General features: G+C 43.0%; 1 protein-coding gene and 2 non-coding genes across 5 annotated transcripts; 2 read left to right on the top strand and 1 right to left on the bottom strand.

The window, feature by feature from the left end:
• The first annotated feature begins 283 nt into the window (after positions 1–283).
• On the top strand, positions 284–354 carry TRNAG-GCC (transfer RNA glycine (anticodon GCC)). The gene has a single exon. It is a non-coding gene; the product is annotated as a tRNA-Gly (tRNA).
• A 308-nt stretch (positions 355–662) lies between these two features.
• On the bottom strand, positions 663–734 carry TRNAA-CGC (transfer RNA alanine (anticodon CGC)). The gene has a single exon. It is a non-coding gene; the product is annotated as a tRNA-Ala (tRNA).
• Positions 735–34,582: 33,848 nt separating this feature from the next.
• Positions 34,583–52,462, top strand: NR4A2 (nuclear receptor subfamily 4 group A member 2). 3 transcript variants are annotated; one of them, XM_077829940.1, is made up of 8 exons: positions 34,583–35,121; positions 46,695–46,816; positions 47,261–48,126; positions 48,920–49,049; positions 49,410–49,573; positions 50,319–50,521; positions 50,749–50,927; positions 51,048–52,462. In XM_077829940.1, exons 3-8 carry the CDS (start codon positions 47,263–47,265, stop codon positions 51,302–51,304), a joined length of 1,797 nt encoding a protein of 598 aa, XP_077686066.1. In that variant the 5' UTR covers positions 34,583–35,121; positions 46,695–46,816; positions 47,261–47,262; the 3' UTR covers positions 51,305–52,462. The 3 variants fall into 3 exon arrangements, with proteins under 3 accessions (XP_077686066.1, XP_077686067.1, XP_077686065.1); XM_077829941.1 differs by lacking the exon at positions 34,583–35,121 and adding an exon at positions 44,889–45,047 and having other exon boundaries at positions 49,410–49,498; XM_077829939.1 differs by lacking the exon at positions 34,583–35,121 and adding an exon at positions 44,889–45,047.
• Positions 52,463–72,089: the final 19,627 nt, after the last annotated feature.

The raw sequence follows: 72,089 nt of genomic DNA, 5'->3' as shown, positions 1-72,089 counted from the left end.
CCCTAGTTTGCTACTTCCATTGCACACATTACCAGGCAATTTCCAGGACATTACACAAATCTTCATGTTTATTTATTATTTTTGCTATTTATTATTTTTGCATCTCAGAGACTATTTTATATAAACCTAATGTTATTTAGCAGAAGGTGGATTTAAAAAGTATAGTTTGTTTTTAAAAAAATATTGCAACATAAGAAATATAAATTCTGATCTGAAGTACAATTAAGAAATACACATCGGATACATTTTAATAGGATGTATTTGATCATGTGTTTATAGCAGTGCATTGGTGGTTCAGTGGTAGAATTCTCGCCTGCCACGCGGGAGGCCCGGGTTCGATTCCCGGCCAATGCAACTGGCCTTTTGCCCAGGACTAAATTCAATTTTAAAACTGTAATTAAAATCCACTCGTTCGCTCTGTTTTCACCGCTGTCTCCCTACAAGTGGCACCTCACCGCCAAAGACCAGACCTCACCAGAAATTTTTGCTACGATATTTTCAATATCCCCATTATTTGGCCTGGACTGGGAAGGACAGACACCAGCTCGGGGGCCGGCTCGGGGGGTTTGAGGGAGCCCGGAGGCAGCTGTGGGGGGAGCGGGGAACTGGATCAGCCCGGTGCTTGGAAACAATTATTTTTAATAAGGAAAAACAAAAGCGGCTGGAGATGCCGGGGATTGAACCCGGGACCTCACACATGCGAAGCGCGCGCTCTACCACTGAGCTACATCCCCCAGCTGTCCTCGTGAGTCCCGCCAGGCCTATGCATCGTTCCCAAGGCCTGGCTCGCCCTGCACCAGCACCAGGCTCCCCCTCCCCCGCCAGGCTCGTGCCTGGCCGCGGTTGCTGCGCTCGGCGCGCCCACAGCGTCGCTGCCCGCCCCCGTCAGCGCTCGCGGCAACGTCCCAGGCCAGGCGCGGGAACCGCCCGGGCGGCTCTGTCTGCAGCTGCGCCTTTGGCCCAGAGTCAGCGAGCCCCGCTCGGCCCCGGCGACCCCGCCGCTCCGGGGCTGCCCAGCGCTGCGGGCTCGGCGCTGGCGGGAGCCTTCCTAGGAGCGGGGCAGTGGCGCGAGTGGCCCCAACGGACCCTGGGGCAAGAAGAGGCGGGCGGGGGAAGCCCTTCCTGACTCTGAAATCCGTCCCCGCAACCTGCCACCAATCCCGTCCCCACAGCCTCAAGCCGGCCCCTCCAGCTCCCCACACCCCCTGGCCACCTGCCGCAGTCCAGACCCCCCCCCTAACCTGTGGCCACTGGCCCCAATCCTCCCAGTTTGGGTGACGGCTGACAGCTCGTGACCTCCCTGTAATAACCTCGCGACCCCCTGAGAGGTCCCGACCCCCAGTTTGAGAATCCCTGGGCTAGCTGGACCATTGGTCTGAGGCAGTATGGCCATTCCTATGTTCAGTCCAGCCTCTCCCAGTTTTCTACAGCGCTAATCTAACCGCCATCTTCCCTAGCTCCTGCCCAGCCCCTTAGCTCCAACCTAACTCCTCTCCAAATCCCCTGCCCCTGCAGATCCCCAGTTCCTGTCTAACTTTACTTCAGGTTTGGGTTGCCAACTCTGAAGCTATTCTGGGAGATTCCCAGACATTATGTAATGTCATTTTCTTAAAATATCCTATTAAAATCTCGCTTTCAATAGTCACTGGGAGATGGATGCCGATTCCGGGAGACTCCAGCCCCAGGCCAATCCTGGAGGGTTGGCAACCTTACTTCAGGTCCCTTACAGCCCTTCTCATTCCCTTCCAGTTCTGATCCAGCTCCTCCCCCAGCTCTCCCTCAACCCCCTTCCAGTTTCCTTCAGTCCCTAGCCTTCAACTTCCCCAGCTCTGATTAAGTCACCACTCCAGCCCTTTTTAGATCCTCTCCTGGCCCCCATTCCCTGATCCAGCCCCCTGCTCAATTTCAGGTCCCTACAATTCCCCTTCAGCTTTCCACCATAGAGCTTTTCTCTAATCCCCAGATGCTCTCCCCATTCTCCCAGCTCTGATCCAGACCCCCTGAGCGCCACTCCAACCCTGTTTCCCCACCCTCCAGCTCCAATCCAGCAGCCCTGCTCTATCCAGTTGTGCTCCAACTCCCTCACCCCAGCTCCCTCTTTTTCTTCCTTTCCCAGTTCCTCTCCCGCCCCATGCAAAATGGCTGATAGTTTTGCCTTGTGCTTTGTCTTGGGATGGGGGTGTACCTGTCCTGTCTTTACTTCGACACACACACACCGTGCATATCCCCCAGTACTGCAATCCCCCCCAAACCTTCTCCACTTGTCCTTGCCAGTTGCTCATGTCCAGTTGCTCATGGGGTTGTCCCAGCTAGAAGGACTCCCCATCCCAGGCACTCCCTGCCCCAGTAGGCCAGCAAGCACCGCTCTCCACAGTGACTTCTCTCCACTGCGGTGTAGCTCATCTTCTTCCAAATTGGCAATGGCATGGACAGGGATACATGTCTGCAGCTAGACCCAAGCTCCACTGTTAGCAGCCCCCTGCAGCATCAGCACAGACAGCACACTCACACCCCAATTGCTGGACGCCTGGTTCTATCCACTGGAGGTAATCCATACAAACAATCTGGTTACATCTCCCGGCAGTGGGTGCACAGGCTTCCCGATGCCTGCATCCCATCTACTATACTAGTTGGCAGTGCAATCCACTATATCTCCAGACATGAGACAGTACCCTCCACCCTTGTCCTTCTGGACTCCTGGGTTCTAAAACAAACTCATAACCTTGTGGGCCCTGGTGCAACTCCACCACTTGCACCATTGTAGCAACTGAGCATGGGCTTCAGCCTCTAAAGACCAGGTGTGCCTAAAGCTCTCTGGTTAAGTACCAAATAGCCTATGTTTCCCTTTGAGAAACTAGATCCTGAAAAATCCCTGCCAATATCAAAGAGTACTAGAGCATGTTGCACTAGAGGAGGCAGCCCAGACCAGCTCACCCCCAGGGAAGATTTGTTTCTTGTGGCATCCACAATGGCAAGAACTCGCTACTTCCTTTTACCCACACAGCCTTCAAAGTCATCCCAAGAATAAGGCACAGTACTGGGAGAGATGACCAGGGAAGAATCCTGCAGCTCTTAAAGAGTTTCCCTATTCTCTAGTCCAGAGCCTTGACCAATGGGTGGCCAAATGATTTTCCTCCCACTCCATGGTGTGGAAAGGAAGATGGAAGAAGGAAGTCAGAACTGTACACGGAGGGAAGAGCATTTGCCACCTGCTAGTGAGGTGAGATAAAATTGATGGCATTCACGGTCATGTTGTCCAAAAGCATAGTACACATTACAGCAAATCAATGGAATTAAAAGCATGCCTTGTGTAATCCTGTACTGTAACTAGGCTATGCCTATGCTTAAACCCCCACAGTGGCAGCAATGCAGCTGCACCTCTGTAGTGCTTCAGTGTAGACACTCATTACAGTGACAGGAGGGGTTCTCTGATCAGTGTAATTAATCTAAATGCCAGAGAGGCGGTAGCTAGGTCGATGGAAGAATTCTGCTTATGAGGGGAGGATGGAATGGGGAGCCCAGACAATGACCAAAGCATCGGATGATGGAGTGGCACATAGAGCCCTGGGCATGACAGGAATAGAGGAATAGAATAGGAATAGAGGAATGCAAGGAGCCCCTGTAGGCAATAAGCTTGGCCTACAGAAGTTACAAGTGTGAAACCTCCACTATACATCTGTGAGAGAGAGACCCCTCTAAGGCCTGATCTATACTGCGGGGATAAGGGGCGGTATCGATATAAGTTATGCAACTTCAGCTACGTGAATAACGTAGCTGAAGTCAACGTACTTAGATCTACTCACCGCGGTATCTTCACTGCGGTGAGTCGACAGCTGACACTCCCCCATTGATTCCGCCTGCGCCTCTCGCTCCGGTGGAGTACCAGAGTCGACGGAAGAGCACTCGGCGGTCGATTTATCGTGTCTAGACTATAATCTTTAACATACAAAAGGAAATGTTAATGTGGAAAACTTCATCCATCTCCCTCAATTTTCTTCTTTTTCTTTATTTGCCTTCTCCTCTTTCTGCTCCCCACATCTTCTTTAAAATGTACTGTTACGAAGGACACTGAATTAGAGTTCCTGAAACCACGCCAATTCAGTTCCTAAATCATAGTTATGTTAAGTGGAGCCCAGCTATTGGGAAAGGAAGCAGCAATTTTCCTTTGAAGGATTTCCTAGTGTAGAGTTAGCAAGGGCACTCTAGAATTAAATTACTACTTGCTTGTGAACCCAGAAACAACATTTAACAAGTGGCAAGGCTCCTTTTAACTTTAAAAATTTTTTAAAACTTTTTAAAAATAGTCAACTATAAGTGTATTTAAAATAAGAAAAAAAAGTTGTTTATAATATTTCCCTTACCATTTCCCTTATCTTTGTTATTGGTTTCATAATAGAAGGATTATGTTGCAGGAAACTCATACCATTGGATTTTTGCAAGGTTTTTGGTTGTTTATTTGTTTTTGTTTTTTTAAAGGAAGAAACAACCTAAGAGCTGAGAATGTTGTAAGAGAGCTTTTCTTCTAGCTGTTTTCTGTGAACTCACCTGAGGGGCCTAATCCAGTTGGCAGCCTCTGAATATGCCTGCCTGATCAGGCCCCACACACAATTTACGTAGCTGAACATCTGTCTTCCCTGTTTTATGACTTGCTCAGGGCTTAGGCGAGAGAGGGTCCCTGGGGCACCTAGAGTGGAGCAGCAGTGCACACACTCAGCTGCAAAAACCTAGGTGCCAAGTTGCCTACAGCAGGGGTTCTCACAGCAAATTTTTTGGTGGCCTCAGAGTCCAGCTACCAGCTCTCACTGATGGCCGCACTGACACTTTTTCCTAAAATACTTAATTAACTTTAGGAAAAACAGTTAAATATGGACAGATACACGTCCAAATCATTATAATTTATATTTGTAGAGTTTTTTGGCAGACTCAGAAGTAAAAATAATGCTGCCTTCCCCTTCGGGAGTGATATTTATATATTTGTTAATATCACAGCGCACTTAGTAGCTACCTGGGAGGCTAGAAAAAGTGATATTAACAAACATACAAGTATCACTTTTCACAGATAGCTAGTAAGTCTGCTGCGAAAAGTGATACTTGCGTGTTTGTTAATATCACTTTTCTCAGCAAGGCCCAGGACCGATTAAGCCCTGGATCGGGGAACTGAAGGGGGGGCAGCAGGGGCCAGAGGTGATGGTGGGATGGATGTGGGCCCAGGGAAGGCAGTGGGGCCCCGAGGCAAGGGTGGGGATGGATGCGGGGCTGTGGAAGGCAACGGGAGCCAGAGGCGATGGGGATGGGTGGTGAGTCCCACTGTTGCGTGGCCAGAGCCAGGATCTGGTGTCTGCTGCCATGTGGTTAGGGCCTCAGTGCCTGCTGTCAGAGCCCAGAGCTGGGGACAGGAACTGCGTGGTTGAAGCCAGGGATCGGAGCCTGCTGCCGTGCAGCCGCAGCTGTGGGGCAGCGCCTTGGGCCAATGCCTGCCACCACACGGCCAGAGCCTGGAGCTGGATGCCGGAGCCTGGGGCTGTGTGGCTAGAGCCAGGAGTCAGTGGCCGGCACTGTGACTGGAGCCAGTGCTCGCAGCTGCGCGGCCAGGGCCAGGGGTCAGCACCTGGGGCCAGGTCCCCCCACCACCAGGTGGCCAGAGCCTGGGAACAGAGCTGTGGGTTGATGCCTGCTGCCGTGCAGCTGGGGTAGAGGATCAGCGCCAGGTGCTGGGGCCACTGAGTAGGGATGTAAAAGTTTAACCGGTTAACAGATAAGCTTGATGCTTATCAGTTCCAGTTACCGATTAAACTCCGCTGCCCGCCCCCCGTGCACTTGGCATCCCAGCTGCCAGCCCGTGCGCCCGGGGCTCTGCTACTGGCCTGCTCACAGGGCTCGGCTGCTGTTGCGCCTGGGGCACTGCTGTTGCCCCCGGATGCCGGGCACCAGAGGTAGCAGATCCCCAGGCATGGCGGCAGCAGAGCCTTAGGTGCGGGGCTGGCAGCCAGGGCCCCAGGTGCGTGGGGGAAGCTGGCATCCTGGGTGTGGCAACAGAGACCCCAAGCACGCGGGATGGGGCAGTGGGGATCCCGGGTGCAGGGGGGAGCGGAGCCCCATGTAAACCTGCACCTCTAGTTCCCCATTAAACTTTTAACTATTTAACCGATTGAATTTCAACCGGTAAACGGTTACTTTTTTTACCCACTGTTTACATCCCTACCACTCAGCCGGAGCTGTGGGTCAGCGCCGTGCAGCTGGGGAAGGGGATCAGCACTAGGGGCTGGGGCCGCATGGCTGGAGCCCAGGGCCAGCACCCGTCCCTGCATGGCCGGAACTGGGGGCCAGAGGCCAACTGACCCTCTGGGGCCGGAGCTGGGGGTCAGCACCTGCTGCCCTGTGGTTGGAGCTCACTGCCGTGCAGCTGGGGCTGGGGTCATCGTTGCCAGGGGCCAGCGCCTGCTACTACACAGCCGGAGCTTAGTACTGGAGCTGGGGGCCAGTGCCTGCTTCCACACAGCTGGAACTAGGGGTCGGAGGCTGAAGCCCCACAGCTGGAGTCGGGGGGTGGGGTTAGTACCCACTGCCCCATGGTCAGAGTCTGGCGCCGCACAACCAGGCTCCTGAAGTCCTGCCGCTGGAGTCTGCCACCCAAACCCTCTTCCCCCAGTATGGGTCAAGAACTCACCTTGCTCCTGCAGCGTTGTGCCCCACGTCTCGCCAGAGGCAGTATAGGGCCACGCATCCAGGAGCAACAAGGAGGGAGTGGGAGGGGCTGGTGCTTTACCCCCCTCCCTCCCCTCATCACCACCCAGGAGGCTGTCATGGCTGCATAAAAAGCCCCTGGTGGCCGCATGTGGCCACGGTAGCCACATTTGAGAAATGCTGGCCAGTAGCTGAGCAGGAGTTTTGTGGATCGCAGTAGTGCCTAAAAATGTAACTTAGGAGCCTGAGTACCTTTGTGGATCACACCCTCATAGCCTTTTTGTGCACAACCCAGTTGTGAGTTTTTTGCAGTAGTAAGGCAATCACATGAACCAAATCATTCTGAGTGGATGTTCCCTACTATAGTTTCCTTTTCCAAACAAAGCAACGGGCTATAAAGTCAAACTTAAATACCTCCCCTTTGTTTTATGGGCTGAGTAATTCCGTCAATTTTGTTAGAAATGAGGTTAGAAACTTTTCATATGTGTAACTGCTCTTTGACCTGTGCACTGTGCTTTTGCTTATTCTGGCTCATACAAAGATGATGGTGTTAGACTAATAATTTCAGAGTAATACTCTGTACTGTCCAGGAAGTAGCTTGAGAAGCCTTCAGTATGAGTTGACCAGACTTATGATAAAGCATGAAGTATGCTATCAGATCATCTCAGATTGATTGATTAATTGATTAATACTCCTTCCCACATTAAATGATATTTCTGTTACTATGGCATTTGGGATTCCTAAGGGCAAAGGAGAAAAAAAAGAAAAGAAAAATGCTTGGTCTTAGCATTACTCCCTGTTCTTCAGTTCTCCATGGGTCATAACATAGTCTGGCTATCAAACTTTGAAATTTGAAGAGTGAAAAAAATACAGTCATTTTTAAATGCTCTGGGAAACATAAAATTAATTGATGATATAAAGTAAGAGTTTGTCCTCAAAGACTAATTGTAAAATGAACTATTTGCATCGACCACTGGAAGCCGAAGAACCACACCTCTGTCCTGAGAAAATCTTCCTGTCGAGGTAACTGAGCTGGCTTTCAGTTTGACAGCATCCCTTTGACTTTATTAGCTATTTTCCAAAGAATTCATTCCAAACATTATAATAAAAATATTCTGTTCTTTCACTTAAGATAAGATGTTAGCCAACTTCTCTCTCTTCCTAGCGTCAGTAACATGTTATGATCCCTTCACTTATATTCTCCCTTTAGATATTTTTTCTCCTTCTCTCTCTCCTTTTTCCAATGAACCTGTGACTCCGATTACTAGCTGCTCAAGGCAGTTTTTCTTCTTGCCCATCATGCATCTGGAATAATTTTCATTATTTTACTGAAGGAAGGTCTGGCTGGCCTTGTTTAAACAACCAGCAAACCATCTTTGTTGTCAAATAAAATTAATACATCTCCAGCAAGAAGAAACTGATCTGGAAGAAGCATCCTGACGCCTCATTATCATGTAGGCATGGTCCGGCACCGGACTATAATGTCTTATCTTACAAAGCTTATCTGTTCAGTATGTCACTTAGAAACAACATAAAAATCAGCTTGAGTAAAATTTATGTCTTTTAGAGTAGTGTATTTTCTCATGGGATAAGCTTTACTGACATTAAACTCCAATTATAAATGAAAAACCAGCAAACCCTTGTGTGAGCACTCCCACTGAAGTCAACAGCAAAACTTTGATTAGCTTCAGTGAGAACAAGGACTGGTCCCTTAGTTTCTACTCAGGTGTATTTCTTGAATCTAAGCAATATCTACCTCATCATAATGTAAGCTATTTTGCCTTCAGTTTGTATGCATTTATAACAGATGTTAACATAAGGAGTTGTATGTACCCATTGGTGCCAGCACACCCCCCTGAGTTGATGCGGATTCTATGCCTCTTAATAAAATTATTATATTCCTCTAGTATTTGAGGCTTTGAAATTCATATACTTGGTGAAGGTGTTCTTTCAGACAGTCTATCATATCATTTTTCCATCCTATAAGAAGTAGTTATGTTCCTGAAAAATGCGACTTTAAGCGAAACGATGTTAAGCAAATCCAATTTCCCCACAAGAATTAATGTAATGGGTGGGGGTTAGGTTCCAGGGAAACTTTTTTCGCCAGACAAAAGACTATATATATATACATACACATACACAGTATAAGTTTTAAACAAACAATTTAATACTGTACACAGCAATGATGATTGTGAAGCTTGGTTGAGGTGGTGAAGTCAGAGGGTGGAGCAGCACATGGCTGTTGGGGGAGGGACAGTTGAACTGCTGGCAGTTGTTAGCCTGCTGGGTAGCTACCCCACAGGGAACTTAGGGGAGCGGGAGCTAATGAGGGGGCTGCTGGTCCACCCTGGTTCAAAGCCCCCACCAGCTAGCTCCAACAGGCTGCTCTTTCTGCAAGCAGTGGACAAAGCAGGGGGCTGCCAAACAAAGTTATAAGGGAGCATTGCACAACTTTAAACGAGCATGTTCCCTAATTGATCAGCAACGTAACAATGAAACAATGTTAACCGGGACGACTTTAAGTGAGGAGTTACTGTAGTGTACAAATAATTTCACATTGTCTTCCACACTTCAGACACTAACCACCAAGCTTCCAGAAATTAGTGAATTTGCTTTTGATAATTAATACAAAACACAAAATAATTAATTTAATCGTCAACAGAGCACAAAATAATAATTGTGTTTAGCACTAAGAGAATCGGATCTAGTCAAGGGAGGTGAGAAGCCACATTCTCCCCTCATTCACCTTCCTGCAGGGGGCGGGGTCTGAATAATGCAAGATAAATGCATAGTATCCCTGTATCTTTAAGGAAAGCCTGCTTTGATGGACTGTCAGTCAAATTGTGAAACTTCCTGTTTGGGAGGCAGATCAAGACACCGTACATCCATGTCACTGAGGAGAAACAGATGCGGATCTCTAGAGTACCAGCAAGTATTTAATTAATGTTCCTTTTGTCTTACAACGTAAGAGGCTGTTTGCAGCTTATAATAAAGTGAAATCATGCTTCTGACACAGCCCAATTTAAATATCTCCCAGAGCATCCCTTAATAAAAGTAGAGTGAATTGAATCACTCAAACAAAACACTACCCTTGGGCTATACTCAGAGATAGATTTAGATTGATCTATATAATATATTTTGCTTTCCTTACTATAACTATAAATCTGTTCAGTACAAAACTCAGATATTCCCATCTACTTAATGCTTTTAAAACTTCAGAAAGCAGAAATCTAACATTGTTGTTGTTCCCATAACATTATGCAAAACTCCAAATGTTGCCACATACATATCTCATCTTTGTTCCAGATATCCTCCACGTCAGGCTTGTCCAGATGTCTGGAAGCAACCCATGGTTCCAGGAAATACTGTGCAGAACAATTTTTTAATTTTGCTGGATACCACAATGCAAACTTAACATTCAGCTTACTCAACAGCTCTCTCACAGGACTAAATTCACCTCTTTGTGTTTGTGTTTCTATGCTGACATCAGAGAAAAACAATGTCACTCTATTATATAGTAGTTTCTCTGCATTTCTCATTAAGATTAACTCATTCCTGGTACCTCAGAAATGTTGTACAGTAACTCCTCACTTAAAGTCGTCCCGGTTAACATTGTTTCGTTGTTATATTGCTGATCAATTTGAGAACATGCTTGTTTAAAGTTGTGCAATGCTCCCTTATAACATAGTTTGGCAGCTGCCTGCTTTGTCCACTGCTTGTAGGAAGAACAGCCTGTTGGAGCTAGCTGGTGGGGGCTTTGAACCAGGGTGGACCGGCAGCCCCCCATCAGCTCCCTGCTCCCCTAAGTTCCCTGTGGGGCAGCCACCCACCAGGCTATCAATTTCCGGCAGTTCAGCTGCCCCTCCCCCCACTGGCATATGCTGCTCTGCCCTCTGCCTTGGAGCTGCTCCTGGGAGCCTCCTGCTTGCTGTGTGGGGTGAATGGAGGGGCTAATGTCAGGGTGTCCCCCTCCCCCCTGCTCCTGCCCCCCCCCCACTTACCCCATCTCCATGGGGGTGGGGGACAACACAACGAGCCTCAGGACGGCGGGAACTTGGCGGGAGCTTGCTGGCAGCAGCTGCTGTCTCAACTTGCTGATCTACTTAAAAAGGCAATCTACTTAGAGTGGGGGTAAGCGTACTTAAAGGGGCAATGCACATCTCTCTCTTTCTCTCAGAGTTTATGTCTCTGTCTGCCATGCTGTCTCCCCTCCCTCCAAGTGTGCTGCCTTGTAGAGTGTGAGGCTACATTAACAACGTCTTAACTCTTGAGGGCTCAGCCGAGTGCTAGTTCATCATTTAGCAGCAAGGCATTCCCTGGGAAATATCCCACCCTCTTCCACCCTCTGACTTCACCACCTCAACCAAGCTTCACAATCATCATTGCTGTGCACAGTATTAAATTGTATGTTTAAAACTTATACTGCCTATATATATATATAGTATTTTGTCTGGCAAAAAAAGTTTCCCTGGAACCTAAGCCCCCCATTTACATTAATTCTTATGGGGAAATTGGATTCGCTTAACATCGTTTCGCTTAAAGTCACATTTTCCAGGAACATAACTACACCGTTAAGCGAGGAGTTACTGTACTTGTTCAAGAAAGGGCTTAATTGTCCCTGGGGATATGATCTCCAATGCCATACCTATGAAAGACTAGCAGCATTCTCTGTCCCTTAAAATATGGGTTCTCAACATGGCAGTCACAGTAGCCAGGGAGAGTTACAACCACCCTCACTTTCTTTTAAGATGTGAGGGGGAGTCCCAGAACTTTTCTTCTGTTTTAATAGAGGGTCACAGTTGGAAGAAGTTATTATTGGAACCACTGCCCTAAAATATTCCTAAATACAAAGATTAGACCACTTGAAAGTTTCAAGTTATTGCATTTTACATAAACTCGAATTAGGTGCAGTTCTAAAATCCCTTTGTTACTTTGTAGCAAGGTCTCATTATAGCTTTCTATAATCCGATCTGAAAAGAGTTCAATATCAAATTTATTTAATTTCTAAACATTCATGAGAATGACAGAGGGTATAAAATTCTATAAGATTCAGAAGGTCTTTTCTGAAGTCCAATGGTTAGGGGACCTACCTGCAAGGTGGGAGACTCAGGGTATGTCTACACAGCAAAGATAAACCCGCAGCTGGCCTGTGCCTGAGCTCTGGGACCCTCCCACCCCGAGTCTGGAAGTCTACACAGCAGCGAAACAGTCCCACGGCCCAAGCCCCATTAGCCTGAGTCAGCTGGCCTGGGCCGGCAGCTGGTTTTTCTTTGCTTTGTAGACTTAGTGTCCAGTCCCTCTGCTCCAGTCACTCTTTCATTATTTGTCCACAGTGGAACAGCTTCCAGAGGAGAGTTTGAGGGAGACCCACACCAGACTATCTCTAACTCAGAGGTTACAGCTCTCCCTTAGGTGATGGGCAACCCTGTTCAAATCCTTTCTCCTCCTCTGCTAGGGAAGGGGACTAGAACCTGGGTCTCCCACATCCCAGGTGAGTACACTCACCACAGAGCTAAGAGTTATAATGTGAGCACTGTTTTCTCTGGCTCTTTTGTGTGGAGTGAAGCAGGTACTGAATTCATTCCCACAAGAAGCTACTTAGGCAACTAAGCCGCCTGACTCCAGGAGGCAGGTTTCTGTACATGGATCACTAAGCAGAGATAAGCACCCCTGTGCAGCCCAGCATTAAGTGCCTCAGGTCTGGTCTACTCTACAGGGTTTGGTTGACATAAGCTGCCTTGCATCAACCTAGCTGTAGAAGTGTCTTCACTTAAAGACTTCACACTTCAGTTTTGAGTCCCACCAATGTAAGTGCCTTTCTACGCCTATTTAATAACACCACCTCCCCAAGTGGTGTAGAGTCACAGTCAACGTAATTAGGTTGATGCAGTGTGATAGTCAGTGTAGACACTGTGTTGCTTACGTCAACTATTCCTGGAGCCATCCCATAATGCCCCACACTGTCAATACAATGAATACAAGCGATCCTGGTGAGGATGCACATCACCAACACAAGAAGCCAAGTGTGCACACACACAAGCAATTTAATAACTATGGTGCCTGTATGCCAACATATGTTAGGTCAACATAATTTTGTAGTGTAGGCCTGGCCTCAGTCTGTGAGAGGGATGGGTCTTAGTACACATCCTTCTCGTCAGCATCTCCCATTGGTTAATTTAGGTAGCTTGCTGCTTAGCATGCTGGCTTTGTGGATCACCTTCAAAGGTATCTTTCTCTCTCTCCATTCATTGTATAGGGAGCGTAAGAGACTAATTCAGCCTTTTGGATCTCAGTGTTTTTCCTGTGATCTTCTAGGTGACTAAAAGTTAGGCGCTATGACAGTGTTGCAATGCCAAATCCCTTTGTAGATCCCACCCTAATTCTTTGGGATGAAGATCTTTTCTTCCTTTATGTTTTTATAATGTAAACACTGCCAAGAACAAATAATAAATAATAATCTCTCATGATGCTAGAGCCAGTTGAATAATATCACAGATTTGTGAATAAACAAACAGGTCAAATACATTTGTTTCCATTTATAAGAATATACTGTACATTTTTTTTGTAAATATTCTAGTGGGTCATCACAAAATGTTCATGAATCTTTCACATTTCACCAATTTGTACCAAAGTATATTATTTGGTATTTCCATTCTCCTTGTAAAAAGTTTCCTTCAGGGCTCAGAAACAAATTCTTACGACCTAGGTGACTAATTTCGAACAATCCATAGAATGCCAATTACATGCTTGTGTTATTTGTCAAATATTTTAAAATACAGAATGTATTTACAAAATCTGGTATAGGTTTGTGAACAGTTTCCAAAGCCAGCTCTGTTTATCACTCAGGGAACACAGTTGTCAGAGTAAATATTACCAGGGAAGATTTTCAAAAGTGCTTAAACATTTAGGAGTATAAGTCCCATTGACTTTCAATGGGACTTATGCTCCTAAATCCTGTAAGTGCTTTTGAAAATCTGCCCCACTGTCCCTTTACATAACTGATTTTTAATTACTTTCTCTCATGTATTTGATTTGGATTACTCATCTGAGAAATGTGGTGGAGCATGCAAAAAAGTCTTTGTGTAACTCACATTCATACACTGCATGCCATAAAGACTGACATAGAGTCTAGATATTTAATGTCCCTAACAGGAATAGTCTAGTACACCACCTAAGATTCAATTATATACAAATATGGTATTTACCATCACGTAATATGGAACAATGAAAGTTAGAGAAAAAAATTGAGATAGAAAGACAGAAAAACAGGATTAATGCTCTGAACTGCAAATTTTGTCATGGTTGAAGACTGATGAGTAAGTAATAGCCCTGTAGAAATTATTTGACTGACAAATTAATTGCACAGAACAATAATGGCTCCTTGAGCCAAATTCAGCCCTGAGGAAGCAGGTACAAATCCTAATGACTTATTAAAAGGAATCTTGACTCTACTTCAACTGAGTAAAAGTAGAATACTGTATTAACATTACTGGATTTGATGTTAAATAGAAATTTTGTTGTAAAACTTAGAAACAAAGAGTCTCACTTAGTTATACAGATTTACGCAGCTTATAAAGCAGAAGTTTCCAAACAGTTAAATGACACTGCTTTTTACAGGCCTTTAATTTATATTATTATCCCACTTGTGAAGCCATGACAGAAGTTGATTTGGAAACAAACACAGCATTCCAATTAGGATAGATCATTAAACAGGACATTCATATATGATCGGGGTTTTGTTTTGAAAATGATTCATTTTGAAAAGCATCAGCTTATTTTATGAACCTTAGTCCAAGCATGCAGTTCTCCCCCTCTTTCCTCCCACTACCCTGTGAAGGCCTTTAGAAAACACAGATCATGAGAGAGAGAGAAAAATTACTTTATTTGTCTTTTAAGTAGTAGGATATTTTTAAGGAAGAGATGCTGAGGACTCAGTTATTGAAACAAATATCCTCCATACTTTGTCCTCAATTTGGTCACCTATTGAAAAAGTTTTGGTGCACTAAAATGTACATCTTTTGCTGCGCTGAAACAAATCATCCTTTTGGCCCATGTAACTGATGATAATGTACATGTGTGTTCATTAGTTCATTCTGAACCAACATATTATTGCAAATACTAGTGAAGACAGATGCCGACTGCATGAAACTGCTACATGAAAAGTGAAGGCTCATGCTTATCATAGTGACACAAGAGAATGGCCACATCATAAACAGCAAATAGAGGTCTAATTCCAGATACTTCCAGAGAAATTCCATCTCCGCTGTTCCTCTTTCTCAAACAGAATCTGATGCTTCAATATTCTCTGCATTTTTAAAATCAGAGTTACAGATAGAGTCCAAAATTGTAAGTCTTTCCAGAACAACCCCCATCAGGAACAGTATCACCAATGATGTCACAGCAAACCTGGTGGCTGAACTTTGTGATTTTGTCCTCACTCATAACTATTTCAGATTTGGGGACAATTTATACCTTCAAGTCAGCGGCACTGCTATAGGTACTCGCATGGCCCCACAGTATGCCAACGTTTTTATGGCTGACTTAGAACAATGCTTTCTCAGCTCTCATCCCCTAGTGCCCCTCCTCTACTTGCGCTACATTGATGACATCTTCATCATACGGACTCACGGGAAGGAGGCCCTTGAAGAATTCCACAAGGATTTCAACAATTTCCATCCCATCATCAACCTCAGCCTGGATCAGTCCACTCAAGAGATCCACTTCCTGAACACTACAGTGCAAATAAGTGATGGTCACATACACACAACCTTATACCGGAAACCGACTGACTGCTATTGTTACCTACATGCCTCCAACTTCCATCCAGGACACATCACACGATCCATTGTCTACAGCCAAGCCCTAAGATACAACCGCATTTGCTCCAATCCCTCAGACAGAGACAAACACCTACAGGATCTCTATCAAGCGTTCTTAAAACTACAGTACCCACCTGGTGAAGTGAAGAAACAGATTGACAGAGCCAGAACGGTACCCAGAAGTCACCTACTACAGGACAGGCCCAACAAACAAAATAACAGACCGCCACTAGCCGTCACCTTCAGCCCCCAACTAAAACCTCTCCAGCACATCATCAAGGATCTACAACCTATCCTGAAGGACGATCCCTCACTCTCACAGACCTTGGGAGACAGGCCAGTCGTCGCTTCCAGACAGCCCCCAAAGCAAATACTCACCAGCAACCACACCACACAACAAAAACACTAACCCAGGAACCTATCCCTGCAACAAACCCCGTTGCCAACTCTGTCCGCATATCTATTCAAGGGACACCATCATAGGACCTAACCACATCAGCTACCAATGTGATATATGCCATCATGTGCCAGCAATGCCCCTCTGCCATGTACATTGGCCAAACCGGACAGTCTCTACACAAAAGAATAAATGGACACAAATCAGACATCAAGAATTATAACATTCAAAAGCCAGTAGAAGAACACTTCAATCTCCCTGGACATTCAATAACAGACTTAAAAGTGGCAATTCTTCAACAAAAAAACTTTAAAAACAGACTCCAACGAGAAACTGCAGAATTGGAATTAATTTGCAAACTGGACACTATCAAATTAGGCCTGACTAAAGACTGGGAGTGGATGGGTCACTTCAAAAACTAATTTCCCCATACTAATTTCCGCCTACTGTTACGCACACCTTCTTGTCAACTGTTTGAAATGGCCACCCTGATTACATTAGCCTCATTACCACTACAAAAGTGATTTTTCCTCCCTTGGTATTCTACTGTTGAGAATAGCCCACTTCCACTTTAATTGAATTGTCTTGTTAGCACTGACTCTCCCACTTGGTAAGGCAACTCCCATCTTTTCATGTATTGTGTATATATACCTGCCTACTGTATTTTCCATTCCGTGCATCTAATGAAGTGGGTTTTAGCCCTCGAAAGCTTGTGCCCAAATAAATTTGTTAGTCTTTGAGGTGCCACAAGTACTCCTCTTTGTTTTTGCTGATACAGACTAACATGGCTACCACTCTGAAATTAATAACTGAGAAACTCTTGGGACAATAGTTTTCTGCTATGAACTTCAACTTCAGTTAATATATTCCTATAAGGGCAAGAAAGGGAGAGTTATGAAGTCAGTTTAAAGTTTACTTCCTAGAAGACACTACTAATATATGCCTTGGTGACTATGTCAGTGGGCCATGAAGGTAAACTTTCTGTGCCTCTTTACATGTCAACATCCACACCTGATGTCAGGACTGTGCAACAGTTCAAAAGAAAAGATGAAAGAAAAGAGGTCATCCAGGAAAAGAAAGCAGAAATAAAGGAGAGAAACATTAATTTACTCTATGAAATCACTGGATGGTGGAGGTATCAATGAGCTTAGAGTGTAAATTACAAAATTTAGTAATAGATGTCTTTAAAGGAGGCATTCTCCCAACCTTTATCTTCCCACCTCAGCACTGCTGAAAATCAGACACAAGATGTCTCAAATTAAGCACACAAAATTAGAACAGTTCTTCAAATGTTGGTCATAATATGTACAACTTGAATGATATGGCTATTTATTAAGAATGGTTAATTGGATTTTATTAATTATAGAATATTACAGCAAATACTCTATTTCATCATATTTTCCTGACTTACATGATATGGATTTCGCCCATAATTGCAAACACTAATTATAGCACTAAAATCAGGCCTCACAACTAAAGGTATTTTTGGAGTCTTTCTCTGAATCTGTAGGATTCTTTTGTTTGTTGATACAAGTGAAAGTGAATGTGTCAGTAGTTGGTAGATGTGTCTTTATGAACTATTTTGTGTGTACCTTCAGAGTCTACATGCCTATCTTATTCTAGCCCCTCTGTCTACAAAATTATCGACATTTATACATATAGGCATGTGCATTTTTTCTCTTTTTCTCTGATATTCAACTAAACACTCATTCAGTCTCCCCATTATTATACCCAGTCCTGCAAACCGTTACTTCCACAAATAATCTGAATTCCTGATAGTAGTCTCATTTATATCAATGGGATTGTGTGACTAAGGATTTGGAAGACCAGGCTGTTTTTTTTTCAATATAGTGCATGTAAGAATAGGCCTATAATTACCTCTGAAAAGCACATAAGATGAGTTTCCAGATGTTAATAGTTATCTGCTACAAGTTTTAGTATATTGGCTATTACAGCAAGTATGCAGAGTTATTATTCTAATAGATGCTTATTTGTCACTTTGATCAAAGAGTTTTGCGTGGTCTAGAACATTTTTGAAGTGCTCCAGGCTTGTTTGCTGTCAAAGGATCTTTAATGTGTAATGAAACAATAATTAGATATACTACTCACTTTTAATTAAGAGTGCGTTAAGCAGGGTCTTCACACAAACTATAATTATTTAAAGTAAATTCTTAACAACCCATAATGTGACCACAAAATGTTTTAGTTAAATGAGGAAGAGTAAATGGTTTCCTTTTAGAAACTTTAACATAATGATTTGGAATTCAAATGACAGCGTGGGATTGATTTAGAATGTTTTCAAGTCAATGATAAAACTTCCCTGGATTACATGGAAGCAGGATTGGATTTTATATTCACAAAAGACTGTGGGCCAAATTCTGCTTTCGGTTACTCTACTGTAAATCCAAAGTGATTCCATTGACTTCATTGAAGATACTCCAGATTTCCACTAGTGTCAGAGAGCAGAATTTAACCCAAGGTGAAGTGGGAAGTGGGCAGAGTTCACAGCTAAATAAAGCAGAACTGCCCATTTCACCTTGAATTGTCTCTTGCAATCTAATCTGTTCCACCCTTGTATTTAGCTGTGACGCTCTGAGTACCTTTCCCAGACCTGAGGAAGAGCTCTCTGTTGTAAACTTGAAAGCTTGTCTCTTTCGCCAGTAGGTGTTGGTCCAGTCAAAGTTATTACCTCACCCATCTTGTCTCCATAATATCCTGGGACCAACATGGCTACAACAATGTATCAAACACCTTTGAAACTAAATTTCTATTTTAAAAATGTTAAGCTTTTCCACTGCAAAGTGGGCTTATTTTCCTTCAGAAATTATCCTTCTTTTCATGTAAAGACCTAGAAAATGTTGCTGTGCACCATAGAAATACAGCCCCTGCCCCACAGGGTTTCCAGAAACACTCCCATATTTGTAAGGAGCTTTGAGATAGGGTGCTTTCCATCTGTAGACAAAGGTTAATTACCACTAATAAATACTTCTGAAGGTAAAGTTCAGCCCGTTGTTTAGGGAAGCCACACTACCTATGATAGGAATTGCACATTTGTGTCATTTTAAAGCTCAGTTTTGCTCTAAGGAGTTGACTATATCAAAATTGGTCCTTGTTATTCAAGGCGGGGGGGGGGGGGCATGGATCAGTGTTCCTGTCGCACTCCCCATCAGTACCCGGCCTGGCCTGGGGAAGCTAATGTTACAACCAATGGACCAAATTCGGTGATGAATCCTGGTCACATGCTACCTGAGGCACTTGCACATATACTAAGAAGAAGAAGACACAAGAGATCCTCCTCCCTTTTCAGAGTATCTGCTTACTTTCATGTCAATAATAGTAGCCTGCCTGGTCCTTAACTGATTTTTCAATGGTACAACTCACATAAGTAAGGGGTGCAGTATTAAACCCCTCCCATTAGCACTACAGAATCTATGTATCCATGGGAGAACAAGCTGGATTCTATTCTGATTTGCACCTCATGAATGCAATCGTTAACTAAGGCCCAGATCCACAAAGGTATTCACGCACCTAATTCCTATTTTTAGGTGTCACTGTGCTCCACAAAACCCCTACTCAACTGCCATCTAACCCTGTAGGCAGCTAAACTCACTCAGCTTCTAGGTTTTTACAGTAAGAAATCTCCAGGTACCTACGTTCCTGTCTCTGGGCTTGTGCACAACTGCCATACACTAGGCATCTGGGCACCTGTCACCTGCCTAAGCCCAGGAGCAATCCATGAATCAGGGAAGATAGACGCTTGTCCTCCTATTTTGCATGCAGGGCCCAATCTAGTCGGCCTGATCAGAAGCAACCTAACTCCACACAAAGCAGGTAGGGGGGTAGGGCATGCTTCCCCCTCTGCCTTATGAGAAGGGATTTGAACAGGGATCTGTTATGTCTCAGAGGATTGCCCTAACCGCTGAGCTAAAGAGTTACTCACTCTTTCTCTGCCCCAATTTATAATTATTCAGCAATGGAATTAAAGTGGAACAATTTCAATAGGAGAGACTGATGGAGAGGCTCACCACAATATTCCAAGGCCTACTGGTTAGAGCACTCAGCTGAAAGGTCCTTTCAAGTCCCTTCTCCTCACCAGGTAGAGTGGGGACATGAACTGGGGGTCTCCTACAGCCTTGGTGCTCTTACCACTGAACTACAAGATATAAGGAAAGTCTTCCTTCCTCTCCCTGGATCTTTTTGTGGAGTTAGGTGGCCTCTGATCACACCTGTAGGATTGGGCCCTGCACATGAGTCAGGCAGAGGTGCTCACTAGCAGAGATATGCACCTCCCTGCAGTCTGGACTTAGATGCCTATCTCCATGAGAGAGGCAGGATGTAGGACACACCCATTTTAGGGGTACTCCACCTACCATGTTGGCTTTGGAGATAGCACTCTAAGAGTATGTCTACACAGCAATTTATGACCGGGTCTGAGTCTGGGCTCAAGCCAACTCCCCCTTGCATCCACATTGCAATTGTGCTAAACCAGGGCTTGGATCCAGGGTCCCAGGACCCTGCAGGTCTGGAGGGTCTGAGACCATGTTAATCTGGAACCCATGGTCTGAGCCCTACGGGTTTCCTGTGTACACATGGCCCTGGCTTGACTTGGGTCCCAGGAGCCCTCTGTATGTATCCCACAGCACAGCTCCTGGAGGCAGAGTAGCAGCACTGCAGGCAGCCAGCACAGCAGACCAGAAGCACCATTACTGCCTGGCTGAGCCCGCTCCCTGTTCCTGCTCCTCTCTCAGAAGTGACTCTGGCTCCCCCTTGATGCTGTGCGGAGCTTGCCCAGAGCAGGGAGCAAAGTTACAAGGTGGAAGGTGGCTCCTGGCCACTGGGATGTTGGGGGTCATTACTCCCTGGGCCAGCTGAGCCAGGAGCTCTGCCACTCTCCTTCCCTGCAAGGCAGCGCTTGGTCCCGCTCTGCTCTCTCGCCCTTGCTCCCAGGCTTCCACTGTCCTCTCTGGGGCTGTGTGTGCAGGGGCACTCGGGCTGTGTGCACTGTCAGGGCAGTGAGTGGGAGCCAGCCCCAAAACTTCCCTGCAGCCTCCTGGGGTGTGGCAGGGGCAGGGATAAGGGATCGATGGGTGGTGCGAGAGCTCACTGCACGCCAAGCCCTGGGCATGCACTTCATCGCTCCGCAGCCAGCAGTAGTCAGGCTGGGGTGTGTGTGTTTTTTTCCTCTGATCCACTGCATTTTGAATACCAGAGCCCTGGTTCAAGCACAGGTTAGAAAATTATTAACCAAGAGTTAAAATGCAGTGTAGATGCTCAAGCCCAGGGTTCCCTGACACAGGTCAGGTGACTTAAGTCCCACTAACCCTAGGCTTACTTTGCTGTGTAGACATAGCCTAAGGCAGCTATCTCTTCCCCATTCATTGTATAGGCACCTAGGTGTCTAACAAGCACCGTAAGGCACCTAACCCCTTCTGAGAACTGGAGACCTCTGTTCAAATCCCTTCTTCCCCTATGCCAAGGAGGGGAAATTGAATTTGGACTTACCACATCCCAGGTAAGTGCACTAACCGCTGGGATAAAAGTTAAAAGGTAGGTACCACAATATTTTGTGTGGAGTGAGGCAGGCACCTAACTCATTCCCCCAAGAAACTACATAGGCTGCTAAGCCAGGAGGGGGGTTCCTGTTTGTGGATTGCTAGTAGAGCTTGGTGCCTCCTTGTAGCCTGGATTTAGATGCCTATCTGTGAGAAAGGGGCAGCATTTAGCACATCATTGTCTCTCATTGGCTAGTTCAGGTGGAGAGCCACCTGGCTTTTGTAGATCCAAGTCTAAGACCCACATTCTGTTTTAATTTACCAGTGTAAATACAAAGTAACTCCATTAACATTGGTGCAGGTACTCAAGATTTTCAGCAATGTTACAGAATAGAATTTTACCTGCAGAATTTTATTGTGGTGATGATGCATGAGCCAGAAAGGACTTGTAACTGATACCAGGCAAAGATTACAGGCCTGACAATCTTTTTACTTGTTAAATGAGCAAGTGCTGAATGACTCTAATAAGGATCAGATACTTATTTGATTTCACTGGAATTTGAATGAAATCATTTTTAGTTAGCTTTGCTTTTGGTCTGAATCCCTATCATCTGGAAAGCAATATATTTGCATTTACTTACCAATATGTCTATAAGAGCCTACTTCTGTAAGATTTCTTGTTAAATAATATGGACTAATCTAATAGGAATTTGATTGATATAAAATGCTGTTTTGACTTTATTTTCTAATGATCTTTTCTATTGAAATGTTGTGACCCAGAAATTAATGTATTTGTGCTTATTTATCTTATCAATGGGGCTAATTTTGTTGGCTTTGCTGTTGAATAATCTGATAAATATAAAAATCAGTTTTGATTTGGGTCCATATACATTTTTATTTTATCATTAAAGCTCTCGTATCTGAAGAGTAGCATGTTTGTTTTCACTAATAATATTAATGAGGATCAATTTTCATCTTAGTATTAATCTAATTTTTCATATTGAAGAATCAGGTCCCATTTAGCTAAAATACACAGACAAAAAGTGCAGTTTTTCCTTAGTTATATACATGTGTTAAATTTCTTTAGCCCAAAATGTCATTATTCAGTATTAGTATTCTTTCTCAAATCAATATTTCTTACTTAAGGTAGTCTTAGAGATAACCAATGTGCTCCTATTATTTTATTGTGTATTGTTGCCTTAACATTGTAAGGAATATGTTATTCCATTTTTAAATAATTATGTTATTGATCTAATACACGAAATTATTAAAAGAAAATAAACTGAGCAGATTAAGACCCCAGTCATGCAAAGTGATCCATAAATACAAACTTCCCTACACCTGAACAGAGTCCTGTTGAAGTCAATGGACTTTGCATGGGCAGAAGGAACTGCACTGTGTGATTGGAGCCTGGATTTGTAGCTCACTGAGAGACAAGATGTGTGGAACCTCGCTATGTCATTTTAAAAGTGCCACTTGTCAGAGTCGAATTACACCTTACTATGAAGCTGTAATCTGAGAGCATTTAGGGTGGAAATGTTCACTTAGCCATCTTGCAAAAAGAAAAGGAGTACTTGTGGCACCTTAGAGACTAACCACAAGTCCTCCTTTTCTTTTTGCGGATACAGACTAACATGGCTGCTACTCTGAAATTAGCCATCTTGAAAGCTCTTCGTTGTCGTGGAGACATTCTGTCATAGAGCAGAAACAATATCATGTGATGGAAGTGACCAATCACACAACAGAAATAGTGAATCGCAACTAGTGACTGCTTAAAGCAACAGTCACAACACATAATATGCAAGCAGCTTGTAGGCTGATCTAGGTACACATGAACTATTCATTGAATGTAAACAAAATAATGTGTAAAAATCGAGGTCTCTGAGGAAATTTGTAGATCTTGTCATAAAAATTAACTTTGTCAAATTGTTTGCTGTATGTAGTTTGCCCAGGTCTAGTCTGTATTTACTTCACACAAAACAGTACAAAAATCTGCCTCAATACAAGTAAACTACATTCACTAATGAAAATGCAAATATACATTTCAACTAGTATTCAGTAACACCAATTTTCAGCTTTTTGAAATTGATAATTTTAAAAAGTATAAAATTATTTTATGATCAGTAAATCATATTCAGTTTAATCTTCCCTTTTTCTAAGAGTTGGAAATAATTAACTGTTTTAAATGTAATTCCTTCATATTCTGTATTCAGGTCAGGCATTTAAAAAAAACAAAATGATATTTTAATCACTGTTTTCATAATTACAGATCCCGTTCTCCATTCAAGTCCCTTTTTCAATTAACATCCCATATTAATGGGCTTATTCTCTCTACCTTTTACAAGTGTAACATTCTTTATCTCTAATTATAGTTACATTTACATGTATATGTAAAAGAAAGAACGTAACAAATTTGTAACTAACAGAAGTTTTTTAATTTCCCGATCCTCCAAACTGTTATTTTCAAACTTTCTAAACTGATGGCTAAAGATGACTGGAGCTATGCAGAATTCTCATGTATTCACTCTGAATTTCTTGTCTGATACTTACCAATTGCTTTACACCTTTGACCAACTGAGTTCTGTCAAAAATTAGTTGCTCATGAGTTACACTGTACAAATTTGTAGCGGCTGTAACTCTCAGTTTATGATTAGTATAATACAATGCAAATCCAATTCATTTATGCACCATTCCAAGTCTTCCTCAATTGATTAACTACTCCAATTATTTTATCATTAAAATTAATTTAAAATAAGTCTCTGGTCAGAAAAATGACTCTCAAAATAGGTTAATGTTTCATATTTATTCAATATTAATGACTTCCAAATGAAACTTGCTCAATTTACAAATCAAAAATAGATTTGTCAAGCCACCACCTCATCAAGCACAACCTGGTATCGGAAAAATAAAAAATGGCTTTTTATCATCAACCATAAACATTTTTAGATATCAACTAAGGCCTGGATCGGAGCATAATTTCAGCCAGATCTGTCCGGAGTGGAACGCCAGTAAATATTTTCAAACCCACAAGCCCCTGGCATGCCCCATGGGGCTGAACCCCCGGCACCTCCTGCAGGGCTGAAGCCCCAGGCTTTAGGCTCCAGGAGATACTCAATGAGAATTTAAGCCCTGGCCTTGATCCTGTAAGATGTTCCACATGGGCAGACCCCCTATGCCCTGCAAAGCTCCCGTGGAGTCTGTGTAGAGATAAGGATCCAGTTGAGCAGAACAGCTTGCAGCATCAGGACTTAAGGGTCCAAACCTGCACTCCCTACACAAGCAAAATTTTCATTAGTTTCAGTGGGAGTTTTGTCTGAATCAGGAATGCAAAGTCAGGTTCTTAGCTGATAGGTTTGTTGATGATGCATGAGAGAAAATGGCTTTTCTGTAAGTATTCTGATTTTGTGGCACTGACTCCAGTAAAACCTGTTTGTCAGCTTTCCACTGAATCTAGGTATCTATAACTAAAAAGAAACCTAGCAAACAGTGTTTGGGTGATCATAACTACACTTTGGGTCCACTCTTGCAAGCCCTCCCTTCACAAAACTCCCACTGAAGTGAATAGGATTTCCATTCATTTAGGGCTAGTGGAACCTAGCCCCTTAATTTAACAATTTACAAAAATATGGATAAAATACTCAATACATCTCCTTTGGGGGCCTTTAACAATTATAACCACCTCTATTACACTTTCAAATCTTCTCTTGAAGCCTTAATGATTGAAAAGACTTATTTCTAGTCCTTACATGTCAATGCAAGAGAAAACATTCAGGACATATAAATAATGCTGTGTTGAATTGGATAAAATAATCCATGGGTTTTGGTATGTAATGGCATTTCACAGATACAGAATCAACATCCTTTATTTTGTACCCCAAGGTAAAGCATAGATAAATTGTATAAAAGAGGAGTCACATTGTCATATTTATTATGGATGTTCACTGTAACTAGTCCCTTGCATATGTTCACCTGTGGACAAACACCTCATTATTTTGGTAATTTATCTATTTGAAGGGAAAATGTTTGAGAGAGGGAGTCTAATGAGTTATTTTTAAATTAAGGAACAAAACAGAGTGTGGGATCAGGTTTTCTCTCGTCATTCATTTCTAATCCCAATTCAATCACTGGTTTGCCATTCTACCTTGAAAAAACCAAAATCTCTGTACTTCAGTTTACCTAAGTGTAAACTACCATAAGTACAATAATACCAATCTTACAGGATTATTATGAGTCTCAGTTAATGTAAACACACTGAGAACCTTGGATGAAATGCACTAACTGAGAATGAAAAATATTTTTATTTTCATAATGCTCCTCTGAGTCCATTGAAAATTTTGTAATAGAGTCTTAAATGCCAAAAAAGGGAGAGAAAAAAGTGGGTCAAATTCTGTTCTAAATTAGTTTATCTGGAGTAAGTCTATCATTCTTTTATTAGTAATCCCATTGTTAACAGTTACATCAGTGACAATCTAGAGTAATTCTGTTATTATTACAGTGTTCCCAAATATTTCAATGGGTCATTCCAAAGCGTGAAGAACTCCCTGAAATAAATTGTTTAGTCTGTAAATACACAATTCAGCACTTTTCAGGAGCACTAAATTATCTTTTTAAATGAACCAGAAAAAAATATTTCAAACTCAAGTAATTATAAATCCTTTCATCACCCACTCTCTGGAGGCAGCAAGGAAGGATGGTCCACTGATGAGGGTTGCAGTCTGTGATTCAAGAGGCCCATGTTCAATGTCATGTTCTCCACAGATTTCTGGTGGCTTTAGACAAGTCAATTGGCCAAGATTCTTGAAATCAATGGGATTTAGATGCTGCCTAATTCTGTAGGTGCCTCAGCTCACTTGGTGTCTACATTTTTGCTTTAAAATATCCCTCCCTGCCTAAGTTTCTGCCTCTGGCCATAGGGTGGCCAGTCACACATTTCTGGATAGCAGACATTCTGGTACTTCTGGGAATGGAGTGAGCCTGCCCCCCTCCAGTGGGATCCTGCCTCCACCACATGACGTCACAGGCATAGTGTGTGTGAGGTCACACCCCACAGGAGTGCCTATCTTGCCTGTGGGGCCCAATTCAGCCCCATTCAAAATGCAGCCAGAGAAGAAGGAGCCTCCATTATAATTTTTAGCCCACGGGTTAGAGCACTCATCCAGGATATGGGAAACCCACATTCAAGTCTGTTCCCTTCTTCTCTCCCCCCCCCCACCTGATGGGCAGAAAGGATTTGAATAGGGTGCTAACCATCAGGTTATGAGATACTCTGATATGAGTTTCCCTCAGTCTTTCCTGTGGAGGCTGTTCCACTTTAGCTAGGTACTAAAATAGTCATAGGGCCAGAGAGAGAGAACGTACCGGCTGCCGCTTCCCACAGCCCCCGTTGGCCTGGAGCGGCAAACCGCAGCCAGTGGGAGCCGCAATCAGCCGAACCTGTGGATGCGGCAGGTAAACAAACCGGCCTGGCCCACCAGGGGCTTTCCCTGAACAAGTGGCATCCCAAGTTTGGGAAACACTGGTATAGTGCTTAGGGCATTCACATGTGTGAAACTGTGGTCCAATTCCCCTACTTCAATGACTCTTTAATAAATTAATGTTTAATTAGTTTAAACTATTTAATTTAATTACAATTAAGCATTGCAACACCTACGTTTCTTTGGAGGGGTCTCAGTGCCTCAGTTTCCCATCTATACAATACGGATAATAGTACTTCCTTGCCTCATAGAGGCATTGTGAGTATAACTACATTAAAAAAAGATTATGAAACATTTAGATACCATGGTAATGGTACTTAAATACCTTATAAATACCTAAAATGAGATGCTGTGAATTTTACATGTAATCCATAAATATGTGTGGGTGTTTTAAGATTTTTGGGGGTGTGGGTGGGAGAGGGGTGCATTTGTATAGCATATGCTGAGATTCCCAGGCCAGAAGGGACCATTGTGATCATCTAGTCTGATCTCCTGTATAACACAGGTCAAAATAGAACTTCCCCAATATAATTCCTAGAGCATATATTTTAGAAAAACATCCAATTTCAATTTTAAAATTGTCAGTGTTGGAAAATCCACCGTGTCCCTTGGTAAATTGTTCCAATGGTTAATTACTCTTACTGTTAAAAATGTATGCCTTATTTCTAGTATGACTTTGTCTAGCTTTATATTATGCAGCAGAATAATTTCCTTTTTTACATTTGTGATTTTTTTAATGAAACATTTAAGGTGTTTTTAATGGAAGAATGAGGGAGGGAATCACAAATGCATAGGAAGGTAGACAAAAAGAACAGGAGAAAGGATTTCATATTAAGAAAGAAGGCTGACAAGACAAATTAGGGGATCAGATTTTAGAGGGATAGCCATGTTAGTCTGTATCCACAAAAACAACGAGGAGTCCAGTTGCACCTTAAAGACTAACAGATTTATTTGGGCATAAGCTTTCGTGGGTAAAAAACCACTTCTTCAGATGCATGGAGTGAAAATTACAGATACAAACATAAATATACCGGCACATGCAGAGAAGGGAGTTACTTTACAAGTGGAGAACCAGTGATAACAAGGACAATTCAGTCAGGGTGGATGTGGTCCACTCCCAATAATTGAGGAGGAGGTGTCAATACCAAGAGAGGGGAAATTGCTTTTGTAGTGAGCCAGCCACTTCCGGTCCCTATTCAAGCCCAAATTAATGGTGTTAAGTTTTCAAATAAATTGTAGCTCTGCAGTTTCTCTTTGAAGTCTGTTTTTGAAGTTTTTTTGTTGAAGGATGGCTACTTTTAAATCTGTTGTTGAATGTCCAGGGAGATTGAAGTGTTCTCCTACGGGCTTTTGTTACAATTCCTGATGTCTGATTTGTGTCCATTTATTCTTTTACATAGAGACTGTCCAGTTTGGCCAATGTACATGGCAGAGGAGCATTGCTGGCACATGATGGCATATATCACATTAGTACATGTGCAGGTGAATGAGTCCCTGATGGTGTGCCTGATGTGGTTGGGTCCTATGATGGTGTCACTAGAGTAGATATGGAAACAGAGTAGGCAACGGGGTTTGTTACAGGGATTGGTTCCTGGGTTAGTGTTTCTGTGGTGTGGTGTGTTAGTTGCTGGTGAGTATTTGCTTCAGGTTGGGGGACTGTCTGTAAGCGAGGACTGGCCTGCCTCCCAAGGTGTGTGAGCATGAGGGATCGTCCTTCAGATCACTGATGATGTGCTGAAGAGGTTTTAGCAGGGGGCTGTACATGATGGCCAGTGGTGTTCTGTTATTTTCCTTGTTGGGCCTGTCCTGTAGTAGGTGACTTCTGGGTACCCGTCTCGCTCTCTCAATCTGTTTCCTCACTTCCCCGGGTGGGTATTGTAGTTTTAAGAATGCTTGATAAAGACCTTATAGATGTTTGCCTCTGTCTGAGGGATTGGAGCAAATGCGGTTGTATCTTAGGGCTTGGCTGTAGACAATGGATCGTGTGATGTGTCCTGGATGGAAGCTGGAGGCATGTAGGTAACAACAGCAGTCAGTAGGTTTCCGGTATAAGGTGGTGTGTATGTGACCATCACTTATTTGCACTATAGAGTCCAGGAAGTGGATCTCTTGAGTGGACTGATCCAGGCTGAGGTTGATGGTGGGGTGGAAATTGTTGAAATCCTTGTGGAATTCTTCAAGGGCCTCCTTCCCGTGGGTCCGTATGATGAAGATATCATCAATGTGGCGCAAGTCGAGGAGGGGCGCTAGGGGATGAGAGCTGAGGCAGCGTTGTTCTAAGTCAGCCATAAAAATGTTGGCATACTGTGGGGCCATGCCAGTACTCATAGCAGTGCCACTGACTTGAAGGTATAAGTTGTCCCAAATCTGAAATCGTTGTGGGTAAGGACAAAGTTGCAAAGCTCAGCCACCAGGTTTGCCATGGCCTCATCAGGGATACTGTTCCCGACAGCTTGTAGTCCATCCTCGTGTGGAATGTTGGTGTAAAGAGCTTCACATCCATGGTGGCCAGGATGGTGTTTTCAGGAAGATCACCAATGCATTGTAGTTTCCTCAGGAAGTCGGTGGTGTCTCGAAGATAGCTAGGAGTGCTGTAGCGTAGGGTCTTAGGAGAGAGTCCAAATAGCCAAATAATCCTGATGTAAGAGTGCCAATGCTTGAGACTATGGGGCATCCTGGATTTCCAGGTTTATGGATCTTGGGTAGCAGATAGAATACTCCTGGTTGAGGCTCTAGGGGTGTGTCTGTGTAGATTTGTTCCCGTGCTGTAGCAGGGAGTTTGTTGAGCAGATGGTGTAGTTTCTTTTTGATACTCCTTAGTGGGATCGGAGAATAGTGACCTCCTACTAGTGATAGTATAGTGTGGTGTTGGAGAGTTGCTTGGCAGCCTCCTGTTCATAATCTGACCTGTTCATGATGACTACAGCACCTCCTTTGTCAGCCCCTTTGATTATAATGTCAGAGTTGTTTCTGAGGCTGTCAATGGCATTGTGTTGTGTGGCTGAGGTTATGGGTCAAGTGATGCTGTTTGTTCACAATTTCAGCCTGTGCACGTCTGCAGAAGCACTCTATGTAGAAGTCCAGTCTGTCATTTCAAATGTCAGGAGGAGTCCATGCAGAATTCTTCTTCTTATAGTGTTGGTAGGAGAGTCCTGTGGGTCAGTGCACTGTTCAGCGGTGTGTTGAAAATATTCCTTGAGTCGGAGATGGCGAAAGTAGGCTTCCAGACCATCACAGAACTGTATCATGTGTGGGGCGGTGGGGGGACAGAAAGAGCGTCCCCAAGATAGGACAGACTCTTCTGATGGGCTAAGTGTGTGGCTGGATAGATTAACAATATTGTTGGGTGAGTTAAGGGTACCACTGTTGTAGCCCCCTGTGGCATGTAGGACTTTAGATAGTTTACTGTCCTTTTTCCTCTATAGAGAAGTAAAGTGTACATTTTAAATGGCTTGTCTTGTTTTTGTAAAGTCCAGCCACATGAAAGTTTGTGTGGAAGGTTGGTTTATCTGAGAGTCTCCAGTTTTGAGAGCTCATTCTTGATCTTCTCCTGTTTGCTATACAGGATGCTAATCAGGTGGTTCCTCAGTTTCTTTGAGAGTGTGTGGCACAATCTGTCAGCATAGTCTGTGTGGTATGTAGATTGCAATAGATTTTTCACCTTCAGTCCATTTGGTATGATGTCCATCTGTTTGCTCTTGGAGAGGAAGATGATGTCTGTCTGTATCTGTGCGAGTTTTTTCATGGATGGATTTCCACTTCATACAGCTAAATTCAGTGCTTTGCGTGGTGTCAAGTATCAGAGGGGTAGCCATGTTAGTCTGTATCCACAAAAACAATGAGGAGTCTGGTGACTTTTTTACCCACGAAAGCTTATGCCCAAATAAATCTGTTAGTCTTTAACGCGCCACCAGACACCTTGTTTTTTGGGGGGATCAGATTTTGTTATTTATTACATTAATGTATCTCCTAAAGAACTTGTTAAGCATGTTCAATAATTTCACTTTGAAGTTCTGATGAAATAAACAATCAATCACTCGTGTCATTTTTGTGATGTTACCAGAACCTCCTAACAAAAGTTGATGGGACAGTATTCCTCAAACGTACAGCCACTTAAAGAATTTACAAAAACAAGCAGTTTACTATGTAGGTATCAGACATCGAGTTTTCATCTTTTTTCTAGAGTGGTTTAAGCCTCAAGAAATATTTTATTTTATTTTGTTTAACATGATGACTTCTTCATAACTAGCTATTGGGGGAATCATGATAAAAGAAACAGAGGCAAACAGAAAATGTTCACTTTCAAATATACTACATTCAGCTTTCTGACCATCTGCAGAAATTTGAATCAGATGTCTGCTGTTCAAGTTATTTACTATCTACTTAAAGCTTCTGGCAATGTTATCAACAGAAAAATAAGAAATGAGGAGGGAAACAGTAAGAGAACTTGGAAACAAAAGCTTAGTGTACTGGATCCTTTAAATGTAAATAGCTTCCTTTATGTCCAGGCTAACCTACTCAGCTGGCCACTTGGCACATTGTACAAAAACTAGGCATACAGACCCCTAATCACCAGCTTCTTGGTGATTGTGTTTTGTTGGTCTTGATAGTCAGATATTACTGTTTCAGCATTATCTTAAATTTAGTTCTTAGCATATAGATTGAGATCTAATTTGTTGGAAACTTCTGCTTTTCTACACGCATCCCATGGCCTTCACACATAAATTCATAAAACTTTCAGATTCATTCAGAAGTTCAACAGGAAGCAAGCTCATTTCAAAATCCTGGAAAATCCAAGTTCTAACAATTTACTATCATTTTCCCTATAAATTACCTATGTGGAGATAAGTAGTTTTGGGGTTTTATTTGTAACTCATCTATAGAACCAACCCTGTTGGCTTCATTGTCTGATGACAGAAAGACAAAAAGGAAAAACAGAAGCTATGATCCTTGCTCTAGTCATTCCTACAATATACAGTGTTACTGTATTATGGTCTTTTCAAAGCATTCAAGGAACTACTATCAGGTTATAAATTATATATATATATTAAGGAACACCTTACTTATGTTACTAATTCCACCACATATAATTAAAAATGAAAGATTTTGAAAATCTATTCTCCTGATTCTGCAGTTGGAGCTTCCCATATAGAGCTCCACTGACATCAGTCAAGCGGGAGCAGATCCTAATTTAGGCCCAATCTTGTTCTGCACCATGCAAGAGGTCTGTCCATAGAGAGCAGCCTTGAGGAACAGGGCCATAGTGTTCACCACAACTTGATCGTTTACCTTTGTATTTCATGCCACTTAGATAATAAAAGCGGACTAATTTGTTTCACTTTTGTTTACATATAGTCACTTTCAGTCTGGGGCTCTGGCACACTAGGTCAATGTTGCAGCATTTTTATAGTAAAAACAGCAGGGAGAGATTTGGCTGTAGGAAAAAGTTATTTTCATTTGAATTTTTAGATAATTCTGAAAATAATATGATCTGAATTGTGAACCAAATTTGACCTGATACAGTCCTTTAAATATTAATGACTAGAAAATACTTATATATTCCAAGATACGAAAGTGTGTCATCTCAAGAATTAAACAAAGGGAAAGCTATGAAAAAGCATAACTGCAGTACTAGCTAGGGGTACGTCTACACTATGGAGCCTATGCTGGCCTAGCTATTCTCATATAGCCCCTAGCATAGACACAGCCTAGGCCTGGTCTACACTGAAGGGTTAGGTCAACATAAGCTGTCTTGTGTTGACCTTGCTGTGGAAGTGTGTTTACTTAAATTTTGCTCCCATCAACATAAGTGCTTCTATAAGCTGATTAGGTAACACCGCCTCTCTGAGCAGCAGAGTCAAGGTTGATGTAATAAGGTTGATGCAGTAGACACTGTGTTGCTTACATTGACTCTGATTGGCTTTCAGGAGCCATCCCACAATGCCCCACTCTGACAATATAATCAGTACAAGCGTTCCTAGTGAGGATGCGCACTGCCAACACAGGGAGCCATGAGCACACTAGGGAGACCAGATGTCCCAATTGTGGGGTCTTTTTCTTATTTGGGCTCCTATTACCCCCCACCCTCTGTCCTGATTTTTCACACTTGCTGTCTGGTCACCCTAGAGCACACACAAGCAATTTAGTAACTGTGGTGGCTATATGCTGACATATGTTAGGTTGACATAAGTTTGTAGTGTAGACATGGCCCAAGAGAAGAGTTTGGGGTTTTTTTGGTTGGTGTAGGAACACCACCTCCCCAAACATCATTAGCTACATCAACAGAAGCACTGTCCTCTTGCATAGCTGTGACTACACTAGGGGTTTTGTTGACACAGCTATTTTAGTCAGGGGTGTGTTTTTTTCACACCCCTGACTGATGTAGCTATGCCATTTAATATTGAAGTATAGACCAAGCTTAAAAGACACAGAGCTGTAACCTTTAGCTGTAAAACTGCAAAATGACTCCCTCAAGGCTACAGCTAGTTAGCTTTCTCAGATTTAAAGGGCCAACTGCCAGTAGAGACCATACTGGGAAAGGCCCTTCTATAAAATGGGAGCTCCAACTACAGTGCTTATTGATATGGTACCTGCTTTTTGCAGATTATGACCTTTGATGACAAGTATGGCAAAGTTTTCATAACTAAAGTTAGGAGTGTGATCTATAATTTAAATTTATAAAATGTGTTAAGTAGAACACCAACACAAGGAGCCAGGTCTTGATGGTGTGTTTTCCAATCCTGTTAGGTCAATACAATTGAAAAGCCCCCTCAAGATGCAAGCTAAAATGTTTAAAGCTGTGTTAGTTAGATGGGCTTCAGACTTGTTAGCCTGCATATTGACTGGGCTTTTCAATTTGTGTTAAACTAACTGGATGAGCTAACAATTGAATAACAATCCTTTTTTGCCTGTCAAGACAGGGCCCAGAAGGAAAGGGGGGAAGAGAAACAGAGGCCCTCATTCACCAAGTTACTTCAGAACTCCTGGAAATGTAAACCTTAATCTCTCTGTGCATCAGTTTCCCCGTGTTAAAACAAAGATGATGCCTACCCTCCCCCCCCCCAGGTTTGTTATGAGGCTTCTTCATCAATGTTTATAAAGCACTGGGGGTGCCACAGAATTGGAAGGTGCTCTACAAAGCATGAATCTGCAGTAACTTGTTTCCAAACAATCATTTATGCCCGTTCAACTTGATCATAAATCATTATAAACTTTACAACGGAAAGAGAAGCCCCAGGAAGAAGAGGCCAGTGAATGTTCATGGGAAGGACTCATCGTGTGTGGTTATTAGAGGAACTTGGCTGGGGGACCTGAGACCCAACGCCTCGGCCGTGTGATAAGATTTCACAAAGCCCAGGATTCCTAGAAATGGTTTTCGCCTAATGAAGAGTTTGGGTTTAGAAATTCCCCTGGCGGTGTTTGTGTTTTCACCGCGCCATCGCAGCACAGCGCCGCTGCTGGGAACGGCAGCGCGCGTTGCCTCCCTGTCCGAGCTCCGTGCGGGGGCTAAGCGGCGGCGGGGGGAGAAGTTCTGCGGCAACTTTGCTGGTCTTCTAGTGGAAAGGGGAGGGGAGCGCACGTGGGGGCGGAGCGGGATTTCCGTGGCACTGGGGTAATGCCGGGCTCCCCAGGCGGGCCTCTGGGGTCACGGGCGGGGCAGAGCCCGAGCTGTGCAGGCTGGGGGCGGAGCTCTGTGTCAGCCCGCGGCCGCCGGGGGAAGCCCTGCGCCGGGCTGGCCGGGAGCCAGGCCGCAGCGGCGGGCGTTCGGGAGGCTCCCCCCCGGGCCCCCCTGTGCGTGCGGGGAGCGCGCCCGCCCCAGCCATTGTTTCCTATCTCCGCACCGGCGTCAGTGGAAAATCCCCCCACCTGCCGCGCCCGGCTCGGGCTATTTATCCAGCGGCGCTGCCGTCACGGAGAGCGGCGCTGCTGACGGGGGAGCTGACGCTCTTGGCCGCTACCGCTGGGCTTGCGGCGGCTACAATGGGGCTCTGTGCGGCGCTGGGAACGGGGCGCGGAGCAGGGAGCGCCCCGCCGCAGCCCCCGCTTTCTCCTCCTCCGGGCCCCGCCTGCGGCAAGCGGGGGCCGGGCGCTGCTGCTAGCGCCGCCCCCGGGGCGCGCCTGGCCTCGTCCTGCCTCCCCTCCGCTGGCGGCGCCCGGGCTGAGCTGGGGGAGCGCGGCCCGCGCTGCTGGGGCACGGCGCGGCTCTGCTGGGAGGGACGCGCGGCGGCGGACGGCGCAGGCAAGACAGGAGCCAGGTAATGTCGTTACAGGCAGGTGCGGGGGGGAGGCGTGTGCGCGCCGCTTTATGGGGGACCAGTCCCGCAAGCAACACAAAGAAACTTCGGCTCCTAGCGCCCTGCCCGGAGAAAGGGAGACTTCTTTCCCCCCCACCCCGCCCCCCGGGGCTGGCTGGGGCTGTGGAAGTGTAAAGATGCTCCTTCAGCTGCCTAACTCTCTGTTGCCCCCACGCACCCACCCCACCTGTGCGGGGCTTCCGGGAGAGTCCAGCTGCGATCCCATAAAGTAGCAATCGGGGGGCTGGGGTGGGCGTACGACTGCCCTGCCTGCTTCCCCAGTAAAGGAGCGAGGGTGGGACCCGGCCCTCCAGCGAAGCGTAACTGCTTTTTCTCAAAACAGCCCCGCGAATTGAAAGTTGAAAATTAAATTCCAGTAAAGCTTTTGCCTAATTTAACTTAACCGAGGTTTCTGTCGCCCTGGCAGGCTGCCTGCCTGCCTCGATTTAATGGCGTTAAGCTAGGCTTTTTTTACACAAGTACAATTCCATCAATAGTTTTCTGCACAGCTGGATTTCCGCTGGGTGCAGATGTTGCTAATGGCAGCTTAAGCACGGATGGGCAGATAACATATGGAATGCAACATGTTGCCATATGGTCCGTTTAGCCTTTCACCTCCAAGAATATCAATCAAATATGTTCTGGGAGAAATTTAATGACTCTCTGAACAGGAAGATGAATTGCTTGGTACGATTTATATTCTTTGACCTGATGCTATATAACAATAAGACGGTAAATGGAACTCACCGTTTTTATAATAAGAATGTGACCAAATGGGGCTAGATTTCAAATACTATAAACATTTGCATGTTAGGATCTTGACAGCTGTCAAATTATTCAGACAGTGAAGCGTGCCCCAATAAAAGCATGTCCACAATAAAAATGGACAACCACAGCTTCAACAGTCTTCAGTAAAATTGCCTACATGTATCTCTGGAAACATTTGACAGTATAAAACATTATTATTTATAAACACTCCAATATCCAAAACTATCCACACTTGTACAGCATGAACCAGGAATGAAGAAAAAGGGAGAGGTGCTATGGAACTAAGTATTAGGATTCTCCAAAAAACTAGGAAAATAGATCCTGATAAATTTGTTGCCTCTCAGTAATTTCAAACCGGTTTACATCAGGGACCACATTTGTTTATCTTTTTATGACCTAAAGTTTTTGACTTCAGTATGATTGATTAAAATTTTTGGCAGAAATTACACTTCCATAAAAATAAAGTCGCTAACTATTCTAACCGAAACAGGTATGTATACCCTTTCATTGTTGATCTTATACTTTGATGTAAAACACTTAAGTCCCAATCCAACTCCCAAAAAATCAATGGAAAGCTTCCCATTGTCTCCCAAGGCTGTTGGATTGGTCCCTTGGAGAACTGACAAAGCCTCTAGTATTCTATTTTTAGTGTCACAGGTAGTGTTTTGAAGTGTGAGCAGATTCTAAAGGACCTGCCAACCTGAACCTCTAGGGTGTTTATCTTTTTACATTTGCACTCACTCTGAGTTAATTTTTCAAAGGTACTTTTAATAACTAATGGATTGTATTCTTTCCCTCTGATATTTCATTCAAGATGGAAAGAAAATTAATATAATAAAAGCAGGAAAGAGAGATTTAAAATCCATCATATAACCATTTTGAGTCTGTCACTGATATTTTTAAACCTTAAATTAAATTACTTTACTTATACACAGGTAATCAATATAGATTGCAAGCTCCTTGGGGCAGGGACTTTCTCTTTGCTATATGTTTGTACAATGCTTAGAACTATGGGGCTCTGGCCTCTAGGTGGTATTGTAAGACTAATAATAAATATCACTGTATATCCCTCTATTTTGGGATAAACCTGATAAATTATTAAAAACGGTTGGTCAGCTAATAGAAAATGAGGTTTCATGCTCCCAAAAATATATATATACCATAAACAGGATATGTGAGCATGTTTTAATTAATATACAATATGTTTGGAGGTATGTATGTATCATGTACAAAAATCCTGTTTTTACAGAAAGTTATTTCCTTTTCCCAACAGAAAACCAAACTCTCTCTCTCAGTCTACTGGCGCCATTCTTTTTCCATTGGCTGCAGAAAGAGCAGAATTGAGCCCCTATTCCTAGTACATAATTACAGGAGCCTTTCCATCTAAATATGTGAAGGCAAAGTTTGAGTTGCGCACGTATGAAATAACTTATCATGTTAGGCACAATGAGTTATTGCCATTTTGCCAACAAGTATAAAAAATGCTGTAGAGCCAAGACTCCATCATACGACATGCAATAATTTGTTTGACTTAAAAAAAAAAATGTTGATCAGAATATGCTTAGAAAAAATGGTTATTCTGTTAATGCTTCTTGTATTTAACAGGATTTCCAATGGATGAATATTGTGGCAAGTGTCACTGTGTTGTGATATACAACTACTGTTCTCATAACAGAGAACTAATACTTTTCACTCCAGTGTGTTTGATCCATGCATGATCTTCCTACTTATTGTGCCTGATTGAGAACTTTAAAAACAAATAAAACTGCACAGAATTATAAAGATCCCTTCAAGGGGACCTACATTCTATGAGTCTCTATAATTTTGTTTTGTACTCATTTTCACTTTTAAAAAATGCAAACCTGTTCTACAGGCATTAGTTCTGTTTTTTGGTCTCTGTGAACTGATTCTGTTCATGCATGTCCCACTCCCACATATGACTTGTGTTGAATTACTGTCTTAAAGTCCTAGGTAACATCCATTATAATTTTAACTTCATACTGTATTCCTAAAGGTGCTCATTAAAGTGAGTGGGGAGCTTTGGCTGAGTAAGGACTATGGAGTCCAGGTCTAAGAAGTGGCTGATTGCCAAAATTAGCCCTATAGAAGGATTGAACTGCATTTGAACCTGTCACCATTATTCTAATGATCTGGGGAGGGAATCACATTGTTAGTGATTGGTAAAACATTGGATTTTAAAGTATTTGTTTAGATATGGGTCTTCAATGCCAAAGTCTTCATTATTCACATTCTTATCTCTTAAATTGCCAACTGACTGGAACATTGATTACATAATGGTGCACATACTTCATCTGTGGCAGGAAAGGAGAGGAAATTTGAAAAAATTCAAACATCACATATTGTGGATCCTAAATGCATTAGTTTCCTCATAGTGTAATTCTGATTGCATTACAACCACAGCTGTTTATCGTTCACTCTGATGTATTAAAATATTTTGCACTTTTGCTTCTCATTTTGATGTAAGAGCTAAAGCAATATATGACAAACTTTAGAGAGAGTCAACATTATGCTGCTCCCCCCCATGTGAAAGTGTGCCTCTGATTTGTATAATAGTACTACAGTACTACTTTGGTGGACAGATTGTCTCCCATCTTTCATTTTAAAAAGTCACTTTTTATTACTAAAGTGACCAGTACATCTCTTCTAAAATGGTTCAGTCTATTAAGTTACAAACATGTAGACAATATCACATTGATATGCAGTTTTTAGTTTATCCCTTTTAGTGGGACTATCATGTAAATATGTAATGTAAAAGTGCACTTCCTATTTAATACTTTTTCAGATTGACAGTTGTTTTAATTAAATGTGTTCTTGTATTTAGATACCAAAATACAGCATTTCACTACATTTTATAAAATTGTGTTTTTGCATTTATTTAATGTAAGGTTCTTTTTTAAAGCATGTAGTCTTGAATGTTTGTTCTCCCTTTTTTTCACATCATTACTCTGATACTGCTTGATTAGCTCCCTCCCCAGTCATGATTGGTAATTAAAATAGGCATTAAAATTAGTCACTTAGCAATTTTGCTGTTCAATTGGCAATTAAATTACTTAATTGCAATTAAAGTCCTAATTTTAATTGGCAAAATGATAGATGTAGATTTAAGATAATATGTATAAATACTTTAATAAGTGTCTATATAAGGATTACTTAATTACTCAACTTCAAGTTTATGCTGTTAACTTTAGAACTTTTAAGTGAGCAATGAAATTTATATTACATCTATTCTAAGGATATGGTAATTAGATGTATTACTTATCATGATAAGGGTCTTTGCTATAAGTTATTTCTCTTAAAACTGTTGTGTGAGCTAACCATTGAAATATACACTATTCATCATCTTACAAACTAGTCATACTTTTAGTTTTGTGATTCAATGTGACTTTCATTCAAATGGTAGATTGGCCTACTGAAGTAGTCTAAGGTTATTCTGCTGAACATAAGTGAGATTGAACTACAGTAAACTGGTCATAATTTCAGGTGAGAATAACTAAACCCCATATTTTATTTCAAGTTGGAATTTCCAACTATTTAATCGAAAACTGTTGAAATAAAGGATGATTAGAAAAAGCAAACCTGTTTTCAGAAAGAGATTCTGAAGATGAAATTTAAAATATTGCTGTACATGTGAATTTTTACTAACTTTACTTGTGGTCACTTTACCATAACACAGGGTATCAGTGAGACTTACTTAACAAATCTATAGTTAAGAACTTAAATCACATGCTATGAAACGTATTTGCATTATTTCCCTTTATTTCAGTGGGACTAGATATCTAGGAAAAAGCAAGCTGTTTGGGCCTCATGTTTCTATATCTGGTGCTATATTTACAATATAAAAATATTTTTAGCCCTTAAATTGAAAGCATTCTCAGTTTAGACACAATTATAATGGAATAATTACTGATTGATACAGATTGCATGTTTTTTATGAGTGCTTTTGGACTTGTATGTAAATATTACCTTAATATTTTGGATGTTAGAATATCAACTGTCTGCATTAAAAGATAATTTTAGGGAGGGTTGTTTTTAAAATATTTCTCTGAAGTTTTTTGTTCGTTCTAAACAGATTATATTTGCATATAATCTGAAAGATGTCTTTAAGTCAATTTTTGTTAGTTTTATTCTATTTACATTCATAATAGAAGAATATAATAGTTTTCTACAAGTCAAAAACAAGGCAGAAAAGAAAATTGCATGCAAATTGCCAAAGATCTGGATCATACATATTACAGAAATATCAGCTTACCTTATTCTTAAACCATATCAGTGGAAAAGTATGAAATAAACTGATTTGTGCGGGTTTTTTTTTTTAAAATATACAGACTTAATTGCAGCAGAAAACTCAATTTGAAGACACTCAGCAATTCTCAGAAGTTGCATTCTCGCAAGAATCCAATATATGGGACAAATGTTTCTTATGAAACTACTGCCAATGTCTAGCTACCTCTCTTTGCTCCTAACTCCAAGGAAGTGTAGTGCATCACTACACTGTTTTAAAGTGGTTGTTCTGTTGTCTTTTAAAATAGATTCCTAAAGTGGTCTTAATGAAAAGGTAGTGCTCTTATTTTCACTCTATGTAACTTTACTCTGTAAATTAAGTTTTTGCTTTTTCAGAATTCTGTTCCGGTCACTGATCCCACTGAAGTCATTGGGAGTCTTACTGTTGACATCAGTAGGGTGATGCATATACAATGTTTCGTATGTTTTTGAGATGAGGAAAATACTTATTTCATGCAAGCCTTTATTAACCATTTAATTAAAAGTTCCCTGGTTGAGGTTTAATTTCTAAATTATGTTGTATTTTAAATGTATATACAGATTATGTGTAATATATACAATAAAATATTATAATTGAGTTCCCTTGAGTGGTATTTTTTTAGATTTTAACACAGTGGTATGTAATTATTATAAAAATGCACATATAACTACTAGTCTTTTGCTAATTTTCAAAGTTATCAGAGCAATAGGACCACTGATCTATTAGTCTAAAAATGTTATTTTCTTTAAGTTTTTTAAAAGATGGCGTAAATTGTGGATTTAGAGGAGGGAGGGAACACAGTGTCCAAAAAAACCCCAACAACCCTCACTATTGAAATGTTGTTGGTATGAGGAGAAAAGACACAGTGGAAAACATCGACTGCCATCAATCTATTCTTGTTAAAAACATTTACTATTTTTGAAAATCAAAGCTCTTTTTTTAATTTTGCTGAGGCTCTGTAGAACTTTTCATTTATTTTAAAAGGACAAAGTAATAATTTTCATATTTTTATTCCCCTCTGTATTTTTTTTCAAGAAGATGGCAGTAACGGAATAACATTTAGAAATACAGATACAATGTTTTTTAAGAACTGTATGAAGCCTTCCCATTTGACCACAAATCTTTATAAGGTTAGTCATTAGGCTTTGGGCCTAAAAAAGGACTGCACATCCTGTCACACTGCCACATCATGTTCTCTCTGTATAACAATTTCGAACAGCTGGAGTAATTTTTAGTATGGGAAATCACTTACATTTAGCCCATTGTTTTACTGTTTATAAGTGTGTGTGTGTGTATATGTATATGTGTATAAATATATTCTCTCTCTCTCTCTCCAGTCAGGAATCCTCTCGTTAAGTTGATTTACTTAATGTTTTAAAAAATATACCTTTGGTTTTCCAAACCTGATTTGAATTTTGTTAGGTGATTAAAAAGCCAGTACTTCTCATGGCATTTATGTGGACATAAAACCTCTTCCTTCTGAGGAGTTAGATTCCTAGAATCTGGCCCAAAATAGAGAGAACACCATGCCAATTTATTTAGGAAATTATTTAAAAGCTTGAAGCAATAAACAAGTTGTTATAGTGATGGTTTCTATGCTGCTCTTCCAGAACCATATGCCATTCTGTACAAGGAGACAAGGTGGGTGAGGTAATATCGTTTAGTGGAACAACTTCTGCTGGTGAGAGGGACAAGCATTTGAGCTTACAGAGGGCTTCTCAAATGTTTGTCTGTCTCACCAGCAGAAATTGGTCCAGTAAATGGTATCCCGCTTTTACCCGCCTTGTATCTTTAACATCGTGGGCCCAACACAGTACCATACCACTGCACAGGCTGTCTAGGTGCGGTTTTGTATTGCTTGTGAAGTCTAGCCCCCTACTGGTGGGATCCCTGAACTGCAGTGGCTGGTGGTTTTGATTGGGCTGCTGCTGCTGCTATACTTCCACCACTTTGGTGGTGGTTTAAACCTCTTCACACACGGTGTCCATGTGTGAACACATCTAGCTGCTGGACATCAGGATTCCTACTTAGCAGAGGAGTAGCTGCAGCCCAGTTTGTCACAACTACTGTTATCCCTTCACCAGAGGCACAAAAGAAGACCCAAAGATGTTAAGTATAGGTGTAATTTTGGTACAGAGCGGTGAGTGAAGAGAAATTTCAGTAATGTTTTGCACGGGTTAAAACAATACCTGCCCACTCTTTCTGAAAAGTAATTGTCCTCGTGGAAACTTGCTTCTCTTGTATTTTAGGAATGAGATTGATGCGGATTCAACATAGCTGCATAAAACCAATAGACAGATCCTCATGCTTACCTGCAGAAAGATCATGGGGAACTTGCAAAGTTGCAATTCGGAGAGAGCTATCGCAAAAAGCTACAGGGGGGCGGGGGGAGAGTGTGGTACACCTGTGAGCGCCTTTGAAGTACAGTGGCTCAGGGGAGCTTTTAATAAGAGTTTTGACAATGGCAGATACATTGCTTAAACCCCCCTCCCCCCCATTTATAGCTAGTTGCAGGGCGGTTGTAGCCATGCCTGTCGTAGGGTAGCAGAGAGACAAGGCAGGTGCGTGCGGCGCCCCGAAGGAATGTTACAAGTGACTCCCGCTGTGAGCCCGCGGGCACCGCGCCTTGGCGGCTCGCGAGCTTCCGACCGGGGATACTTAAAATAGCCCCGCCCACTCTGGGGCTATAAGCGGCTCCCCGCACTGCAATGGAGCAGGGAGCCGGCCAAGCAGCTGCTATTTTTGGCGCAGCCGGCTGCTTGCGTCAGTAGCGGCGTCCCCTTGCGTCACGCGCCGCCCCGCCCAACTCTCACTTTTTCCCTTTCGTTCGCTTCAGCCCACGGGCGGCGGCTGACGCTGCTGCGCTCATGCTAATGAGCCCCCTCCCCGTCTGCCGCTCGCCCCAGCCTGCAGCCGCCGCCGAGCTTAAGGTGGCCGCTTCAGGTTCCCCTCGCGCGGCGCGCCTGGGACGCCCGGGGCTATTTATAGCGCTGCCAAACATAGCTCCCGTGTGACGCCCGGTGCGAAAGGGGTGGGCTGCCCCCGGCCGCCCAGCGCAGACACAGCGTCCTGGCTGCAAAGAGGGTCAGAGGAGTTGTAGCAGGGCAAGCCCCTTCCCGCTGATGGGGTGGGGGAGCCATCCGAAGGGAGCTGCTTCCTTGCAGCGTGGGCGTCAGGTTAACAGAGCTTTGAACCCCAGCACAGGGAAGTCAGATGCTGCAGTCGTCGGGGGAACCAGGATAGATGAGGTGCCTCCCTGGAGGTTTAATGAAACCCCATTGAAGACTACTGGGCAGGAGCTGGGCAGGGACACCTGGACGGTCTCCGAAGGGGTCATGGCCTGCAGGGGAAGGGGATAAAACATAAAGCACAGACCATACCCTCAGGTCGAGAGCCAGCTTTTCCTCCGGCAAAAGGGGAGGTGGGGACAGGTGTGGCTCTTGCGGGAACCCTATAATTGTTCCTATTATGTACAGGCAAGTACATCTCCTTTTAGCAGGCATTTTCTGCACGCCTTCCCTTCCTTCTGTGAGTTGGAGTGCCCACTCCTAGCCTATTTCAGTGGGTTAACATGCAAAGCAGAGACAGGGCTGTGTGACAGCTTCTAGTATTACCCTGGTCTGAGTAAAGGGCACCCCCCACCATCACCCTTGCTCTGCACTTTTTCTCTCGGTAGAGCACAGAGGTATTGCAGCCATGCTTTTACATTGCATAAGTTAAAGTAGAATGCGTGTAACTCCGTACAAGCGGGTTCTTTATTCCCCGCGTACAGACAGAGACGTTGTCCACGGCGGGCCAGGAACTTTCCTCCAAAAACAAATATGCATTTCCAATGCCTTTAATTAGCACTTTTAAGTGGTGCAAGCGCTGAAAATATGCTGTGAGATGTAAACCAACTCCCCCCCCCATCTTCCTAACAATTGGACAACCTGTTGCGTGAAGCTGTATTGTTTTGAGAGAGAGATGATTTCAAGGCACCGGCGGACTCAGATTTTAAACAATGACTATTGCTCTGCGGCGAGTAATAAAACATTCTCTCAAATAAGCCTGAAGACAGTGAATCTGGTGCTAACAGGCGCTGCTGTTTGTTTTTGGGGGGGAGAGAGGTCTTCATTTCTAGCTGTAGAAAATGCCTCCGTGGGTCACAAAGAAGGGGGAAAATCTGTATCTAACAAATGATGAAAGTAGCGATGTCCATATGTATGTACGTATGCAAGAAAAATCCCCGTACCGTACTGTGGTATAGACACACAACTTAGCAGACCCCATGCAGACAGAGCAACACACGTTATTATACAGTGTGCCTGCGTGCAGAGAGCCGCAGAGAGATCCTCTAAGGTGTATGACACGGCGTGGGGGGGTGGGGGGAAATCTAGTTCTTTGTTTACAGTCTAGCACATCTAGGGGGTGTAAGTGCGGGGGGATTGCACCTATTTTGGAAAAGCTGTAACAAGGTGAACCGAGGGGGCTTGTTCCCACCTTAAAATCTGCACTCTTGGTGATGTCACGTCGGAAATTTACCAAAGCAAGAACTGGCCAACTGTGGCGAGAGATCCAGCCCCTCGAATGGCTGATTGGGCGGGCGGCACTGACGTGCACTGACGCTTGGAGACTTTAGGTGCATGTTGGCTGTGGAATACGGAGCCCACATAAACAAAGGCACATTGGAGGGAAGGGCCAGTCTGTCCGGCTTGCTCGCACTGTGCTTTACTAGTACTGTACTTCCCAATAGAGAATAACTAGCAAGTGCTCCGTCATCGGTGGCTTTATCCGCCGATCTGCCCCTGGGAACCTGTTGTGCAGACGGTTGAATGAATGAAAGAGACATTGCTAACAAGTGAGTACTGATTTTTGTAAAATCCCCCTGTTTAATCTTGTCGTTGATTTACAGCCCTGTGCAGGATGCCCTCAGTCTTCACAATGGACTTCAGTGGAGGGGGCTGGGAGGGTAGATGGAAATAGGAGGCGTTAAAATATTGTGTGTGTGGTTTTCAAATGCCACCTTCTTCTATACTGTATTTCCAAAATGTCATTCGGTTAATTCATCGCTCAGTGAGCCTCCGATCTGGTTCTGTAAAAGATGCGAACATGAAATCAACTTTGGTGCAAGAATCTGTCCCTGTCTGTCTGCTGTAACTTTCACCTGTTTGGCAGACCTAGAATGTCGAAGTTGGGCTGTTCAGGTAAACGCGTGTAGCTGGGGCCTGAACTTCCACGGTTAAATAGCAGGAGGAAAGTTCTGCTTGGGAACATTTTTCTCTCTCCATCTCCAAGGTTAGCAACCGGTGCTGGTGGTATAAGGCAGCTCCATAGAGTTCTTTAGTGTCCTAGCACTTAGTTGCCTTTTTATATTTATTGCCGCCGTGCGCGTGTTATAAGCTTGCAGGGGGTGGCTTGCAAGGCTTCCTGCTAGTTTCATGGAGCGGAGTTATTCTTTTCGGCGGTGATCCTTTCCCCTCCCCCCAACCTGCTATTTACTTAGTGTACACTGACCATCAACAAAGCAAGCCGTCAGGCCAGGCGTTAATTAGTGGAAGAGAAAGGAGTGGATATTTGGATGAAGTGGAGTTGGAATGAAGATGCGTAGTCGCTGTCTGTGGTATCAAGGCAGTCTGGAGATGTTAGGGACGTTAACATGGTTTGTTTCACCCGGCAGGGTGTATATTAAGTTTGTGGTTCTACCACTGGTAATGTGTTACTTGTGTAAGGTGTCACACTATGAAGCAAATAGTATTGGTGGGCGTTTAAAGTCACTCCTGCTTAAAGGAGCCGGGGGCTCTGTTTATTTCACATGTCCCTTTTTGACTTTAGTTGTGCATAGTTAGAAAACAAAGCGAACATATATTAGGCGGCGTTCATTTATTGTTAATCAAGATTTCCCTGGGTAAGCGCATCCACTGGAAGCATTTTACAGCACTGTTAACCAGGTTTCTTTAATCTGAAACTCCTTTGGCTTCTTTGATTGTTTAGTTACCTTATTAACGTTGTTCATTGTCATCTATGCCCCTTTTTAGAGCTGTCGTTAAAAGTCACATTGGATTGTAGGGACTTTCAAGGGAAGGTGCAAAACGGTGCCTTCCCCCTTTTGTTCTTCAATAACTGGACTCAGCTGTTATTTGGGGAGGGGATATGTGTTAAAAATCCAATCAATTTTCCCTTCCGTGGAAATAATAGAACAAAAAATAATAAAAAATAATAATGTAAATATCAACCTGCTTTCAGTAAGTTTTCTTCCCGATAATAACTCTTTGGGAGAACTAGTTTATATGCCAAAATGCCACAAGGACAACATTTCATATTCGCTCTGACTAGCTCTTTTCTTAAACTATTTTAAGTCTGATTTCTTCATTAAAAGGCCGCACAATGCATCTTACTAAAACAGGCAAGCTCTTGTACTAGAGAAGCTCACGGTTTTGTGATACTGCATTTGTTTCAAACCAGTCCTTAGTAAATCTGAACATAAAGTCTATTGTGTCTGTTTCAGAGAACGTACTGGGCAGTCTGGAGTCCTCACTGATTTTCTAAAATCTTGGAAACTTTGTCTCCATTGAATTCCGACACTGTCCACCTTTAATTCCCTCGAAAACGCCTGTAACTCGGCTGAAGGTTTGTGAGCTTAATTTCTTTAATATTCAAAAGAAACAACTTCACACTGAAAGCCAAGTAACATAAGTAAGACACGTGCGTAGATGTGTTCCAAACAACTTCACATTGTGCAACTCACTTCATCGTGTTTCTTTACAAATGAACTAGCTGAAAATATCATTGTACACAGAAATAAAGCGACTGGCGCTCATTCGGTCTGTTTGTGGGGGCCTGAAAGACATTTTGGGGGTACACTATGCACTGTAAACATTCACAGACATCAGAGCTCTATGTACTTTAGTGTAATCTCTTTTTTTCCCCTGTGAACACGTTTTCTTTGCGCAATAAGAAGTGTGTGCGGCTTCCTAATGTGGCCCGCAGTGTTGTAGAAAGCAGGTGTACAAAGCAGGGGAGAAAGTATGCAGTTGACCAGGCTGAGTATATATTACACTGTTTCATTTCCAGCCATGCCCTGTGTTCAGGCTCAGTATGGGTCATCGCCTCAAGGAGCCAGCCCAGCTTCCCAGAGCTACAGTTACCACTCTTCAGGAGAATACAGCTCCGATTTCTTAACTCCAGAGTTTGTCAAGTTTAGCATGGACCTCACCAACACTGAAATCACTGCCACCACTTCTCTCCCCAGCTTCAGTACCTTTATGGACAACTACAGCACAAGCTACGACGTGAAGCCACCTTGCTTGTACCAAATGCCCCTGTCCGGACAGCAGTCCTCTATTAAAGTGGAAGACATTCAGATGCACAGCTACCAGCAACACAACCACCTCCCCCCTCAGTCGGAGGAGATGATGCCTCATTCGGGCTCCGTTTACTACAAGCCTTCGTCGCCCCCGACTCCCACCACCCCCGGCTTCCAGGTGCAGCACAGCCCCATGTGGGACGACCCTGGCTCCCTCCACAACTTCCACCAGAATTACGTGGCCACCACCCACATGATCGAGCAGAGGAAAACGCCGGTGTCCAGACTCTCCTTATTCTCATTTAAGCAATCACCCCCAGGAACCCCCGTGTCCAGCTGCCAGATGCGATTTGACGGGCCCCTCCACGTGCCCATGAACCCCGAGCCATCCGGGGCCCACCATGTAGTCGATGGCCAGACATTTGCAGTGCCCAATCCCATCCGCAAACAGGCATCCATGGGCTTCCCAGGGCTACAGATTGGACATGCGTCCCAGCTGCTGGACACCCAGGTGCCATCCCCTCCTTCCCGGGGGTCTCCATCCAACGAGGGCCTCTGCGCTGTGTGCGGGGACAACGCGGCCTGCCAGCACTACGGAGTGCGTACTTGTGAGGGCTGCAAAGGTTTCTTCAAGGTGAGCTGGAGGTGCTGAGCGAGCGTGGGGAGGGTGGCGGAAGGGGTTAATTCACAAACTCCAAAGGGATCCCCGTCCTGTGCTCACCCACACCAATGCAAAGCAACAGCCTGGCCAAGAAGCTCAGGCGCAGATCCCACTGGGAGGGAGGGAGGGGAGAACGGCAGACACAGAAGGAGCAAGCAGGAAAGGAGGGCAAATGTCTGCAAATAACGGCGCCTTGTGCTCCTCTAAGCCCGATGTAGTTTTTGCAAAACTCCCCGCTGCAATGGGCCAAGACACACTGGTGTCCGTGGGGCCGGCCCCAAATGGCTGCAGATCCTTGGCGAGAAGTTGCGTGCAGGAGTTGAACAGGAGGCATTTGCATGTGCTAGAAGCTGCCTTCCCCTTCAGATTGAAATTGGTTAGGACAGAGAACCGTGTCTAAGCTAACCAAGTGGAACAGAATTCCCTATGGTAAAATTAAGTGATCTCTTTATTTCACCATCCTGATTGAATAATCTTATCATTTTAAATGGAGAAGGTCTCCAAGGAATGTAAATAATATGAATGCCCACGGATTTGTATTTACTGAGCGTCTCCTTCTCCTTCTCTTGGCATATAAAACACTGCTAGGAGCTGCAAGGTTAGCTCAAATGTTAACGCTATCAATTTTCTTCTGTTAAATGCCCTGGAAAAAAAGGGAGGGGAGGGGGGAATCCCAGCCTTGCAGGCACTTTAACTGGATCAGTTGGGGGCTGCAGAATTTAATGGAAATTAACAAATAATTTGTCATTTCCTTCTCTCCGTGCAGCGCACTGTCCAGAAAAACGCCAAATACGTGTGTTTAGCGAATAAAAACTGTCCAGTGGACAAACGCCGCAGAAATCGCTGTCAGTATTGTCGGTTTCAAAAGTGCCTTGCAGTTGGCATGGTCAAAGAAGGTAGGTCTTCAGCGTCCCCCGGCCTTTTCCTCTCAGCTACACCCTCCCCCACACATCCTTTCTGTTCCCCCTCCACCCACCCCCACCCCAGAATGTCTTTGTGTCAGGCCTCAGCTGGGAGCATGATCCCGGAGAGCCACGGCGCTTTTGATTCAAATAGGATCCCCTTGGAATAAGAAATAAAATAAAGCAGCATTCCTTTGTGTTACCCTTCTCGGCTGTAGCCTTGCAGCCTTGGAGATTTATACACATCCAGTGTAGGTTGGTACCCATAGCGGGGGGGGGGACAGCATCTGTGTGTTTCACTCTCGTGTGTTATAGGTGGGGGGAAGGAACGCTGAACGTCCTTTTCTTTCGCAGTGGTTCGCACAGACAGCTTAAAAGGCCGAAGGGGTCGCTTACCATCCAAACCGAAGAGCCCCCAGGAGCCCTCACCCCCCTCTCCCCCGGTGAGTCTGATCAGTGCCCTGGTGAGAGCCCATGTCGACTCCAACCCGGCTATGAGCAGCCTGGACTATTCCAGGGTAAGCTGGAGACAATACTAACATACAGACGTAGCTGCAAACACGCACACACGTGCCCATATGCAGAGAGAGAGAGAGAGAGAACAGTGACCGACCCCCCTTCACTCACCACGAGCAAGACGCACACCCTGCAGATGTCGGTCCCATTTGTTCCACAGAGTTTCGGGACTACCGTGACATTGTCAGGCACCCGTGTATACTCTGAGCACATGCTGTTCAGCTTCCACACACCCTGAAAGCTGGTAGCCTGTAGTCCATGCACTGAGTAGTGATCCTGTGGCAAACTGGCCTGGGAGTGAGGGAGAAGGTAGCCTAGCAAGAATATTCGGTGTTATTCCAGCTGCGCGGAAATACAGCATCTAATGAGGGGAGGGGGGTATTAAAATATATAAAGTGCTATAACTTTTATTAAGGGGTTACCAGGCTTTCCAGGAGGCTAACATCGGGACTGGCATGAATACTAACTTGCTAATTGTGTTGTGCAGATAAGAGTGAACGCTTCTCAATGCAGGGCGACCCTCTGTTTAGTCTGTATAGAAATGGCAATTTACATATTCAAAGCAGCGACCTCATAGCACCATCCCTAATTGAATTAATTGCCCTGGAACATCTCATTTCCTTACTGGTCAGAGAGAGGTTTAATTGTTATAAAAACCTGGCTCCCCTACTAGAAATGGGGTTAGCAATTTCACGGGTTATATATTTTAGAGAACCTCATTAAGTGCTTTTTAAAATGAAATTCCAGTTCCAGGCTAACCCTGACTACCAGATGAGCGGAGATGACACTCAGCATATCCAGCAGTTTTATGATCTCTTGACCGGCTCCATGGAGATCATCCGAGGATGGGCAGAAAAAATCCCTGGTTTCACTGACCTCTCTAAACCGGATCAGGACCTCCTCTTCGAATCCGCTTTCTTGGAACTGTTTGTGCTGCGGCTAGCATACAGGTAAATGGCCAACATTCAAAAGGCAACTTCTAGATTATTATGAAATCAAATCCTTTCATGGTCCACTGATCTGCGTTTTATTAACTCCTGGGTAATTAGGTGCCTCTTAAATCCTCCATTTATTGCTCTTCACGTAATTAGTTGTTTAGCTTATCTTTTCTTTTTCCCCCCTTTCTCTTTCTCGCTTCTTCTCCCCCCTCCCCCCCCCCACCTTGTATTAATTGCAGGTCCAGCCCAGTGGAGGGCAAGCTTATCTTTTGCAATGGGGTGGTCCTGCACAGGTTGCAGTGTGTCCGTGGCTTTGGAGAATGGATTGATTCCATTGTTGAATTCTCCTCCAACTTGCAAAATATGAACATCGACATATCTGCCTTCTCATGCATCGCTGCCCTGGCTATGGTAACAGGTCAGTACAGCTCTACCTTCTTGTGTTTTGGTGTTTCAACATCACTACACAGCCCAGTTGCCCTGTTCTGGTATCCACATTGTCAAACCTGTGATGTCCCGCATCCTTGTCTTTTTGCAGAGAGGCATGGGCTAAAGGAACCCAAGAGGGTGGAAGAACTTCAGAACAAGATTGTGAATTGTCTCAAAGACCATGTGACTTTCAATAACGGAGGTTTGAATCGCCCCAATTATTTGTCCAAACTCTTGGGGAAGCTCCCTGAACTTCGCACCCTTTGCACACAGGGGCTGCAACGCATTTTCTATCTGAAACTAGAAGATTTGGTGCCACCTCCAGCAATAATCGACAAACTTTTTCTGGACACTTTACCTTTTTAAGACTCTTCCCGTGCACTTAAAGTGAACTTTAAAGAAAATAAACTCGACCTGTCTGAAGGGGAATTCACCTGTGCGCAAAGCAGCACCTTTGGATGCCAGATTCCCATCCCCAAAACTGTTGCTAACCTCCTGAAGGCAGAAGGTGAATGGGCATTTTGGCTCTGGGGCATCAAGGATTCAGATGATGAACAAGGACAACTTAAATACTGTGGTATAAGCTTTTTATTATCGGCTCAAAATATTATTAAGAGGACTTCTGATTAAAAAGACGATCATATTTGGCAACGCCGGACTAAGACTCATATGATGACAAAGTACTAAGGTGACCCACAAGTCTCACCCTCTTAAAGACTAAAGTTTTCTGACGTAAAAGAAAGCTGTAATATATACTAAAAACTAAATGTTGCGTGGGTGGCATGAAATTAAAGAAGGCAAAGGCTTGTACATTTATCAGATGCAGTTTGGCTCTTTAAATTATTCTGTGCCTATTTATGAATAAATATTAAAAACCAATTCTAAAAGGAAGAACATAAATGTGTTTTCAAATAAAGAGAATTAAGTAACTCAATGAAATGGGAAAGCATGATGATTCCAGGACGATAATGTTATAGGCACTTGCTATTTCAGTAATGTCTATATTCTATAAATAGTATTTCAGACACTATGTAGTCTGTTAGATTTTATAAAGATTGGTAGTTATCTAAGCTTCAAACATTTTCTCAGTTGTAAAATAGGTGGGCACAAGTATTACAAAACCGAAATCTTGGACAAAGGGGCACATAGTGTTTGTAAACACCGTCCAACATTCCTTGTTTGTAAGTGTTGTATGTACTGTTGATGTTGATTAAAAAAAGTTTATATCTTGATTATTTTGTTGTCTAAAGCTAAACAAATCTTGCATGCAGCAGCTTTTGACTGTTTCCAGAGTGCTTATAATATATATAACTCCCTGGAAATTACTGAGCACTTTGAATTTTTTGTTTTGTTTTTTATGTCTAAAATTGTCGGTTAATATATTATTTTATGTTTGAGTAATATTTTTAATATTGCCATATTCTGTAGTATTTTTCTTTGTATATTTCCAGTATGGCACATTATACAAGTCACTGCCTTTTTTTCTATGGTGTATGACAGTTAGAGACGCTGAATTTTTTTTTCCCTGATAAACTCTCTTTCTTTGGGAAAGACAATTTTAATGTTTACAACAATAAAACCATGTAAACGAATAGAATTTCGTCTCCTTTCTGTCTAAGCGAGAAGTACCAATACGAAAATCCATTGCAGATAAAGAAAATTGACGATATAGTCATAAAAAGTGAAAAGGAGAACGGATGAGCCGTGTCACTTATTTAGTAATTTGTGGAGCTGAATGTGCAGACTCTGAAGGAGGAGCAAGAGGAACACCTAAGACTAAAAGGTTGGTCCAGATTTTGTTCTTAGGAGGTTCCTGTCCTGGTACTGAGTTCAGGCACTACTTCCAATGGCACAGAAGTCATTTAAAGCTTCGTGTGTATTGTTTTTGTAAAAGCAAGCAACTTTTATGGATTTTATTTCCCAAATCCTGTACTGTAGCTCTTGGGGTCTGTTTGGGATGGGGGAAAGTAAAGGGGACAGACGCTGGTGACAGTCCCACCGATGTTGTTTTCTGAAGTCTGAAGATTTTTTTTTAAAATGTGTTTAAATTTTGTTTACATGGAAATATTTTCATTTTAGGGATCAGTGGAGCCCGGCTTAGAATACTTAGAGTTCTCTTTGAAGAAAGTGTCTGAATAAATAAGACAGGAATTGTCTGCTTTGACGCCGGCTTGCTATAAATAAGTTATGACATAGTCTCATATTTAGCGACTTCTAAAGTGTAAAGAAAATGAAAGCTAGAAAAGCTAATTTAGCTGTTTGCAGTGACCCCAAGCCTTTTGTATTTCAGTGTGAGACTGAGAAATAGGTCTCTGTTTCATAGCTTTGAACGATGCAGGCTGCAAATTAGTTCAGAAACAAAACATGGACTGGAGAAATTGTGAAACAATATAATGAATTTAAAATGTGGCTATTTGAATGATTAGCGCCAACATATTATACTTATAGTGCAATGAAAGCTTTGGTACTATATCAGGGGAATTAAGAAAACTTCAGTCTCTTATGCTAGGGAGGGAAAATGTATGTGGAGCTGTATCCCGGAGACTATGCTCATCTATTATTTTCAATCTGTTTTGAATATATTATTTGCAAAGTATAATAAAGAAAATGGATGGACAGATTAGAGAGAAAGAGATAAGACCAGTTTTCCGGGTTTCCAGAAAAGGGGATTTAGGAGCGAGAGATTCTCAATCTCTTTTCAGAGTCTAGGAGCGTGGGAGGTAAAAGCCCAAGTCACAGCTAACAAACCTTATTAAAATAAGGAAATTTGCCTCTGGAGTTAGATAACTGGAGGCAAAGGAATGAGAAGGCGAGAGCCAAAGCAGGGGAAGTGCGAGTGCGTCATTTAAACCTGTTCCATCCCATTGTGCGGCTCAAGTCTGCGTAGGTATCGTCAACTAGTTATTTCACTTTTTACCTGTTCAGGCTAACAGTGAATCCAGCTGATACCGTAGGAGGATGTGCTGTACAACGTACAGCCCCGGTATCACTGAACTCCTGTCCCCGGGGTTGTACCGCAGCGACGCCCCGGGATCTTCATTGTCTTCCCTTCGGAGACCGGCTCTCCGACTCCCCGCTTCATCCCCCAGGCTGCGCTTGGGCTAAGGCGGGCAGAGGACTGCCCAGCTCCAGAGCGGAGAAGGGACAGGTCCTGTGTCCAGCTTGTCTGTTGTTTGTCACTAAATGGAGCAGGGTCGCGGGCTCTCTGCGGTACAATCTGCTCTCCAAGTCTCTGATTCTTTAGCAATACAGGGGATGTAAAATCTTCCCAGTGTCACCCAGCTGTTTGGGGCCGGGGAACTCAAGGTCTCTGAGCAGGAAGCTTCTGTCGCTGCGGATCAAACTTTGTAGGTTAGTGCCCTGACCGATCCCTTAAGCAGAGAAAAGGCGAAGGATCAAATGGCAGGGCCCTATGATTGCCTCACGCAGTCCTAGAAATCCAAGCCGGAGTGAGATTCTCCAAAGACCTCGAAACTTTCCAGGGCACGTTTTAGGTTCGGGGTTATTTTACTTCTTATCCCCAAATGCGCTGAAACTATCCCCCCGCTGGGCCAAATTCTGTTCTCTTGATGAAGTTACTCCGGATGTACTCAAGTGTATCTGTGATTATAACGGAGTTACTCCGGCGTTATCCAGATGTGCATGACATCAGAATACAGCCCAAAGCTTTTAACAGATGAATATTTCTCTAGGTAAATGTACAGATTATGCAGGATACACGTCAACAGAGGGACAATAGTATTAATTTATGGAGACACCTAGAGTTAAATCAATTTGGGAAGTAACGTTATTTTTATTTCCTGAGGCTGATCGTCTCTCTTAGCGTCTGCAAACTGATTTCCTCCTTTTCGTGCGCGTCTTCTGAATGTCTTTTCGCTTCTCATTCTCAGGGACTTTGCTTATTACCGGGACTTTGCTTATTACAGTTACTTTAAATGTAAAGATGCTTTTCTGTCAAGAACCACCTTTATATCTAGTTACAGACTCGCATCGGTCTGAAAGCCAGGGCACAAGGACGGAACATGTGTTTTTTACAAGTGATGGAAGAATTCATTTTTGCCTGTGTGACTTATTTTCTCAGTCGGTGGACACAAATAGCTCAGCCTTCCCTTTTAGGTGCCTCCTGCACATCACTGAAGGACAATAAGTGGGTCTTGGGAGTTATTGCATATCTCCCTGTGTATCTAATACACGTAGCTTTACAGAAGAGAGAGATCCATTGTCATATGAACACTTCATGTAAATACCTCTAAAAAGAGAGGATTACTTAGCTCCATAATATATAGCTCTGTGCACACAATTAACAATTATGGGAAGAACTTCCTGTGTTTTCTGTGTTGTTACAGATTTCATGTTCCCAGGGAAGTTCTCTGAACTAAAGAAAAATCTCCAGTTAGCCCAAATATGCAGACACTCTTTCACAGTGACCTTTCGTTGTTCACATACTCTCATCCACTCATACCCCTTAATCCAGAGCTCATCTGTTGCCTCTCTGGCATGGAGACGGCTGAGCCAAAGCTCTTTGCAACAAGGCCTAGCCTCTTCCCGGAGGCTGCATACCTGATCGCTTTTGGAGGTCAATAGGGGCAAAATATTGCCCCAGCAGGGGACAATATTCTGAGACAAAAGCCAGAAGGTGCAGGAACAATATTTTGCAGCTTTTAGTTGATGTAATCTTATCTGTTGTATTGCATGTGTGCATTGTTCTAAAATTATAGATCCTGGTTATATTCAACATCTGAAACGCTTCCAATTCTTTACACAGCAAACACTCCCCTTTTGTCAGAACGGTTATTTGATCCTGAACTCTGGTGGACCATTCCATTACCACAGTCAATATGGGGGTGCTGGGGATACGCAACAAACAGAACCTATCTAACAGTTGCTGGAGGCCTAATGTGCTCCCAGTCCAACAACCTAACAAATATTACCACGTGGAATAGGGCCAGGGATGTATTTCTTTTTATTATATAATTGACTTTTTTAGTTCTCTCGGTGTGTGTGAGTTTTAAAGAAATCAGTTCAACACCTTTGCACTTACCGGTGGTTACTGGCACATTGTAAACGTCACTCTTTGGTAGCTACTGGGAGTGCATGATTTGTTCTTAGTTCTACAATCATGTTTTGCAAATCATTTAGATAGAAAACAAAAACCCTAGTGTGGTTCCTCATCCCCCCCAAACCCACATAACAGATCATCAGTTTAAGATGATGAGGCAATACGTCTTCGTGGCAATCTTTTAACATGTCATCAACCATTCGCATGCCTTAGCTCGAAGAGACCCCAATCTTGCTCCCATTGAAAGCAATGGCAACCATCTCATTTGCTTTAAAGAGCCTAAGGTCTGCCCATAAATCGTTGATGCACCAGCGTACCTGCAAGTGTGGCCGGACTTGTGAGCACGTGCGCCTCATTCATTGCCCTGTGGATGTTCCATCGCCTTCTGAAATAATTTTTCAGGCGCTATCACAGATCTTAATAGTCAAATGAAGCCTTTCAGGCGTTGAGAGGGGAGGGAGAAGTCAGCTTGTCTCTGGGGTGGCACTCATCAGACAGGAGGTGCCACACCTGTACCCATGCATTGCCAGAAGAGTGAGTATACACACCAACCGCGAAACTACATGCATTTTTCTATTCATTGTTTATAAAATACACCGTCACTGTGCAAACAGCATCGTTTCAGCTAAGCCTATAGGTCATGTTGCTTCCCCAGCCGCAGCTATGGCATATGTCACAATAACTCGGCTGGTTATTACAACAGAATGGAAAGGATACTGGTTTGCCTGGCTTGGGAAGAGTTTCATCTTCTACTCAAGGCTTATTCTCAGTAAATACCCTTAAACAAACCGGAGGTCACTGACTTTAATGGGAATCCCAGGACTAAAACCCGGCGCACCATTTTGAAAATGTAGGGGATAACCGTTAGTCTCATAATAAAAGAAGCCAGGAAATTCAGGTTTCATCTTGAAATGCCGTCCTTACCACACATATGGGTCTCAGTTTTGTTCTGAGACAGATGGGGCTCATTGCCACGTGCTCTGTAAAATCAGCAGCTGCTGGTGCATCCATATGCACTAGATGGTTTTACGTATATGTGGCGACAGGCACCCACCTACTAGGGGCAAGTATAAAACACATACAATCACTCACGGTTCAAACACCCCTGCAACAAGGAAAGGACGCTAAAGACATGTAAGCATCTATTCTCCTCTGGGTATCACAAGGAACTTCCACTAAAGGGAACGGGAGTAATGCACACATTAAAGGGAGGGTGCCATTTCATGTTGCTTCAGAGTAGTTGTTTGAATGTAAATGTTACACGCTAGTATAGACTGGAGTTGATATCTCCGACGCATTTTAATACTACTACTCACATACAGCCAATTACCAATAATTTCTATGCACATTTACTATATTTTATGCGGGCTCACCTATTTTCAGGTTTTTCGGAGAGCCGTATAAGGCAAGTAACAGAGCTTATGAGGCTTCGGGTCAATTCATTATAGTCTTTTAAGCATATTTCTTTAGTGACAGTCATAAACGGGCACGTGCAGCACACACACATCGGTAAAATGAGTGAGGATGCATTTACTCACGCACGCACACGTTTATGTAATAGGTATTAAGCTTTTTGTCAAGTCCTACGCATATCGGAAATGATAGCAAGTCCTTAAACATCTGCCAAACGTCCAGCTAAATCCACCGTTGAAAGTTTTTGTTAGGCATAAGAAGCGATCCCATTTTTCAGTAGGGGAAAGCTGTCTACTTGATCAAACGACAAAACCCTTGCAAGTATAAGGAATGGATTACCCCGCCCCATGAATAACAAGAAGTATAAATGCTAAGGTGGAGGAATTATGGCAATCGATTGGATTTCCCCCACTGCTTCTTTATCATCAACTATTATTTCTGTGATCGGAGAAAGAAACAAAGGCTGTGGACAATACAGGCGAGCACAGCCAAATTGTGCTGTGATTCGAGCTCTGCTATTGCAGGGCTCTGCTGCTGTGGGGGTGACAAGATATTTGGTAAAGGATCGTTTTACTTCCTGCAGCTAGGGAAAGTACCTGTCCCACTTCCAGCTCAGAGGGCTCGCACACGGATCTAGCGCTGATGGAGGATTCTCTCATCTTTAGTAGGCAAACGCCCAGCACTCGCGTTTATTATGGGGGAGTCTGCTGTGGTGTGAGACAGAGAGACAGGCAAAATGTAACCCTCCGGTCTGCTGTGGAGAGGGAGAGAGACGAGAGAGAGAGAGACGGAGCTTGAGTTGGACGGGGAGGGAGATGAGCCGGGCGAGAAAAAGGAAGAGTGGGACAAATGGAGGCTGGGAAAGGGGCGGGGAGTGGCGGAAAGAAGGGACGGGAGAGAGCAGACGGGTAGGTGGCGTGGGAGGAGAGATGATGTAGGGTAATTGAGAAAGAAGAGGGAGAAAGAGCTCGGAGGGGGTAAAGAGATGGGAGAAAACAAGAGATCGGGGGAAGGGAGAAGCCAGGGGACTTGTGGGGTGGAGGGTAGGGGAGAGCGCACTGAGTCCTAGGGGGAAGGTCAGGTGGAGCTGGGGAAGGAAGGAGATATGGAGACTGACCCGCTGGGAGTGGGTGAGATCCGAGACAGCCGCTGGCCCTGAGCCTGGGGTGGACTTTTGGAGGAGGCAGAGGGAATCCGAAGTAGCTCAGGGATGTCTGGGTCTGGTGATCCTCTTCCCATTCAAGTTTCCTGCGGACTTCAATGGGAGGATGGAGCCCGGGGAGCAGAGCTGTGAACAGATGTCAGGATAGCCACCAGCTGACAGTGGGTACCTGGGCACCGGGGACTGCAAAGGGGGTATCACCGGGGAGCGGGTCTCATGGTGAGAGCAGGGGAGGAGGAGCCAGGAACATGGCTCTGTGCCTGACTGCCACCCCCGCGGTGTGACCTCTGGGAATTGGCTGCACCCTTCGGTGCCTCCCTTCCCCCCTGCACCCTTAGGTGCCTCTCCCCCCCCCCTTTTTAGGCTCATAATTGCAAAGAAGGGAACGCTGGGGCCCTTTGATTTCCTTTATGTGCGGCCCTTTCTACTGAACTGGGCGCCTGGAGTTTGCCTGGGAAAGGCCTCTCCGGGAGCGGCTGGGGTGGAGGAACTAGGCCGTCCTGCAGGGGCGGGAGAAGTAGACACCCGCGGGAGCCTGGCGGTGGGTCCCTTCCCCACAGCGGGTCTAGGAGCAGGTATCAGGCACATAGGAACCAGCGCGGGCCCTTTGCAACCGAGCCGTTGTCACACGGGCAGAAGTGGGCCCCTGAAGCCCAAGGAAACCCACGGGCCCTAAGGCAGCACCAGGCTGCGGCTCTAGACCCCTGCAGGTCCCTCACATCCCCCCAGCGCCCAGAGGTGGGAGCTCAGACCCACCCTGGAGCTCCTGTGCCCGCCCACGTGCTGGGCTGGGAGCTGGCCCTTTAAGTCTGGCGAAGAGAAGCCGCTGTCTGCCTAGGGCGGCCATTTTGTGGCTGGCTCCGTTCGCCTTCGCCTTGCCTCGCGGCTCCTGGGCGCTTAGGTGTGGTCGGAGCCCGGAGAGCGAGCGGGCCGGTGCGTTCGCCAGGCAGGGGAATGATTCCCGCAGCAGCGCCGGAGCCTACCGGCCGGCCGGTGCCTCTGCAGCAGGGCAGCGGGAGGGAAGCGGAGAGTGTGTAAGTAGCCGGGGGCGGCGGCTGTCCGTCCTTTAAGGCCTGGGGCGGGAAAGAGGTTGGGGAGTCAAGGGCCCCTTGAATGGGGAAGAGAGAGAGAGACCAACCGGCTGCTCCTTAGTTTGGTTTCTCCAGCCCCAGGGAGAACCCAGGGAGCCCAGCCGCCTGCAGGTGTAGTTCAAAGATCGCAAACGTCAAGCTGCAAATTGGAGGAGTGACTGTAAAAGCGCTTTACCAATCCGTGTCTGTGGGCAATACAAACATTTTGACTCTTTTTACCCCCGTTTCCAGGTCACTGTCTTAGCTATTGTAGCTCCACAGCTGTTATGGAAGTACGATGGTAGAGGAAGAAGAGCCCCTGCCATGAGCTGGCCCCCAAGCCTCATTTTGTCTTGCACCCACCACTTACAGAATCACAGAGTTGGAAGGGACCTCAGGACGTCATCTAGTCCAACCCCCTGCTCAAAGCAAGACCAATCCCCAGTTTTTGCCTGAGATCCCAAATGGCCCCCTCAAGGATTGAACTCACAACCCTGGGTTTAGCAGGCCAATGCTCAAACCGCTGAGCTATCCCTCCTGCTCACTTGAACTCCTTGGACTTGATTCTGACCTTATTTATGCTGCTATAACTTCACTGACTTCAGAGGAGTCAGGAACTCTGTACCCTGATGTGGAAGTGAAAGCAGAACCAGGGCTGTTAGCTGTAGTAATCTTTCTTTAAAAGCCACACTTCCATTTCCGGTGAAGTCCATACAGCGTTTCCATGTGAAAGTAGTGGATTGTCTTTGCCTCCTTCCAGAGGATAGTGGAACATCTATCTGTGTCTGCTTCGTAAGGATGATGGGGTTGCACAAATATATTAATTTACAAAGTTTATTAGAATTTGCACAAACAAGATATGATGGATAGGGCCAGCTCTAGTTTTTTTGCAGCCCCAAGCGCCGAGAGCGCAACTGCCCAAGCGAAGAAAAAAAAAGAGTGCCACTGATTGAATTGTGCCATCCCAAACACATGCTTGCTTTGCTGGTGCCTAGAGCTGGTCCTGATGGTGGATTTAGGTCAGGTGTTTGTTTATACAATTAGATTCTGTTCCTTTTTAACATTTAATTTAAGCTTCATTTGTCTGAGGGCCTGGGTAGTATGAAAGTATGCTTTGCATGTATTATGCTGAGTCCCATAAAACTATACTTGTCTGCAGTTATTCTGAGATAATTCACAATTGGTGACTTAGGGACAAGAAAGCTATGCAACATCTTCTGAAACTGCCTTTTAAAGATGAAGTATTGAAAAGATGGATTACTGTAGGCAGACTGTTACAGGAGCTTTATTAGTTTTGGAATGCAACCAGCAATGCTTGCTTTATTAATCCTTTACTTAATTACCATAATTGCCTGTAGAATGTACAGTTAGAAATAAGTCAGTAGGAATTCATGTTTGATGTAGTCAAAACTTGAAAATCCCTGTTCTGTGTACTTCCTCCTGTGCCCTCTCAGTTGTAGGAATCCCTGGCCTGGCTGCATACTTCGAAACATATTTGACACACCTGTGGCTCATTTTTAAGTATAAGAAAAATAAAATCCATAACTGCAAAATCTGCCTTGACAGGGGTGTTAGCCCTAAATAACCTTTACAGCTGGTTATGGTGTGGTGGGAGATACTGGTATTCGTTAATGTTTTGACATGTTTGACATTTTGTATATGGTGTGCTGTTTTGTCTGTCTTCCTGATTCTCTCTGTCTCTCTCTTTTAAGTAAAATGTAGGTTTTGCCAGGTTGGTGTGGTGGGCTGGGTTGGAGGCAGGGAGCTGGGTCTGCAAAGAAATGTGTGGGATTTTGTTTTTGTTTTATGACACAATCGTAAGCTGAGCAGTTCTTGTGACGAAAGAGGTGATTTGCGTTTTCTTTCAAAAGAAAGACCTGAAGGCAATGGATTCTGCATATCTGAAGCTTGATGTAGATGCTCTATAAATGTGGTGTGCTTATTACCGAGTATCAATTTAAAGTAGGGAGTGCTATTGTAAATAGATTAGGATGATCATACTCACAAAAATTATGGGTTTGTCAGCATTTGAATCTCAAATGTAATGTTTTCTACAAGCTAGGTAGCATAACTGACCAATAAGTGACTTGTTTGGTAGTAAAGGATTGATTGTGGATTACAAACTCACAAGTACACCTTTGCTGAGTAGGCTGCAAACATGGTGAAATTATGTCTAGAGTGGTTGTGTGGTGTATATTCTTTTTATAAGAAATCAAACCTAACTATCTAGGATTACAAACCTAAATTTCGCAAAAAGAAAAGGAGTACTTGTGGCACCTTAGAGACTAACCAACAGCTCACGAAAGCTCATGCTCAAATAAATTGGTTAGTCTCTAAGGTGCCACAAGTACTCCTTTTCTTTTTGCGAATACAGACTAACACGGCTGTTACTCTGAAACCTAAATTTGTATAGGATCAGGAGGTTGATCTGTACTCCTGAGTGTGATAGAAGAATTGGTGTGACATTTTTGGCCCTTTTATTTTGATACTTAACATTTATTGTACATTTTAGAGTAAAGGGATCTTTGAAACAATGTAAGAGTGTAGTTTTAACCTTTATGCGTCTGCCCATTTATGAGAAAAGATATTTTAATAAAATAACACTTTCCCCCTATATATAGTGCTTTTTATTCACATTTCCTTCACAGAGTATCCATGGCAGAAACAGAATCCAGTGCCTCTGACAACCAGTCCCTTGTAATTTTTAAAACATTATGTGGGCATGGTTGTGCATGTATGCTTGAGAGTAGTGCTTGTGAGAGATGTACTGTAGCCTTGTGGGTAGAAGTACTTTATCAAAACAACCCAAACCCCCTCAATACAGTATTGTCACATAATATGTCCATTCAGTCACACTTAAATGAATAGAATAAATTTTCAACATTAGATATCTACTAGCCCTATTTTATTTTGTTTTCTAAAACAACAGACCCATCCAAAGCTTTAGACAGTCTGTCATTATTTAAAATCACACACGAAATAATACAGTATAATACATTCACCAACTCAAGACCTATGCGTTGTCAAAATTTAGCTGTAATCCAGTAATAAAACAAACAAAGCAAAAAACCATTGTTTGTGCTCCCACCCTCCACAAAAGCCTGGGCAAATAGATTAAACTTGTGATGTGCCCTAAAATATTAAGGGAAAAAATGATCAGTGGTACATTAGTTACTGAATTATAGAGTTGTGCTATTTTGGACCGAGGGGTAGGTAGGTAAAATATCTAGAATTGAGGGGCTCTCATAGACAAGTCCAGTGAAGTGCAGCAAGGCATACTCTTAGGCTCACTTTGATTTAATATCTTGATTAATGGTTAAAGTATCTCCTTTAAATCAAGAACAGCCTCCCCTTCCAATTCTCTCAAACAGTGCCTTCAAAAAGAGCCTACAAGAAGGGGCAAGCTTTGCAGCATGTCTTAAAGGCCAAAAAAGATGGCTGGATGAAGGTTGAAGAACGAATTGCGGAGTTGAGCCCCCCTTTGATGATGTTCTGCCTCCATCTTCCACTTCTAGGGAATGTGACCTTGAGAGACTGAGACATTCTCAGTAGCTGGATTATAACATGGGGAGAGAAGTAGTCTCTAAAATGCACAGCACCCAAATTCGAGAGGGCTTTATAGATCAAAACCAATACTTTGAATTGCACCCAGAAGCAAATTGGAAGCCAGAGCACACATATCATTCATGAAAGAACAATCATTATGTAAGCCCGCAGCCACATTCTGCACCAGCGGAAGTTTCTGAGGTGGGCTCCAGGTACAGACCCAAAGAATAACTATAATTTCGTCTGGCACTCACAAAAGAATCAATAATTGTGACTGCACTATAGTTGTGGCTATGTGAGTTATAGAATGTGGTACACTGTATGGTATAGTATCTGCTGTAGTTTGTGGCTGTGTAGCAGCTGCATGTGTGTGTGTAATATCATGTTTTAACATGCTCATAGGTAACTGCCAGGTGTAACAGTTTTGAATGAAAACTATATGCGGACGCTTATTTCCATAGGTGATGAACGTAAATGGTATGCAAAACCTTTTCTGTGTGCTGAATCTGTGAGATAGGCTTGGCAGAAAGTTCTGCAGGTGATTTAGTAACTATAATATACCACTAATCACTTTTCCCCCTTAACCCTGATGTTGCTAATTCTGTAGGATTATTGTAAATGTTATTCTCTTTAAGAATGTTCCTAACTTTGTAAGGTCTGACATTTTTTTCGTCCCAGATATTTCTCCTGTTTTTATCTCCACTTACTTCTTGTCAGCTGCCATGACAGCTCCTTACCTCCAGGTGGAAGGGCAGGTGAGCAGCTTTCTCTGGAAATGATGTCAGGGTTGGTTTACTTCATGGAGTTGCTAGGAATGGATGCTTTATGAGCAGTTTGGTCTGTACGCTTTCCCTGGAGTCTGAACTCATCATTACTGTGACATGCTCAGCTTCAGTGGCCTGGGGTCTGGGATCATAAGTCCACCCCCAGTTTGCAGTGAAATTTATTGCCTATCTGTATCCAGGCTAGCTAAATTAGTCCATTGGCATTAAAGCAGGGGTGCTGGAACAATTGTTATAGTGGGGGTGCTGAGAGCCATTGAACCAAACTGCAAATGCTGTATATAATGGAAACTACTTCAAGCCGGGGGGCTGTGGCAGCACCCCTAGTTTCAGCACCTATGCATTAAAGGATCAGTTTGAAAAGTAATGTTCAGAAGGTAGCCTTACAAATTCTGCTCTTTATTATCAGAATGCGAGGCTATAAATTCTGCACACTGGTTTAAAATTCCTTCTAAGTATCAGCATGTCTCCTTAATTACTTGGAGATTTAGGGTAAAAGGTGACTTAGAATCCAAAGTCTCTTCTGCGGGTTTGAAAATTGTATCATTTCCCTTTATATGGAAAGTAATTTTAAGTTACACTAGGAGTATTTATATGCCTGAAAAGACTTCTGTTATAAGATTACAAATTAACATGGTCCTAATTTCCAAAGTTAGGGTTTAGGGAATTAAAATAAAAATGTTGAATGCACTGCATTTTCCTGTTTAAAAACATATTGAGCGCACATACACCACTTATAGTCTGTCCTTAACTGGAGCACACGAATAGGATGAAGCCATATCTACACCTGCTTTCTAGAGTGCATTTTTTCTAAAACTTTATATTTTGAACAAATTGACAAAATAAAACAGTATAAGCAAAATGGCATAAATGAAGTTAGATAACCATAAGAAGGTGCTGGTGTAGGTATCAAAATAAACAGGATGGGATCATGGTTATTTAGCATTAACCTGATGTTCATGGTTACCTATTAATTTGCTGATATCTTCTGGGTCATCAAAAAGAAGGGAGCTACAGTTTCAGAAAGCAAGGGGCTGGGTGTAGGCATTTAGTCATTGTTAAGAAATTTTTGTATCCCTGGAAAGGTTTGTGTCATGCAGATTTCTTTGTAAGTTTTGATTCTGGAATAATAATCCCTTTGTGAACAGAATACATACATGCCATTTCTGGGAACATTTATAGTATGTTTTAGATGCAGGTGGACTAAGTACTCAGTTAGTATGAAAAATGCAATATTTATTCAGGAAAGTTATGTAAATAATATGAGATTTTTTTTATATGGAAGAATCTTGCCAGTCAAACTCAATCATTTTTTATAATTATTTACAAAGTTAGTGGATGAAAGGAAACACATTAGATGTAATATATGTGGACTTTTGATACAGTGCCTCACAAAATCTTACTTCAAAGATTAATTCAAACTGGCTAGGTTAGGATACGAGCACTTTCACGTGAATGAAAACAACTGAAGAGCCATAAATAAAATGGTAAGTAAGATAAACAACAATGTATCGAGTTGTTAGAGATGTAGAATGGAGTGCTACAGTGATCAGCATCTTTATCATGATTTGAGAGAGAAAGGTGAACAGAAAGTGAATTTAATTTGTAGATAATAGTTACGTGGGAGGAGTTGCAAACATCAGTGAGGACAGATAAATAATACAAAGGAGACACTGAGAGCTTAGGAATATGGATCTTGCTCTTGTAAGCAGATCCATGTGGAGTCACACTGCATGAGGTAAGGTGTTCCGTATGGTTTGTAAGGGTCTGCCTCAGTGGATCTGATTAAGGTCACGGTCAGGAAATAGATTTTGAATTTTTTTTAGGTTGATTCTCATTTTGTTAGCTGGTGAAAAGTAAACACAAAACAGATATTCAGTGGGAGGGAGATATCTGGAAAGTAGTGATGTTAAATCAGAGCTAAGAGTGAACAGCAAGTTTAATTTCCGCTTGTAATGTGATATGGCGACAAAAGAAAAAGGCAAATACGATTCGTAGTTGTATATGCAAAGGCATTGTGGGACAGACCTGGGCAGTGATAGTCCTTATCTATATGAGGAATCTGTACCTGCTGGAATATTGTAGTCTGTCCTGAGTATTTAATTATTAGAAGATGTCAAAAAGTTAGATGGAATTTGGGGAAGAGTAAAATAATTAAAGGGCCTCAATGGCATGCCAGGATCTGTGCCTTGAATGAGTAACCTTAAAAATGGGTTAGTATTATTGTATTTGTGTTAAGGTTGCAATACTAGAATAAATTTGCTTCTACTGCCTTCAGGTGTTTCCTGCCAATGCAGGATTGTTCCCTATATTTTAGAGCTTACTTTCATTAAAGTCAGTGGTTAAAGTATTCTCTGCTTCCTTAAAAGCATGTTTCAAACTCTGTTAGACTATAGTAAGGTGCTACTCAGTGCGAGTAAAGGTGGAATAATTGGACTTCTAAAAATCAGATTTGTTTTGGAGTTTAATATAAAAAAGTGATAAAAACAAGCAAATACCTTTTTTTTTAAAGGCATTATCCTAAACCAGAAAAACATACATATTTATTTAACAATTAAGGTCCAAACTCAAGGAGCTTTGCTTGCATGGGGCCTTGTACCTACGTGGATACCTATTGAATCAATAGTGCTCCCTGCAAGGGTCTGCCTGCATAGATTTTTTTAAATGTATTTTATATGTTCTTTGGTATAAGGTCTTTAATTAGAAAAATTTGTTTCAGGTTGGGATCATGTATGGCCACGGAGACTATTTCCTGCCAACTAATAAACCCCATTAAAATAGGATTTTTAAATGGAAGTGTTAATACAGCCTTGAATATAGTATTGCAAAAACTGTCTGTATATATTTTCACCCATTGACGTTCAAAAAGACCTGTTTTCAAATCTTGCTAGTCACAAATAGAAATAAATGTTAGTCTCCCCCCAGTCCCTACTGGACGTCTGTCCACATCAACAATAAAAAACCCTCTGCCACATGGTTTGGCACAGCTAGGCACAGTTGGCAGCTTCTCCTCAGCAGAGGGCTGGGACTGGAAGAGCAGATGTGTTGCAAGTCTGCTTTGTGGTGCGTTGGCACAGCTGTGTGGGAAAGCTTGTACAACAATTTAATGCATTAGTTTGGCTCCACTTTGCAGTTCTACAGCTAGATTCTCATGTTTGTAGCAATAGAAGTGAATCTACATTTTTTAAAAAAAGGGTAAGGCAGTGGTATTGTGTGTCAGTGTTTTTTCTTTATGGAACTTGTAAATAGGAACAGTGTAAATAGATGAAACCACACAGAGTGTCTTTAATGAGCATCCATTGCATAAATGTTGTTTTTGGAAGGTAGTGAGAAAAAGGGAGCATGTATTAATGGAAAAAGTATGTATCAGTCAAACTGCTAATGAGAGCAACTTCTGTTTGAAGCGATGTTCAGTGTTTTGTGCACATTTGTTGAAAACTGAAGAAAATCATTGCTTGAAAGTAGTTTTTTTTGTTTTTGTTTTTTTAACTTTTGATGTCCCCGAATGCTTTAAGTAGTGTTCTGCTAATATCTAAAGCCTAAATGCTCCCACAGTTTCTTTGAGTAGAAAGGATCACGGATCTGGACTGGAAAAGAATGAAAGTGAGGAAAGACAACATCATAGCATGCTCCCTTCCTCATTTCTGACCCTTCTAGGGGGTCTGAGACACTCACCCTTTGCAGACTGGGAGGAAGTGGAGCATGTGTTGAAGGGCCAGTCTGGTGCAAGTTACTGCTTCCTAAGGTCATGCTACTGGTGACACTTAGGTCCATGGTTAACTTTAAGCTTGGTGAATAGTCCCATTGAAGTCAGGGGAATTGCTCACAAACGTAAGTTAAGCATGTGCACAAATTCCTCTTCCATGATGTTTAACTTCATGGAGGGGGATTCTAGAGGCAGTGGTTGTCAAGTGAGTTTGCAGTTTGGCTACTGATGGGGGTGGGGGAAGAGAGGAGGAACTGTGAGAGGAAGCAAGGTTTCCACATTGACAAATCCCATGAGATCCATTGATTTAGGGGGCTGAAACTCTTGTTACTTCCATGAGAAGGGGGACCCTGTGCCCATGACAGGAGAATGAGGGGAGTGGGGGGACTTGATAAATCCAAATTTGTAGAGTTTTCTAGCCTCTACATAGGGGAACTTGGAGATTCTTAAGATTTAGCTGGTCTTATTTACAATATTTTAAGTTTGCTACATTAATATGTAGTTTTACATCTACTATAAATAGATTAAAATGTATGATTTTGTTTGTTTCTTACTCATCCTTTCAGCTTGTGGTAGCTGTGAATCATCAGATGACCTTCTTTAGGTGGCATGTGGTAGACAGTGCTGTTAGAGTACGTCTTATTTTTCTGAATCCTCCACAGATAGCTGAGATAGCAAACCTTGGCAATATGCTTGCCTCCTTTAAAAAAAAAAAATAAAAATCTCATTTGGAAGATAAGACATTCGGCTTTCCACTACAGAGCAAGGGCAGTCTGCCATTATTGGTTTAGACTGTAGGGCAAGTTTAGTGGTATACACACACAAGCTATGGAAAATGTCCTATGTAAATGGAGTGAAACTCAGTGACTGGATGGTTGTTACTGTGACAACACAGCATTTTCTATGCAGTCAAGACAGAGATTTACCTAATAAGGAAAAAGTATGTGAAATATATTCGCCTTTGCTGTGACTGACTGAAATTTTGTCTCAATTTTAATCAAGCAAGTTAACACCCAGGTAAAGTGAAAGCTTTACTTTCAATTGCCTGTCCATGTTGTAATTTTAGGGTTTTTCCTGTATCATGACAGTAGTTAGTCTCATGTGTCAAAGGCTGTTTCCACAATTATGGTTTGCCTAATGGTCCTTTTGTTATGATTCATAGGCTAATAGAAGTCAGAGATGGAAAAGGCCTATTAGATTATTGAGTCAATGCCCTGCAAATGCAGGATATAATCTCCTAGATAGAAGATGTATCAGGTATTATTAAAGAGATTCTACACTTGATCTTAGCTAAATAATCGGTAAGTAGTCATCAGAGTTCCTTGGATAGTGTAATAAGGATTGTTTCATTTCAGATTTTGTATATATTAAATACATATACCATTTAGCATTTTCATATATTGCCTGTAGATCCGCACGAGTGTAAGGGAAAGAGCATATTTCTTACAGACAGCAATGTGCAGAAAGTCCATCAGATTTTGCTCAAAAGCATTTACATTGTGCTAGGTTAAAGCAGTTTTAAATATTCTACTTTGCCTAGTGGGAAGAGGAAAACTGAGGAAGAACAAATGATCATCAGCATGTGAGTCAACACTAGCACTATATGAAACATAGCTGTTTTATTTTATAGGGCTTTGTGCAAACATTTTTTTTTATTTTGATACAAGTGTGTTGTACCCATCTGAATTTCAGGTTCAAGTGAGCCTAAAATCTTAAAATAAAAATTAATTTAAAACATCATCCTTCACCTGGTTCTACAATAAAGCTATTGTGAAATTATAAATTTTCCATGATTTCTATGCAAAACCATAACCTTGGCCCAAATTCACTCCAGCCTAGCTGAGGTTTCTTCAAAGCTGAGCTCAGAATTTTCTGTGATTTGGGAGTTCACTGCAAACATTTGCCTAACACCAGTGTTCGTTTGTAATGAAAGAGGTGCTGGGGCTCAAACAATATTTTTACTTTCATAACTGACATGTAAGTCCAGAGGTGCCGGGCTATGAACTATCAAGTCTCGAGGTGTCGGGGCTCAGCCCAGGCAAGCCCCGGCACAAATTAAGTAATGCCGAACACTAGGCAACAGAATAATGTAAGTTTCCATTTTCCCCCTTATGAGGGTAGTCTATTATCCTCTGGTTTTCCCTTTACATATTTACAAGCTTTTCTCAAGTTATGCTCCCCAAACCTTTATAAACAAAAGAGGGCATGTTCCATAAAATGTCTGAGAGTGGAAAAGAGAATATTGTATAAATACAGCATGATTACTCTGTAAGTGGTGAAGACCCCTAATGGTAGACTTCGCTTAAACTCACGATTCTGCTCCGCCCAGGTAACAGGAAAGTCCTTTGACCACATGAGAATCTTTGAAAACTTCTTTTTGTTGTCCTCTTTTCACTTCTCAGTGTTTAGATAAATGCTTGATACTTAGCTTATTGCTGGTAAAATCTGCAATGAATACCACCAAAACCATGAAGTGATGATGAGATTTGTTTTAAGAGGCAGTATCTGTCATACTTTCAAAGCATTAGGCTACATCGTTCACCTGCAGTGCAATGACATAATTTATAGCTGATCTGTTTTTTGGAGTCTGAATATTCTCGGACCCTTTTAAATATGTATGTGTGTGTCTATATCTGTATTTGACGGTAGCAAAGTTCCCGAGAAAAAAAGTGATTGCCATTCTGGTTCTCTGTAGCTTTTATTATTTTTCAAGTCTGATAATGTAAATATGCAATCTCTTTGGAAAAAAAAAAGGAACATAGATGCAATCTCTCACAAAACCATATATTGTGATCTTTTCGATTAGGGAAATGCATAAAATACTTGTGCGTATGAAAATATTTTAAAATGAACAGATGTCTTTAATGAAGGAAGTTTTTTAGTAACTGCACTTGAGCAAAACATATTTTTGGAAATAAATCAGAATATGTAAAGAGCTAAATGCGAGGAAATAATCTTGCAGTGATGATGCTTTGCAGCATAGGCATGAAATTTAGGTTTTGTAAAACAGTTTATCAAAATTTTATATTAAATGGAAGTTTTTTTCTTTGTTTGAATTTAAACATTTCCGTACAGTGTTTGCCACTGTTTGGAAACCAGAGGGGGAAACTGAAGGCAACTTGAAAGGAGAAACAAAATTGTCTTTCTATAGTTAGAGCTGTATCATAAAGTTTAAAGACTCAAACAGCAAAGTAACTTGCCCTTTTTAGAACTGAAGCACAATATCATAGTATTCTACATTTAGTGAAGGAAAAGATGAAAGCCGGGAGAGACCAGGAATTTTGAGTCTTTCATGATTATCCAGTGCTGATCATAACTCAGTTTAACTTCAGAGGAAGGTTACAGATACTTTCTGTTGTGGGAGAAGATACATACAGTGAATCACTCATTAGGTATGATTTACAGGGTTTCTTTGGGTTTTCTCAGGGTCTTAATCAGATGTATTCTGCTCATTTTGATTTGGTGTGGGGTGTGAGTGGGAATGTCATCTGACTTAGGTAGGATGCATGTCTCTTTTCAACCTATGAAGAACACATTCTGGTCTTAACATAAAGTATGTAGAGACAAAAAGTAATAGAGGAAATACTATTGTTTGTGTACAGCTGATGAGGAAGTTTGGTCTCCATCATCTGACTTGTGAACAGTGCCTGGTGATGTTCCCAGCTGTGTCTATGTTTTGGGATCAAGGAGCTCAGAAGAGCTATATAAAAATCCCCATCCAACATCTCGTACAATAACATGAAAAGCGACGACAGATCTGTGTGGTTCCCATGGCAAGAAGAGAAGTTGTCTTAAAAATGTAACATCAAAAAGTAGTGTTAAGCATTCTCCATGGAATTAAATAGGTTGAAATACTTGAGACAGAATAGCCAGACTGTTAAGAGTTGGGGTCTTCAGTGGTGGATTTTTGAACAAGTGTCTCTTGCATATTGAATATACCCTCTTTGTTGGTCTGCCTCATTTGTATCAGAGACTTATCTTTTTTCTACAGATCTGATTCTGATGGAGGTCTCCACTGGTGGTCAGTATAAATCTGTGAGTTGCCAGCTGGAACAAATTCACAAGTGTAATGGTCCAAAAAACTTGAGATGGGTGTAATAGTATAGTAACGTGAGTTTGAGTGTTGGCAGCCATGAAATTCTGTATGAATATCAGATGTACTAGCTGGAGGTAAGAGACCTTGTCAGAAATGTTCAAATGTCTTGTTGAGCTTCTACACCAATGGGAAAGGAGATATGAGTCACATTATTTAGCTTTTTGTCTGGATTATCATACATAACTAACATTTTTCAGGTTGGTATGAGGTTTTTTTTATTCCAATGGAAGGGAGGTTAGTTATGCAAAGGGAATAGAAAGATGTATTCTAAAGGAGTTGCAGCCTCTATTTATTTTCAGAACTGTTTCCACCAGCTT

Source organism: Eretmochelys imbricata, chromosome 11, assembly GCF_965152235.1.
Source record: "Eretmochelys imbricata isolate rEreImb1 chromosome 11, rEreImb1.hap1, whole genome shotgun sequence".
In the NCBI taxonomy this organism is placed as follows: domain Eukaryota; kingdom Metazoa; phylum Chordata; order Testudines; family Cheloniidae; genus Eretmochelys; species Eretmochelys imbricata.
Note: the sequence above shows the minus strand (reverse complement) of the source record. Positions and strands in the feature narration are given on the sequence as shown.

Excerpts from the sequence above, each read along its gene's own strand:
- NR4A2 (XM_077829940.1), top strand. The coding sequence starts at position 47,263 with ATGCCCTGTGTTCAGGCTCAGTATGGGTCATCGCCTCAAGGAGCCAGC. Across the intron at positions 49,574-50,318 it reads GCAGCCTGGACTATTCCAGG|TTCCAGGCTAACCCTGACTA; the intron begins GTAAGCTGGAGA and ends ATGAAATTCCAG. Across the intron at positions 50,928-51,047 it reads TGCCCTGGCTATGGTAACAG|AGAGGCATGGGCTAAAGGAA; the intron begins GTCAGTACAGCT and ends GTCTTTTTGCAG.